The sequence below is a fragment of the Parambassis ranga genome, unplaced genomic scaffold, assembly GCF_900634625.1.
Source record: "Parambassis ranga unplaced genomic scaffold, fParRan2.1 scaffold_92_arrow_ctg1, whole genome shotgun sequence".
NCBI classification, from domain to species: Eukaryota; Metazoa; Chordata; class Actinopteri; family Ambassidae; genus Parambassis; species Parambassis ranga.
The window spans coordinates 62,573-134,661 of NW_021144821.1; the positions used below are offsets into that span (position 1 = coordinate 62,573).

The 72,089-nt window shown below is 47.5% G+C and overlaps 1 protein-coding gene and 1 long non-coding RNA gene across 2 annotated transcripts in view; one reads left to right on the forward strand and one right to left on the reverse strand.

Annotated features, from left to right (window-relative positions):
* Window positions 1-19,478: 19,478 nt before the first annotated feature.
* Window positions 19,479-28,270, reverse strand: LOC114431526 (uncharacterized). The gene is made up of 3 exons (XR_003670176.1): window positions 27,621-28,270; window positions 23,497-23,623; window positions 19,479-19,885 (listed from the first exon to the last, which is right to left on the reverse strand). It is a non-coding gene; the product is annotated as an uncharacterized LOC114431526 (long non-coding RNA).
* A 42,223-nt stretch (window positions 28,271-70,493) lies between these two features.
* LOC114431528 (uncharacterized) overlaps window positions 70,494-72,089 on the forward strand; it is a 4,433-nt gene continuing 2,837 nt past the window's right edge. The window contains exon 1 of the mRNA XM_028399056.1: window positions 70,494-70,574. Coding sequence (XP_028254857.1) covers window positions 70,530-70,574 — 45 coding nt within the window. The 5' untranslated portion in view covers window positions 70,494-70,529. The remainder of the gene's footprint in view (window positions 70,575-72,089) is intronic.

Consider the following 72,089-nt stretch of genomic DNA (forward strand, 5'->3'; position numbering starts at 1 on the left):
GTGACAGAAGAGAAATGCTAAACTATTTTAATAAACATTTTATTTGTGTGTCCTTGGGCAAGACACTTCACCCTAGCCTGTGGCGCCCTCTGGGATTACTAAAGTATCTAAAATAAAAAAAAAATAATAATAAAAAAAAAATTTCCTCTGGTCATCTGTTTCAATCGGACAAAAAAACTGCTGCCCAGTTCTCTCCATGACACATCTGAGCTCAGCTCCTGGATGTATGACACCTGCCGGACTGTACTGGACATTGTGGCCCTGCTTAAGGCTAGGCAACCTAAAGCCAAGTCTGAGCCCTGGCTAAATGAAGAGACTCATGCTGTGAGACGCGAGGGCCGAGCGGAAATGAAAAACAGACAATTTGCAGGTGTCCTTTCAAATGCTAAGAGACTGTTGGGGTCTATATCAGTGTACTGTGAAAGAAGTGAAAAGGCCCCCCTAGTTTCGTGGGTTTGTCAACAGGGGGTTATGGAGCCAAAGCTGGTAATGGGTTATTTCTTTCTTTTCTGTTGGTCTTGTCTACATGCATTGTGCAGGACCACCTGATGCTGAACTCCTAGTGCAATGTCCGAGTAAATCAAGTTAAAACTGTAAAATAATTACAAGCAGAGAAAGATAATTAAACATCTCTAATTGTTTTTTTGTGACAGTGTCATTATTACTAACAATATGAAATTGCTGTAGTGGCACTGTAACGCAACCACAGAAAAATCATAAAAGACTGTGCTGTACTGTAGGAGCTCGTTGAGCAACAGACTCCGACTCCCACGATGCACCACTGAGAGACAGAAAAATAAAGGATTCGGGTTCTGATTCTGATAGAAGTCTGAAGAACCTATCCTGGTTTCCATAACTTTGTGCAGTAACTAGCGACTAGCCGGCTAGCTGGAATACGAGTCCACAAACAGCTACTGTGTGTGAACGGAGCTACGTCGTACACCGACACTGCTGCTGTTTGCAGGACTACCTGATCCGCTGATATCAATCAAATAGTTCAAACCTAAAGACGACAAAAATAATGTTCATGTCTGCTTCTACTGGTCAGCATGGGGAATGACCACAGCTCTGTCTTTATATATTGTTTATATGTATAAAAATGAATAGTGTGATTGATGAAGCCAAACAAAAACAACATCCTGTGGACATTTGACTAAATAAATAAATAAAAAATAAAAAACACAGTCAGTGTTTAGGAGGTTTGGTGAGAAGGACAGTAGGTGGCAGTAATGCACCTCAAACGTTGGTTGTCACTCTCCATTAAACAGAAGAAGAAGAAGAAGTTCTCAGGAAGTGATAAGTTGGCCATGCATTGGCGCCATTTTGGAGACAACCTGAAGCAGGTGTGGAAGTTCAGCTGCTTGGTCTAATGTACTGGTGGTGTGACGGCAGCTGGCCAGTATCACTGCACGTCACCGCCAGCTCTGGTGTAACATCCACCGAAAGATTAAAGAAAGGGCCCTGGTTCGACCGAAGGAGAAGAGAGAAGGCCTGGTTCCACAGAAAGGCCTGGAAGCAGAGGCAGCGGCCTGCTGCTGGCGGGCACATGGCGCACAGCGAGGAGCTGCAGCAGGTGCCGTTGGCTTGTTTGAGTTTACAGTGAAGATGAAGACACAAGTTGATGAATGTTGTTTTGTCTTTAGAAGCCAGAGCAGGTGCTTCCACACTGTGAATGGCTGCAGATCATCTGGACTTCATTACAGAGTCCCTGAGATAAAAGGGAAGCAGCATTATCTGTGTTCAACAATAAGTGTTACATTCAAACGCTTCATAAATATCAGTGTGACGTCAATGCTTCCAAACTAACAAAGCTTGTCTCCATGTAGTGGTGAACAGGAGACAGGTTGAAGACACACAGCTGAAAGCAGTGATAATCAGAGCACATGGAGCTCAGGAACAATGCACAGACTGCAGAGGTGGATCCAGGCTGTCTGAGGACAGGTGCTGTCTGCTTGTGAATTTACAATGAAGTCATGAAGTGTTTTTTTTTGTAAAGTTGAATTTAGTTGTAAATTGTGTCATCACGTCTGATTTTCCCTCTTCAGGCCTTGAAGGCCTTCCTTGGTGCTTTCTGGGAGACGTTGCAGTGGATTGAACTCGGCAAGGTGAGTGGATGTTTCCTGGCTGCTTCACTGCTGATGGTAGGACACACCAACCTGAAGACTCTGCTCGGACTCGGCCTGGTCCTCAACTGCGAGTACTTCCGAGGCCTACAGCTACATCTGCACCATCAGCGTTTGGTTTTACTCGTGTTGCCCTCATGTCTGCAGTGTTTTAACTCTGCATTGCAGATCATGTGTTATATTTGGTGTTAAACATGGTCCATCTTGTCCTCCTCAGCTGACGACCACATCACAGCACCAGCGCCTCCAGTGCCTCTGCCTGCACCTGGTCATCCACCAGCCAGGCCCCGCCTGTGGTCTGAGGAGACGTCTTCATGTCCCGCTGTGTCAGGTCATCGGTTTTCTTGTTATTTCTGTATGGCATGGTGTTTTTTCACCTCATGTTTTCTCCCCTCACGCAGGCGGTATAGTGTAGTGATAAAAATTATATTATTCATAGTATAATTAAATAAACTAACATAGATACATAAACTAAGATACATAGATAAATAGGACTACATAGATAAATAGGACTACATAGATAAATAAATCAAAAGTAGTGTTCGTAGTGGAAAGGTGCGACAAAGAAATTAGGTTAACCTAAATTATTATGTCAGTAGACGACTAAAATAGGCTCAATAAAAATATAAAATAGATGTTTAAATAGAGTCAGGGTCCCTAACTATAATAACTATAATATATAGATTTATATATAATATAAAATTAGTATTAGAGCGTTAAGGTAGGATTAAGTAAGATTAAATTAGTGTTTAGGGACGACAGGTGTGTAGGAGGTTGTTGTTGTTTAGGGGGTGTGTGGATGCCGGCATCTGGTTAGTGTTGTTGTTGTTGTGGTGGTTCTGTGTTGTGGGTTTGTTGTGTCTTACCATGTGTTACTGTGGTTTTTGGTGGATTGGATTGGTTTGATGGATTGGGTTTGATTGATGGTTTTTTTTGTTGACTGTGAATGGTCAACACCCAAAGGGGGAATGAATAGTGTGATGCTACAACACTAGCAGCCTTGACCAGTTTTGAAATGCTGAAATGAAAATGTTGACAGCAAAGCACATGTGACAAATGAATCCACGTGGACAGAAAATCAAAAGAAATGGATCAACTTTGCATTGAATGGAACAGCTCATGACTCCTTAAAGGAAGAAGCATTGTGAGGATCTCTGAAGAGTTGAAGACGAGAAGAAGAAATGATCCATGCTTTCAGCAACTGCATCAGAACCTGGACAAACCTTCTGGATCAAACACTCAGTGTGTGCCACATCAACATGATGACGAGCAGCGTCACAGCAATGTCCAATCAATCAGCAATTGTTGTGGAAACTTGAAGTCCATTTCTGAGGAGATGGGGAGACAGGCGTTTAATACGTCTGCAGGACGGGTGCTCCTGAACTGATGTAGGAGCTTTGGGAGGCGTTAGCTTGGAAATAGGACAATGTAGGGCAGAATAAGCAAACGAATGATAGTGTAGGAGAGACTAAATTAAACCATTAGGCGCTGTGACAGGAAGCATATAAAATAGGACAATGTAGCAGAGCTAGGAGTTAAATTAAACCATTAGGCGCTGTGACAGGAAGCATATAAAATAGAACAATGTAGGAGAGGTAGGAGTTAAATTAAACCATTAGGTGCTGTGACAGGAAGCATATAAAATAGAACAATGTAGGAGAGGAAGGAGTTAAATTAAACCATTAGGTGCTGTGACAGGAAGCATATAAAATAGGACAAACATTCGTCATTATCTAGCCAAAAATCCAATAAAACGTGATGTGATTAAGTAGGCGTTTAAAGTCTGTGCTTCGTTACCACGTGCTAGCAGCATAGTAAGAAAAGGACGTCAGGAAAACATGGCCTAGACCTTATTTACTAGTAGATCAAATTTATAATATATATAACTTTAATGGCTAAGTAGGGTAGGAGAGAGTTAGTAGTTATAAGTAACATTAGGGATGCAGATGTTATGTTAGCTGGTAGCTAGTGGTTATAGGTTATTGGTGCTGGGCATTTGGTTTGTTGTGATGGTTGTAGGTGGGTTGTTGACGATGGGCTAGTTGTTGGTCTTGTGGAGTTGTTTGGTGTAAAATGCCCAGAGTAGTTTTTTAGTGTAATAAATAGGACAGGATACCAGGCAAACTAGTCAAAGCGGTAGTGTAGAGGCTAGAATTAATGGCCCAAACCTGGCGTCCTGAAAGTGAAGTTTAGATGTTGCGTATATCACCTTATATGGTGGCAAAACGAGTTCGTTAAGTAGCACGTGCATCGTTGGTGTTTTAACAGAGCGTAACAAAAATAGTTGTTTAGGTTAATTTGGAGAATCTTCATCAACAATAAGAGTAGTTAATAGAAGTGAGACAGATTAAAGTGTTGGTGTCTAAACTAGGCAGCAAATGAAATGTCAGTGTTCCCTTTAACTGTAAATATGTCAAGTGGTTGTAGCGTACAAAGGTAAATTCTTAGAACAAACTATGCTTCCTAAAAAAAGGTGTAGCGGTAGAGCGCGTAAAGAAAGTCTAATTCAAACTTAGGACGAGCCGGTAGCCGAAAGTGTAGGGTCACTTTTCACTTTGATGTAGGCAGCTAGGTAGCATAGCCACTATGGGTGCTTTTTATCATGGGCTTTTTGGTTGTTGGAGGAAATATGAGTGCGTTCATGGCTCTTTTGTTCTTCACAGAACCGCTGATGTCACCTGGAAGGCCGGATTTCTGCAGGGAAGGTAACGTGTCTGCAACTGTTCTCTACACATGCTAGTGAGCATGCCTGTGAAGATGCCTGCTTACCACTCTGACTTTATTGTTCCACAGAACCGCTGAGTGGACACCTGGATGTCTGCAAGTGAGGTAATATGTCTGCAACTTGTTAACACATCCTGCCAGTGAAGACACTTACCATGCTGCTGTGACTCTTTTGCTTTGCAGGAGCAGAGATTCGTCACCTGGGAGGCCGGATTTCTGGGATTAAGGTAGTGTGTTTGCAAGTCATCATAACACATGCTTTCTGTGAAGATGCCTGCTTACCACTGTGTTTTATTATGTTTTTAGCTGCACAGGACCACTGATTCGTCACCTGAGAGGTGGAATTCCTGCGAGTATGGTAGTATATTTGCAACTCATGTTAACACATCTTTCCAGTGAAGACGCTTGCTTACCAGTCTGATTTTTGTTGTTCGGCAGAACCGCTGAGTGGACACCTGGACTTCTGCAAGTGAGGTAATATGTCCGCAACTTGTTAACACAACCTGCCAGTGAAGACACTCACCATGCTGCTGTGATGTTTTTATTTTTTGGCTTCGCAGGACCACTGATTCAGTGAAGGCTGGATTTCTGCAGTAAGGTAGCGTGTTTGCTAGTCATCTTAACACGTCCTTTCAGTGAACATTATTCCTTAGCACTTTTTTTCTTCACAGGACCGCTGATTCATCACACCGAAGGGTGGATTTCTGCCGGTGAGATGATGTGTCTGCAACTCATCGTAGTACATCCTACCAGCGAAGATGGGTGCAATACTGCTGTGTGACTTTAGAAGCCCGGATGTGTAGGTATTCAGTCTGCAAGTCATGGTAACGCATCCTACCCCAGCAGCTTACTTACAGTATTGCTTTGTGACCGTTTTATCCCCCGTAGGCCTCGAAGAAATGCTGAAGGACCTGGTGGCCTCTGCAGTTCGACCAGGTGCGATGAACTCCCCGTCACAGATTGTCACCAATGGCAATTAACCAAAGGAAGGTTACTGTCTTAATATGGTCTGTCCTCTCCTCCGCAGATGAAGAGCACCTTGAAGCATCTGCGCATCGTCGCCTCTGCCTGTCAGCGTGGTGTACAGTAATTGCTTTAGTGTTCTCTCTCAGACCGCACCAACAGTCTATTGCAGATGTGGAGGTAATGTAAAACCTTGTGAAACTGTAGGTATTTAACTTGTGTTTTTCTGGTGTTTTTTTTTAAATGCAGACATTGTTTTGAAATGTCAGAGGACTTGTTTTAGGTTTGGCCGAACACTCAAGTAGAGCGTTTTGCCCTGTCTCCGGAACCCCAATGGACAGGATTTCAAATGACTCTCCGAGTTGGAAATCTCACCAAGACTTTGGCTCCGGATGGATTCGGCGTGCACCAACGTGCCCTGACTGTTTGACTGACTGAGGGTCTGGGTGGTATTGTGTTGTGCAATGTAGGGTCAAGGTTGTGGATGTTGTAGCTTAGATCCTAGAATGCCGGCATGTAGTTAGTTGGAGTTGAGCTTGTGGATTAGTCGATTAGTTTTGTTGGGGTTGAGGTGTGGTTTGGGTGACTTGACCGGGACTAAGAGCACACGCAACAACCAAAAAAGGAGCAAGGAACGCCAAATGTGTCGCACAACAGGCACCAAGGATTTCTCAATGTAACATATGCGTGGAAACGGTTACAGCAAGGAGACATTGTGGACAAATGAAATACAAACATACTCAAACACGGTGTTGGAACAGAGCAGCACATGACTGCTAAAGTAAAGAGCAAAGATGGAAAAACGCACAGTTGCAACTACAAATGAGCAATGCTATCAGCAAACACATCCAAACCCGGATCAAAGCTGTGGACAACTGGGAAATCAATCAGTGGCATTTCAAACCAACAATGTCACTGCAATGTTTTAATCAAGTACTTGCACAAGGGAATTGTGGAAATGCAAGTATGGGTTCTGTGACCAACATGATATTCAAATGTGCTGGGGTGCTGGTTTTTTTGGAATTTCAGCACTTTCAGAATGGTCCCTTTATACCAATGATGGGGGAAATGTGGGAAATGAATGAATAATGAATAATGTGTGTCATGGTGTGGCAAATTGCTGCTGGGTTGTCAACAAAGGTTTTGTGCTGCCTTTCACCTGGACAGGTGAGAGGTGGGGTCAGTGCTTGAAAAGGACAAAGATCCTTTTCTGGTCCCACCCCTTGCGTTTTGTGGTGTCATTGCATCGCATGGTCACGTCATTCCAGAAACCTGTGCTTTTTCTCTCCGTTTCTGTTGCTTATCTGTCAGGTACCCACTGCCACCCCAACTCCACCTAACACTGGGGTGGTAGGGGGTGGAGCAAAGGCCAGAATCTGAGCTGGGGGACAAAAGTTGACCTGCTTGTTTGTTTTTGTCAATAAATGTGTCTTCCACATTTCCACAGCTTGTACTGGAAGTGTCCCTACTCTGCTAACCCTAACCCTTTAATCCCGTTTGTCATTGTCATGTTAACCTTGTTTAATAATGGTCTTCTGTACCAGAGGGGTGGTCTTGACCTGGACAGTTTTGGCCAGACTTGCGTCACCACAAACCCAAACATGCTTTTTGTAATGGATCCGTTTCAGTCAATACAGCCGTGTCCAGAATTTGCCTTTGCAGAAATGAGAACGACATGTTCGACAATCGGGGCGCGCCGTTGACGAGGAATGGTAAGTGGAGCTTGCAAGCGAAGTGTATTTTGAAATGCAGCGTGCGTTTGAGTTGGCGATTCACTGACATGTTTGTCTCTTGTCTTCCAGATGGTCCGGTGACGTCACTCCCCGGCATCGCTGTGTTCCGGCCTGCGACCTTTTGTTTATTTTTGTCAATGCCATGTTGTGAAATGACTGAATAAAAGTTGTTGATGGAAGTTTTTGTGGTTTGCTCATATTTGTGAGTTTGGAACATTGGAATGTGTTTTGATAAAGACAGATTTGATGTTTACACGATTGCAGGTGTTATGTTTTTGTGTGTTTTACACAGGGACTGGAGGATCTGGAGTGGGTGGTTGTGTCCTGCCAAACAGTGCCCTGGTTTCCCCTTAATGTCAAAGCCTTGGTATTGTAGTCAATAAATTGTCCCACACAATGTTGTGTGTTTGTTTACAGTTGAGTGAGTGACATTGTTGTGATAAGGTGGCTTTAAAAAGTACAAGCAAGCTGTGTCATTAGGGGTTGTGCGCACGTTTTGAGTGTGTGAATCATGCCATGAAGTTACAGTCATTACATACAATCTGTATTTGAAAAGAAATCTGTGCCATTGCTCGTCATAACAGTCATGCCAGTGGGTGCAGTCCAGCCATGCTGACGTCTCCAAAATGCTAAATGTTTGAAATGCATTGTGTGTTCATCAGTTAAATACATGATGTATTGCTGCCATGGAAAGCTAAACACTTGATGAATCCTTTGACAGATGTTATTCCAAAGAGGTACGATGGTGAAGCTGATTTTGTTTCACTGTGTCCACAGGCCCCGCGTGTCGTCAGATGTCGATGCAGAACCGCGGTCTGGACCTGTGAGACGGCTGGAGTTGTCCTGTCTTCCCGTCAGCAGGAGGGGTTCTGGTAAAGGTTGATGACACTATAATTGGTTTTATTGAGGTAATGGCATTATTGGCATCGATGTAATCATGTAAAATGTTATTTGTGTAGCATGTTGTGCATGAATAGTTGTTTTAAAGAAACCCAGAGCCTCACCCCCAGATAGAAAGTCCCTTTTAATGTGAAGAAACCTTCACACTCTTGGTCGTCGAGCACTGTAGGCTGAACCGGCATGCTAGCGTGCTCTGCAGTGTAGAAGATGGAGTGTTTTTGGGTGATGTGAAAGGTGAAAGGTGAAAGGAAAGTTTTCAGATTTGTATCTTGTGCAAGACATGTTGTTGTTGCGCTGTACTTTGCCAGATTAATTAGTTGTGTAAGGGTGTTGTAGGCTAGTTTGTATGTACTCAGATAGCCACTGTAGCCTCGCAGGAATGCCGTCATGTGGTAGAAGTATGTCAGATAAGTTGGACACTGCAAGTGTTGTGCATGAAAGTAGCATTGATAATTGTACGAATGTTGTTTGTTTTTTGTATGCTTGTCTGCACAGAGGCATGTAGCAAGTACAGGCCGATTTGACCTGATGTTTAAATTGCGTTAGACTGAAGATGAACATTGTGCCAAAAAGAGCCTAACCAAAAAAGTTGCAATCCAAAGATCCTAAAGTTAACTTGAGTTTGAGTAGTATTGGGGCTACTTTGGTGTACTGGTAGAACCAGGGAACAGACTACGGCCAGAAGCAAGGTCAGTTGTCTCAAAATGCTCTCTTAATGCAGCATTTCCTTGCAGATGAATGATCGAAGCTGTAGGTGTCCTGCATGAGTCAGCTCTTGTGAAAATTCTTGGACTTGTCCGATGAGGAAAGGATTCTGGATTAGGAGGAGGAGCTGCTGCCAGAGGCAGAAAGTGTTGAACTTTTTGGTGAAGTTTCCAATCAGCTTGTAGTTTTGTGAAGTGCTCACATTCTCCCTGAAGACTTTAGGAGGTCCAGCCTCCTCTTGAAAGAGCGAACACCGACTGCAGCTTTAAATGAAGCTCATTATGACGTTATGTGACGTAATGTCCGTCAAAAAGGCAGCCATTTTGGTCTTGTGCTCATCGTGCAGATAAAGCGAAAGCTGTGTTCTCTGACTCGAGACCAGTGCATTTCCTTTACTCAGCCACCTCACATTGTTGCTCAAGTAGCAGGTCGTTGGCTCGTTTGCCTCAACATGTTCCAGGCGTTCTCTCAGGAGGCGATGCTACTCCTTCATCCGGGGTATAGCCCCCTCTCTTTTCCAGCGGGGTTACACCCGCAGTTCACTGAGGTCCTTCTTATCTGGACAGACGTGGTGAACAGCTGCATCAAGCTGGGCCAGTACATCACCTGCTCATATTTCAGATTTGTGGGTTTCTGTTGAAGCTGCCATTGGAATGTGTAAATGTATGCCTGGTGAGTCTGGATGTGTCATATTGGGCTTGTAGTATCGTCAGCTCGGACTTCAGGGGAAAACACCATGGGTCTCATTTGACACCTGTAACTAACAAGGATGCAAAATAAAGAATCACACAGTGACCTGCATCCCTACCTCAGAAGCCAAAGATATGGCACACTGAAGGAAAGAACCAACCTCATGCTGCGACCTGCCGGACCTCTGCCTGAACAGCACTTGCTTCCAGTACAATGGGATCACCTGTCTCCATTTGTGGCTAATCTGTACATAGAAGAAGTGGAGAGAAGAGTTCCTGTTGATACCTGGGTTAAAGACCCATGAATCGGAACGGTTCACAGAACACATCAACTCAGTGGACGTCAACATGAAGGTCACAATCTGGCTCTCTTGAAGGAAATTCTGCAGATGCTTTGCTTTAATCTTCAATCTCTTGCTTTAATCTGGCCCTTTTTCCTCCAAACCTTTGGACCTTGAGTCCTGAATAAAAGGCGCACTTGACTTTGTATGTTGGCTCAGGCTTATGAGCGGCCTTTATTTATTGATTTGTTTATGTATTGATTTATTTGTGTATTAATTTATTTCAGGGACAGTGCATATTAAACAACAAATGTGTAAATATGCCAGAGTTAGACAAAGGGCTTTTTTCATTTGTTGGTGAAACCCGAGGATGTGAACAGCTGGAAGCCACCTCCTGGATGTGTCTGAATGTGACTCCTGGCTCATTTAAGTGGATCAAATGCGGATCTCTGCCTGAATATTATTAACTGACATTAACCGATATGCTTGGACACAGCGCTCCTTAGCTATGAACTGTTGCATGTGGAGGGGTTCAGTGACGGTCCTCTGGCCAGTTGTCATGTCTGCAGCGTTGCTCATATTGAATCAATGTAATGAACATCTGTGCAGGTGTTTTGAGTTGAGTGGATGATTAGTGTGTTTCACTGTGGTCATCATTTGGATTTTGTTTTGTGCAGCGTTGCATGTTTTTAGCAGCGCATAGTCTTCTGTGTCCTGTTTCGTTCTTGCATCCTGATTGGTTGATAATGGTCTATGAGGGATCACTGTAGTCTAATTTTGTTCAATTCCTGAGTGTATAATATGTGGAATGGAATGGACTGTTTTTGACATTGTAAGTTTTAGGAGAGGGATATATATATACACACATACATACATATGTGTATGTAAGGGAGTGTTTCTTGTCGCTGTAGCTTAGGGGTTGAGGCTCTGGGTGTGTGAAGTGCTTTGAGACGGTTGAGATTGTGAGAAGTGCTGTTGAATTGAAACAGAATTGAACTGAATGTTTTTTTATGTCGGCTAAGGAGAAGGAGATGACGGAGATGAACAGAAACGGTGGAAATGGAAGCAAGACTGCAGGTATGTGTTTTTTCTGTATGTTGTGTAGTCGGACAGATTTGGAAGTCCTAAAGTTTATGTCTTGTTGTGTTTATGCCGTAGGCCCTGGTCCTGGCCCGGCCCTAGCCCTGGTCCTGGTCCTGGCCCTGGCCCCGGTGTGAGGAGCCACAGCAGCTGTCGATCAGGTGATGTTTGTCCTGGTGTGAGTGTTGTGTTGCCAGTTAGTGCTCAGTAGAGATTTTGATTGTACATGAGTGTCGTTACTTTGAACCACTGTGTCCTCTGAGCGGGTCAGTACTACTTCCTCGTGTGCGGACATAGTCCATATTTTTCCAGGTCAACTTCAGAATCAGAATCAGAATCACTTTATTGATCCCAGGGGGAAATTGCTTTCATTCCAGGTGCTCCATGTATGCTCAAAAAGACAGGTTAGAAATATAAATAAGGTAAAGTAATAAGCGTAAGATAAAAATAAAACGTAATAAATTCTAAACATTAATAAACATTCAAGTAAAATCCTGGCAAGTGAAGACTGAAGTCATATATAATACTTGTACCGTGTGCAGTAAGATCTCGTCTAAATAAATCCAATATGGATAAGATTACAAGACAGTGTGTTCTGATCTCAGAGGGAGGTGTTGTACAGTTTGATGGCCACAGGAAGGAAGGACCTCCTGTGGCTCAGTGGTGCATTTAGGAGGGATCAGTCTGGCGCTGAACGTACTCCTGCACCTTAGCAGCACGTGGTGTAGAGGATGGAAGCTGTTCTCCAGGATCCCTGCAGCTCAGACAGCATCCTTCTGTCTGACCCTGCTGTCAGGGAGTCCAGCTCCACCCCCACCACATCCCCGGCCCTTCTGATCAGTTTGTTGAGTCTGTTTGTGTCCACTGCTCTCAGTCTGCTGCCCCAGCACACAACAGCAAACAACATGGCACTGGCAACCACAGACTGATAGAACATCCTCAGCATAGTCTGACAGATGTTAAAGGACCGGAGCCTGGCCCTTGTTGTAGAGGGCTTCAGTGTTCTTAGTCCAGTCCAGTTTATTGTCCAACACCACTCCCAGGTATTTGTAATCCTCCACAACGTCCACACTCTGCCCACCGATGGAAACTGGAGCCGCGAGTGTCTTGGTCCTCCTCAGGTCCACAACCAGCTCCCTTGTGTTTGCCACATTGAGCAGCAGATGGTTCAGCTCGCAGCATGTAACAAAGCTGTCAACCACAGTCCTGTACTCGGACTCTCCACCTTTGCTGATACAACCCACTATGGCAGAGTCATCAGAAAACTCCTGAAGGTGACATGACTGTCTGGTAGCTGAAGTCAGAGGTGTAGAGCGTGAAGAGGAAGGGAGACAGGACTGTCCCTTGTGGGGCTCCGGTGCTGCTGACCACTGTATCAGACAAACACCGCTGCATCTGCACATACTGTGTGTAGCATATCCCACCGAAAGATGGTCTCACACTTGAACTGATGATCTCAGGGTTTAATGAAAATCCCAAAACCAACAAATACGAACCTTGTGCCTCTTCGGAGGGTTGCTAATACATGAACCATTCTGTTTTAATACTCTGTCTTTACCGTTTGTTGCCGTCACCGTACTGTTTAGTTATTAGCGGCACTCTGCGATTGCAGTGCAAAACCCTTTCAATATAAGCCAAAACCAAGATGCAAACATGCTGTAAAGATAACAGAATAATAATTCACAGGGCTATCTTCGTAAGAAAGCAAAATATAAATGGGGTTATTTACACTGTGGTCTACCAGTTCAGTGAGTAATGTTAGAACAGAACGAGTCAGTATATATGTATGTATAGAATATAGAATATAATAGAACTACTACTACCAGCAGCAGTATGATGTTAACACGATCAGTGCTGGAATGTTCCCGCCTCTTTGCGTGAGGAGCATTGAAGTGGCGAGCAGTAGTCGTACGATTAACCCCACATCCCGCTGATTCAGCCAGTCAAAACGCGCCTCAATGAGACTCTGAGACATGTTTCTCTCTCCCTTTTGTCAGGTGGGTCGTGTCAGGAGAACGGCCGCCCGTCGTCGGTAGTTTCACATCCTGTTCATGGTCGTCACCACCGTGGTGTGGTACCTGCTCTGCCGGACGCCGTACAGCATCATTGCGATGATGGCCACCTTTGGCCAGCCCGGGCCCATCGGTCCTGTTGCCAGCGTCATCCCATCAATTGTTGCCAAGACCATCAACCCCCTCATCTGTATCCTGATGAACAAACAGGTGAGTTAGTGACGTGCCTGTGGTCAGGGATCAGGAGTTAAAGTGCAGAGGTCTGCAGTGTGAACGAAGGCGGAGATTTCATATGTAAAACAAAGCTGGTGATTGGTGAGTGAGTGTAGTGTAGCTGTGTACTTGTAGTCCTTTGTGTGTCTGCATGTGTCTGCAGGCTGGATTTATGGTGAGCAGCTGCTTTTGTGACCCATCAGAAGCAGCTGTATACGAGGTAGGAAGTGTTCCAGTAAGAGTTACCAGAGGAGCTCAGAGAGGTTCTGGTGAGGGAGGCCCGTCAGCACGTCGCTGCACCTGTGTCATAGAGAGAACATGTGCACCTGGACGCACCGGGTCAGTTCAGACAAGCGACGGGCCAAACGGGTCCATGTCAGCGAATGATAGTGTTGATGTTTCGAGTAGAACCAGAGGAGGAAAGAGAAACATTGTGATGTAGAGTTGTGTAGTGTTGTCGTTGTGACGGCCCCTGTCGGAGTGGGACCAGTGATCCTGTTTGTTGGCGATGACACGTTGTGATGCGTTATAAACGAGGGATGTCCCGATCAGGTTTTTTTGCCTTTGAGTCCGAGTCCGAGTCGTTTGATTTTGAGTACGTGCCGATACCGAGTCCCGATCCGATACTTTCAAGATTCTCTATAAAGGCGGAAAATAGGATTTCAGACACGCAGCAGCTCATCGAGACCTCACATCAAAAGCAACTGTCATACCCAGGCCTGTCACGATAACAGATTTTGCTGGGTGATTAATTGCCAAGAGAAATTATTGCGATAATCGATAATATTGTCGTTTTGAGACCATGTTCAACTAATATAATAACGACATATTATGCAAGTACACCCTTTAAAGATCAATAAACTTTAATTTCTAAAGAACATTTAACACTGGAAAGGCCCCAATCATCAACATTATTATTATTTTAATAATATTAATATTATTATCATGAGTAGTGGTAGGCCTATTACCATGGCTTATCTGAGCATAGTCGATGGAGTTAAGTCAAACCAACCAGCACATCATGAGCAACAGAGCCGAACAACACCACTCTCTGGGAGTGGGCTCACCTACGCGTTTGCGTTTGCAACGCCACCATGTGGACAGAAACACATAGAAAGTGACAGCAGAGCTGGCACCAGAGGACTGGGCAAGAGGACTAGACTGGGTGGCGCTGCAGCGAGTGCCGCCAGTGAGAAGGCAGAGAACTTCACTCGTACAACGCGGACTCTCTCTGAGAGCAGGTTCTATACATGAGCATGTTTAGTGTCGTGGTGAATTGTGGCAAAGTGTTGAACCGGTGTTGAGCAGCTTCACAGCTCTCTGTGTTGCTGTAACGTCCAAGCCCTGCAGCGCTGTGACGCACCGTGGCGACGCAGACAGCGAGCTGACCGTGGTCTGCTCAGAACATCCCGTAAACGTTACACAATGAGTTAAAAAATAAGAACTACCTGTTGGTTTGACACATTTTAAGACAGAAGCCGCGGGACATATAAAGTCCGATGGCCTTTATACGCTACGACGCACCGGAGTGACGCCTTGTGTCATCCAGTCTGTTTGACAGAGAGAGAGAGAGAGAGAGAAAGAGAGGAAAACAAACCAGCATGCAAATGTAATTTATCGCGGCCGAAAAACTTATCGAGCCCATTTAATTTATCGTGCAATGAATTGATTTATAGTTTATTGCGACGGGCCTGGTCATAGCCACCCTGCACAGAAGGCGTTAACTTTGAGAGCCCTGATCAATATATATCTGAGTCCTGATCGGGAGGTAACATCCGATTCCGATCGAGTCTGAAATCACGTAATCGGGCCCGATTTGCGATCACGTGATCGGATCGGGACATCCCTATTATAAACCGAGTGTGTTTGGTTGGTTTGACAGGAGCTGAGGCTGAAGCCTGTTAACCAGTGTGACAGGCATGTGCGGTTACAGGTGTTGTGTGTCGTGTGTGTGTAGTTTATGTTATTAACCAGACGAGCAGCTGTAGTGTACCAGTGTCAGTAGGTATGTGTTTGTATATGTGTATATAATATATTGTATTACTATTGAATGGAATATCTAAACAGGTGTACAGAGGCACTTTTCCAGCAGCCATCACTCCTGTGTTGTAATCAGGGTCGATTGATATTGGCCAAAAAATGAATCCGGATTATTTATGGCATTTAGCCGATAATGATGAATTGATGACAGTGGCCCTGACGTGTTTTTGACTCTAAACCTCCACATGGTTGTAAAATGATCCTGACAAATCATCAGTCCAGTGCCTTCATTGTAACAGGTGAAAGTAGTGATTAGGCAGCAAGCTGTTGCCCAAGCACATGTAATTGAGTGGAATGTGTGTTGTGTAGGTCCAGGAGAAGAGTGTGATGAAGCTTCTCAGTGATGTCATAATGCAGGTGTGTGTTGTGTCTGTGAGCATGAGTGTGTTGTCAGAGATGAGTTTGTGTAAGCAGATAGATGTGTAGTCCTGAAGTGTTAAAGTTGATGTGTTTGTGTCGTAGGCCCGGGTTGTTATGGTAACAGAAGCGTGACAGCCAGCGTCAGGTAAGGGATTGTCATTGTTGTCGTGTTGTGGTCAGTCCAGTTGTGATGTGTTATGTAATGTGTGTACTTGTGTTTTTGTGTACATTTGTGCAGATGTAGGAGTGAAGAGCTTGATCATCTTCATCTCTTATCTTCAGCACTGGACCTCGCCTGGGTTGTGTTTGTCATCAATGTAAGTGTTGTGTTTGTCGCTGCTGAATAATGTTAGTGTTGTTAATGAGTGTGTTGTCGGTTTGTTGGGTGTTGGGATGTGGGCGGGGGAGCAGCAGGTTAGACCACGCCTCCTGGAGCGTTGGGAATGAGAGGGCGGTGGCTTACCTGAGGACACGTTGTGTGTTATGTGTGTATTGTGTGTTCAGTAGTGTAAGTGTGTGGGTGACATGAAGTGTGCTGTTGCAGGTGTCTTTGAACTTGTGTGCGTTGTGTTTCAGAGGTCCCGCTGTGGTCGTTTGTGTCGGAGTGTGGAACGGGCCGGGGGTGTTGGCGTGTGTGGCAGCTGAAGGAGCCCCCCCCGGAGGATGTGTGGAGTGCGGTACGTTAGCGGTCGTTGAGCGGACGGATGTGTAATGAGTGGAGTTAGTGTTATTTGTATTTGTAATCCATGTGCGTTTGTGTAACGGCAGTGTTTATGTAGTGATGTGTAATATGTGTAAGTGGCGACAGCGGTTGATGTGTTTGTGTGTTTGTGTTTGCAGGCGGCCAGAGGGGCGAGTCCACGGAAGTGTGGTGTGATGTCATCGGAGACTCTCTCTTCCTTCCTTCCTCTCTCCTTTCCTTTCTCTCTCTCTCTCTCTCTCTCTCTCTCTCAGACCTGCATCCTGACCTGCAGTCCGGCCCCTGTTCTCTCCTGTGCTCATGGACCTCATCAGCCCCTGCTGCTCATCTGTGCTACTTATGGACTGACGATATATAGATATCATTAAAATATAATCACTGTTTGATCTGCTGCATGTTTGCTCCTCTCTCTCTCTCTCTCTCTCTCTCTCTCTCCCTCCCTCTGTCTCTCTCCCCCCCCCCCCCCCCCCCCCTCTCTCTCTCTCCCTCCCTCCCTCCTTCATCCTCTCTGACTGGCAGCAGGACTGGTCCCCCTTCAGCTGACGGGTCCTGGTCCCCCTTCAGCTGACGGGTCCTGGTCCCCCTTCAGCTGACGGGTCCTGGTCCCCCTTCAGCTGACGGGTCCTGGTCCCCCTTCAGCTGACGGGTCCTGGTCCCCCTTCAGCTGACGGGTCCTGGTCTTAAAGGCAGTGTGTCCTTGCCACAGTGCTCTTAGGGGGTTCCTGTGAAGCGCTCTGAGACAACGTGTGATTGTAATATTTGCTGTATAAATGATACTGAACTGAATTGTAATGAATAAAGGAACCCTTGTGTTGTTGTTGTATGTTGGCTGTGCAGCCATAGTGTTTGTGTAGTGTAGTGTTGTGTAGATGCTGTACTGTGTAATGTCAGTGAGACTTAGTTGTGTGTTGTTATTGTGGTAATGTGCTGTGTAATGTTAGTGTCAGCTAGGTGTTGTTGTGACTGTACTGTGCAGCGTGTAATGTGTGTTGCCTGTTCCTGTGAGCCGTGCACGGACAGTGTTGTAATTGTGTTGTAATTGTGTCGTGTGCCCTGGCTGATGCCCTAATAAAGTTTGCGGTCGGTCTTTGAAGCAGTTGTCAGTGTGTGTTTGTTCAGCTGTTGGTGATGTCACAACGTGTTGTCCCGCAGGTGAAGGACAAGCGGAGCCTGCGCACCGGTTCTGTTGTCGGCACAGTGGCTGCGGAGGTAAAGCTGCTTGTGTGGTAGTAGTCGAGCGTCAGTTCGATTCCCGGTTGGGACTACCCGCAGAGTGCGGCTCATGTTGGTTGGGAGGCTGTGCGACAATGCTGCGTACCCGATGTTGGCCGGAATGCTGCGTCCCCCTGGTGTTGTCTCGGTGTCGTCTCGGTGTCTCGGATCAAGTACTTGTCATCAGTACTTGTAAACCGCCTCGCCTCGCCTCGCTTCGCAGAGCAGAGCAGAGCAGAGCAGAGACGAGACGAATCACGAGACTCGAGACTCTCGAAACTCGCAACTAGCAACGCCAACGACTTAGACTTTGACTTTGAATTGGAATTGGAGGCGGAGGCGGGCGGGCTGGCCCGGGAGGCGCCGGCCAAAAAAGACTAAGTCCAACAATCACGCACTTTGTTTTTTCTCAAAGTAAAACAAACAAACAGCTGCTTAATTACTCAGACTCAAACAGACTTTATTAGACTAAGTCACACAAACATTACACATATCAAACTAACACTTAACATGACACTGGGACACACCTGGCTTAAATAAAACACAAACATTCAATTCACTTTTGCTATTGTTTTATTATTATACAGCGCATATTACTCAGCTTAAGGGGAACCAGTCCTGCTGCTAGTCAGAGAGGATGAAGGAGGGAGGGAGGGAGGGAGGGGGGGAGAGAGAGAGAGAGAGAGAGAGGATGAAGGGGAGGGAGGGAGGGAGGGAGGGAGGGAGAGAGAGGAGCAAACATGCAGCAAGATGAAACAGTGATTATATTGTAATGACATCTATATATATCATCAGTCCATAAGTAGCAAAGATGAGCAGCAGGGGCTGATGAAGTCAATGAGCATGTATACACATATACATATGTATGCATAACAACCTACACACATACATTTTCTAATACACACAGACACCACCTGTAAAGGCACTACACTACATGTTTCAACAACAAACCTGTGGTGGTGCTGACTACTAACATGTTGTCTACACAATCACACACATACAACAGTGGCACAGTGGCAGTGGTAGCAGGGTTGTCTAGTAACCGGAAGGTTGGTGGTTCGATCCCAACTCCTCCCTAGTCACTGTCGTGTGTTCTTGGGCAAGACACTTCACCCTAGCCTGTGGCGCACCTTGCTAGTCATTGTATCTGGGATTAATACAGTATCTAAAATACATAAATACATTCTACACAGCTCTCTAAAGCTGGATCCATACTCCGCGAGACACGTGTGTGCAGAACTCCTCATACGGCCCGCCCACTAAACTATAAGGAAAGACTTTACTGAGTTTTTTAACACACCACAAGGACTTGTGCCATGGCAAGAGGGCATTATACAGAGAGGGTGCCTGCAACAGCATGAGATGTCCGGCAATGAGCTGTGAAGATGCGACATTAAAAGTAACAATAGCAAAGATATACAGACATTGTTAACGAGCCTATTATGCCCGGGTATGTAGGAGTATATAGAATGGTAATAACAGTCACCATCTGGTATGTGTGAATGGCTGTCTGGAGTTATTGGTGACAAATCACCCTGACTTGCCTTTCTTTCTTTCTTTCTTTTATTGCTCATCATGCAAAACCAGTATGGTCTTATCTAAATCTGTTGTATCAGCGCTGTTTATACACCTAACTATATACCTGGAGAGGCTCTTGCGCTTCTCCACTTCATCACGCCCACAATAAATTCCGACCAATCACAGCATGGTTGCCGCACAGCCTTGAAAGACAAAGTTCGGCCCGGACCCTGTGCACAGGAGTGCGGATCAGCGGGCGGTCAGAGACAAAAAATGAAGTCATTTTGTGGGCGTAACGTCTGCAGGGGGGAAAAATGTCTTTGTCTCGCGGAGTATGGATCCAGCTTAACAAACACACTTCCTAACCAGCACACGCTCAAGTGACACATGCAGACAGCACAGCACACACGCACACACACACACACACACACACACTCTGACCCAGACTCTACACATACACACAAGTAGCCTGGCTTCATCTGCTCCTCTATGCTTTCACCTTCCCGTGTCAGCACCTCCTCCTGACCTCTGCCGTGCTCCTCCTGGCCCCTCCTCTCCTCCTCAACGGGCGTGACCTCGGATCCATCCGCTGTGCTCTCTGGACATCCCCACTGTGACGCCCCTTCTGTCACCTGAAAGCACCAGACACACATAGATAAAGACACATCGACAAAGACACATCGACAGGACGCACGTCTTTCGCCGCATCTCTGCCACGCTCGCAAACACGCTGACCTGACCTGCACACAGGCACACCAGCTGAAACTCAAAGTGACAGCAGCCATCGATAATCCTGGCACAGAGGCAGGCCGCCGCTCTCTCGTCTCGTACCCTCTCGCAGGTAAGACGCAAAGACGGTGGACACCTAGAGTTACACGTAAGCAACACAGACAACACATCCACGTCAACACTAAAGCTGGATCCGTACTCCGCCAGAACACACAACTCGCTCCTCGCTGCCAGCGTCGCTCCCACAAAATGACCTCGTTTCTCTCTCGGACCGCCCGTTGTGCAGCGCTCTCAGACACGTGGTCCAGGCAGAACTTTTTCTCAGTGCTGTGCAGCGACCGTGCTGTGATTGGTCAGAATTTATTGTGGCCGTGATGAATGTGGAGAAGCCGAGAGCTTCTTCAGGTGCACGACACACAGACAGAAGGAGGAAGCGCAGACGATGGACAGTTTAGATGAGCGGCTGCCAAACAGCTCCTGGAAGGAGAAACACGGCGCAGAGAGGAGAGAGAGTCTGTCCGCAAGGTGGCGATAAAAACTAATCCCAGTAATGAGCACAGTGTTGTAATGATCTGTTGTCAGCTGTGCGCCCTCTTCCCTGAACATTAGCAGCTCGTTAGGCCGGGTAACCACGACTGTGCTCGCAGTTTACAACACAACTGCATTGTCAGCCTTTTATCTGCGACGTGCCCTGTGTAGGAGTCGTATGAGGAGTTCTGCACACACACCTCTCGCGCGCTATGGTACCTCCGTGCCGGAACGGTATGGAACGGCAGTAACCGTTCGACTGTCTCGCTCACGTCGCGGCCGGCCCCCTCCCCCTTTCCCGCCAAAAGCTGTGGGGAGCAGAGACTCCTTCGCACAAGTCAGAACAATGACAAACCTACAAACCGTTACAGGCCTTATGCTGTTTGGTCGACCACACGGGCGTACGAGCTCGCCTTCCCGACAACACGCCTCCTTCACGCAGCAGCTCATCGCAAAAACTCAAAGGAGGCCTGCCCACAGCACACACACTAACAACACACAAACCTGCCGCTACTGTCGTCGTCTACGCTCCGCATGGACGCCGCTGTCTGTCTGCTATCTTACAGGACTCTCAGCTCAAAAGCCCACACCGTGACCTTTCACTATCACACGGACACATACGTACCCGACGACACAATCCGCACACACATCGACAACACATCAAAGACATCAGCTGCAACATGCACCACACACACCAAGCTACAACCTCGTCATGTTTCAAGCTCCAGCAGCATCGCTGTGCAACTACCGGTACATGCCAGCCAAAACTGAATGCGCTTGTTATGTCGCTTTGACTCAACGCGGCTCAACTCGGCACCTGTGCAAGCCACTGCTGGTACGACACACACTATGCCACCGACACCCAAAGTGACCCTCCTCGTTCACCGTCGATGACCTCGCCGCCTACAGGATGTTCGACACGTGCGCCCTGCTAAACAACGCTCTCCCACGCTCTCTTGCACTCTGACGTCCCCTCTTCTGTCATCCTCTCATCCTCCGTCCTCCTCATGTTACAAATGTCAGTGACAGACACACACATATACACAGTGCATGCTTCACAATTATCAAAATGTTTACCATCCTTCTTCAATTGGACTCCATGACACATATCAGGACTTCAACAACACTCATCTATCAAACTGGGCTGTCATCAAACAACATCTAGGACAACCTGGGTCAAAGGGTCACGCCACCGTCTCCGATGGAGGACGTTCGAGTCCGCTGCTAATACACATCGCGTCTCGGTACGCTTCAAGCCTAGCTCCACACTGACACAAAAACTGCTCCGCACCGAGGACAACCGCAACATTTAAACAAGTGTTGGTAACTTGGCGTCTCTCTCCCTACATTTGGCGGCTTTTCAAACCTTTTTTTAATCTAATGCTACTGGTGACTCTCTGGTGACGTTTGGAGACTGACGTGAAATCGTTCTGCAGTCAGCTACTGTCCTCGACAAGCGGCGGCCGTGAGCTCCTCCCCCGCCTCAAAACACTCACAGCAGGTCAGTCTCTCTGTAGCTTCACGCAGCAGGTTCAGCTGCAGGCGGAGAGGAGACCCACGGCGCTCTGCGTCCGACCGTGCGCAAAGCTGCCGCTGGTCCCTTCGTGGCTCACGGAGCGGGATGTTATAGCATATTTCAATGGCAAAAATCAAATAAAAACACAGACGTCAGTAACGTTAGCTTAGCCTAGTGTATTCCTAGAGTTCAGTCTATCCAACTAGCATGTAATGCTAAATGGTGAACAAAGCAACACACGCTCTCTGTCCGACGGTGTGTGTCTGTGTGTGTGTTTGTCTGTGCATGTGTCTGTGTGTGTTGGCGCATCGGGAGCAGCGCAGACAGAAATGACGTGCTGCAAATAAGATAAATAACATGAGCTGTTCAGTTTGTTTAATAAAGAACCAGGTGTAGACCTGTTCTATAGGAAAATCTTAAATGGCTTCTGTTATGATCTGGAGCTATATAGAAATGAAAAAGAAATGAAATGACCTGACCTGATGTAATGATGGAAACACTGAGCTGATGCTTAAATATGTTGAATGTTGGATAAACAGGCTGTAGAACCGAACCGAACCGAAAACCGTGACCTCAGAACCGTGATACGAACCGAACCGTGGATTTAGGCCCCGTTCGCACTGCAGAAAGTCGTTCCGGCTACAGTAGGATTGAGCCCAGACAGCCTTTAAGCTGGATGCGTTCAGACCTATTTTCAAATCTGGCTAGCACACACTTGTGTCCGCACTCAATCCGGCGATGCGCATGCATCGTGCAGATTTTTGTTCCGTGTCGCGGCCCGTGAACCGGAAGTAGCGTGTCGCTAGCCGGATTCGCTAGCCACATTTGTGTTCGCACCTGAGCCACATTTGAGCCGATCCGGCTAGATCCGCCTCTCGTGGGTGGGTCTAGCCGGATTGAAATCAAACTGGATGCTGCCGGATTCGAGGTGTTTACGCTCAGAAAAAAAACATCTGGATAGGCCCAAATCCCGCTCCCGGGGTATTAGTGAACCGTTCCACCCCTACTTCCTAGCAGGCTTCGCTCCCATTCGAACCCTAACGACGACCCGCCGACTAGTCCTGCGCATCTCCCTCTCGCACCTGGAGAATAAAGACTTCTACATCAGGATGCTCCGCATTCAAGACCCCTCAGACTACACCCGGTCCTCTGTGACTGACAGGCCTCAGTCTGTCAGGATGGGAAACAGGACTTCGGCCGGTATCGTAACAAACGTTGGCACACCGCAAGGCTGTGTCCTCGGTCCCATCCTCTACACCCTGTTCGCCCATGAGTGCGTGGCCTCCCGCACAGACAACATCATCCTGAAGTTTGCAGGCGACCGTCTTGAATCTTGAACATATGTAACATACAACAATACTAATCGTAACGCTACATCAAACTTGTGTGGTGCTTTTTAGGACACTCAAAGACAACACACACCCTGCAGGGTTCCCCTTCACCCAACAGATCCACTATACATGTACTCACATCTGTGCACTGCCTTCTGCTTTTCTTCAGCCACCGCTACTGCCTCCTGATGTCAGAGGTCCTCCTGAGCCCCGCCGGGCTCATCGTGTCCTCTTCTCGCCTCCTCGTGTCTCCTGCTGTTCCGCTGCTGTGACAAACGCACAAAGACATGTGATCGGAAACCGATATGAACCGCTGTCTGAGCTGACTGTAAACACACGCTGCAGTCGATAAAAACAAGAAGCAAAGAATACAACGTGCGGCGCAAGTGGACCGCTCCCCCAGGTCATGTCAGACCACCCAGGAGTCAAACGTATCGTTCTACATGCGGGTGCAGTTAATACCAAGAGGGGCCAATCAGAGCTGTTCCAAAAATCTGGAAGCACAAACACACATTCAGCCACCTGCTCCTCCACCCAAATTATGCTTCATGAGGAAGGAAAAGAAAGCCACAGACACCCACAATCTGTCTCAGACCACACACAGGACAAAGGTTGCAGTAGATTACATTTAGCGCTCCCGAATGTTACGTCTTTGGCAGCCAAATGATTTGGAATTCGTGGCTTTATACAAAGGCGTTTTAGGTGACGCTTGGTTGTAACCCTAACCCTAACCTGTGCGCTGTTCACCCGCACTTTTGTACCGTCGCCAACCCTGCCCACGGCTCCTGTTGACGACCTTGTAAGCGCTTTCGCTTGCAACCTTGGAGACATGCCGCACTGGTTAAAACTCAAACCAAAATCTGCACACACACACAGAAGACAGAGGGCGAAAAACTATGCTCCGATCCTAAAACCATCCTATTTCTCAGACAGGAGCGACAATGCTCACACATTGTTCTCTCTTATAGACACGCTGACAAACACAGGCTACAAGCTGCAGGCTAAAGTGACCCAAATCCGATTTTTTGGCACGAATGTGACCTGTATCTGATATTGTCATGACAGTCTAAACAGCTCCATTCTGATGGATTTCTGATGCTCTTTTTGTTACATTAGTGTAACTTCTCTTTACAATCAGCAACCGATTAGTTCGGCAGTTTCGCTTTAAAACAAACAATATGAATCGTCTGTGGAAGCTATAAAAAAACATCGGCCGATCCTCCGAGGTGCCCCTGTGCAGAGTATTTTATTTTTATTTTTTTTTTTTATTTTAGATACTGTATTAATCCCAGAGGGAAATTCGTTACGGCTGCTGCACAAGCAGTGTCATACAATGACTAGCAAGGCGCGCCACAGGCTAGGGTGAAGTGTCTTGCCCAAGAACACACAACACAACTAGGGAGGGATTGAACCACCAACCTTCCGGTTATTGGACAACCCTGCTATCCCACTGCGCCACTGTTGCCCCCCAAAAAAGCTGTATATCATTTACAGCAATGCTCTCAGCTGGCATGCATGGGTGCTTGAATTTTTTTTTTTTTTTTTTTTTTTTTTATTATTGGCTGGTTGTCGCTCTCTTCCTGCCCTGCGTGCACCAGAGACTGGTTGGGAGGCGTGGCTTCGGGGTGAGCTCCGACACAAAGGGGCGTGTGTTTACTTTCCAAAACTGGCTGACTCTCGCTGAGTTTTCAAATTCGCCTACCCTACCTTTAACACAACCAACAGGCACCAAAGTTCACCACAACCTCTGCAAACACAGTCAGTCAAACACATAGGGCCTGGCAAAGACACTCCGCTATGAGCCGACACCTCGACACACACTCAAAGGACGAGTACTGACACATACAAACCTCCCACACAACATAAGACACACCACAATCGACACGCACTCTGCACACCTGCTACTACTCCTATATCCATATGGACGCCTCTGTCTGCTATCTTGCAGGACTCTCACCTGACACTAGGGGTGGGCGATACAGCAAAAATGTTATGTCACGATTCTTTAATCATAAAATCACAATCTCGATTTTAATCACAATTTGTTTTTACATTGACATTGAAGTAACTCCTAAAGTTCAATGTGATTTAGAACAAATGATCAAACTTTAATGGAATCATATCTAAGGACAAACGGAGCTGCTGCTGTCACCTCTGTCCGCCGTTTACTAGAGTCCTCGTGTGGAGCCTCTTCATCAAATGCCTGCGTTATTGTTTTGGTGACGTCATCAGCTGTTGCCTCTGTCTGCATCTGATGTACACACACGGCCCTCCCACTACACACACACACGCGCCCGCCCGTTCTAGTAGATCGCCGATTCATTCAAATCCTTCATGATCATTTATTGTCAAATCGCACACCCCTACCTGAAACCCACAATCGATCCCAAAACACAATGTTCACATACAAGCGCATACTCGACAACTCAATAAATGCACAACAGCCACAACTCACACTGCAGCTACAACTACCAAACACACATCGACAACACAACATCATTACCCAGCACCACCTAATAATAATAATAATAATAATAATAATAATAATAATGCGTTATATTGCGTTTTTCTGTTCTGTTGGGCAGGCACTCAAAGCGCTTACATTGAGATGCATTATTCTTTCACACCACATTCACACAGTGGCAGTGGTGAGCTACCAGTGGTAGCCGCAGCTCCAGGGGGAGACTGACGGAGACGTGGCTGCCAAGGTGCGCCTACGGCCTCTCCGACCACCGCCGATTCATTCGTACGCATTCACGCACCAGTGAGTGCACTGGAGGCAATGCGGGTAAAGTGCCTTGCCCGAGGACACGCAACGATGACTAGGGAGGAGCTGGGGTCGAACCGCCGACCTTCCGGTTATTGGACAACCCTGCTCTACCACTGAGCCACTGCTGCCCTAATACCTAATGCCCTTATGAGCATGCTCTAAAACACCAAATGCAGAAATCACACACCAACTACACTAAATGCACTTCTTATGTTACCGGCACATGCACGAGCCACCGCTAGTAACACAACAAATACTATGACACCAACATCTATGACGCTCAAAGCAACCGTCCTCATTCACCAACAACCACATCAGCAGCTACACATGGTGAACACATGCTGCCTATTAAACGACACACACGACAGATCAGACTTACTCAGCAGTTCACCTTCACCTCAAACACAGCGCTCATTCCTATAAGGTATGCTCACATTCACACCACACATGGTTTGAAAGACATGAGACTGCTGATGTCCACGTATACAGGTCTTTTGGAAGGAGGTTTCCACCATCATTTCAAAGTCGCTCGGTTTTTCCACTACAACACGTGTGTCTCTACCTGTTGGGATGAGCGCAGCAGACACATACCTATTGAAGGTTTTCATGGCTGCCAGTAAAAAAAAAGCCTGTCCTGCTGCTGACCACTGTGTTCATATTGTGAACCAAATACACTCACAGAAGGAAACTGGAGAGAAACGATGCAGAAAGTGTGTTCAGCTCTCGCAACTGATATTTCTTCTCATACTGTATTACATGTCTCACTTCCCAAACTCTTAGTTAGTTCCACATGTATTGTTGTCTCTCTATGTTCCCACCGACAAAAATGACCAAAATAAAACGTTTTTAAAAAAAGAACATAAAAGTAAAATGAGTCTGTTCTGTTCTGTTGTTCTGTTAATAACACATTTAAAAAACCTCCTTCCTCATGTCCTGTCACCGTTACTGCTGTCATGCATGACGTCACGCACACTACAGACAGTGGGCACTTCTGCACATGCTCAATAAAGGCCTGCAGCCTGGAACAGTGGCTTCATGCTGGAGACACGATGCAGTTCATCTAGATCGGAGTGATTACAGTGACGACACAGTGACGACACAGCCACGGGCTCAGGCCACCTGCTCCATAAATCACTTCATCATCACACAGGAGAGCATCCGTCAGTCAGACACTCTGCGCAGGCGCAGCGTCAACATTTTTTGCACTCATTCTTTCACAACGACGAAATTTACAGCGCTATGACAGCTGCTGCATCTGTAACATCTGTATGAAAGCACGAGCCGATTCAAATCCATCACACCTCAGGAGAAGCGGTACCGACCCGACCCACTCCACGTGTTTCCACCACAATGTTTACATCCTACTGTACAGACTACTGTGGCCACGTGGTTCTGACTGACAGCTCACAGAACACACGTCTCATCACTGCACCCCCACAAGCACAACACGCACAGTCCGACCCAAACAGCCCCTTTGTGGATCCACTACTCACCGAGCCCGGCTGGAAAGCTGGTCCTCTGGACCGACCCCCGGCGCGTCTCCTGCCGTTTTCTCCACACTCTGGTTCTGTGGAGTCCAGCACGAACACAACACGCTCTGCTCCGTATCACGCCGTGGATCCGTTCCTTAGCGGGCCGTTGTTTGTGGACCCGGCGGATCCAGTTAGCCGCATAGCTGCTAATGTTAGCTCCCGGTAGCCTGCAAAGCTACAGCGTCCAGGCTAGCTTCTACAGGCGGCACCGCCAGCGTCAGCGCCGAGTCCCCCGTGGAGAAGCACATGTCTCCCACAGTGGACTGTGTCCCGCGCGGCTCCGGGTCCGTCCACAGCGCGTGTTATTGTCCGTTAGCTCCGGAGCGTCCAGCATGCGCGTGCAGCAGCGGCGCGGCGTGTGACAACAACAGTCACGTGGTCTACGGGTAGTCATTCGGACCAAACCGGCCTCCGAGCGCAGACCTGTATCATCTGGCTTCGGAACATCCGCTCACTGAGGCCTCGTCCACACGACGCGGCCGGTCGGAACCAGAACATCTGAACCCGGCTCCCTTGATATCACGGACAAACCACGACCACACGTTTCTGTGTTTACACGAGATTCTTCTGAAACGATGACGACATAGCTCCACCTCTCCCCTAACACGCATGCGCTCACTCCGACCACAACAACAATGGCGACCTACGGTGGTCCTACTTCTTCCTCGTCTTATTTTACTGCAGCTGGCGCCGCAACGTTGCGTTACTGCCCCCTGCTGGATTCGTTAGCCTACATTGTTGATACTCTGTGTTTCTCAGCGTCTTCACTGTAACTTCTCTGTCCTCCAGTCAACACTGCTGTTTGACCTTTATCTATAACAGAAGAGTTACAGTTCAGGATGAATACAGTGCAAAAACATGAATGGTCCGATTGAACGTTGTTGTAAAAAATCAGAATCAGAACCAGAAATACTTTATTGATCCCAGGGGAAAAGTGCTTTCATTCCAGGTGATCCGTGTATACTCAAAAAAAACAGGTTGGAAATATAAAATAAGGTAAAGTAGTAAGAGTAAAATAAAACCTAATAAATCCTAGACATTAATAAACATTCAAGTAAACTCCAGGAAGTGAAGACTGAAGTCATAATACAACTAACACTGTGTGCAGTGAAATCTTGTCTACAATAAATCCAATATGCAAATAATTACAAGACAGTGTGTTAGATCTGACCTCAGAGGGAGGAGTTCAGTTTGATGGTCACAGATGTTAAAGGACCGGAGCCTCCTCAGAACACAGAGGTGGCTCTGGCTCTGGGTTAGATATAGGTTTGAGAGTTCTGATTAGAAGTTCTTTCTAAATCCCCCACAGATCAGCCTTGAAGCTTTTCATCGAGCTCTTTTTCTTTGCTCACACCTGCTGAATGAGACACATGCTCATTTACTTTGGACTGTTTTTTTGTAATAGAATAATTTAGAGTTTATCCAACACAACAAACAGCCTAGCTTAGCACTAACGCTGGAAGGAGAGATACTGTTTGCTCAGCCTGGCTGGAAGCACAAATACAGGAAGTAGCACAATGACCGCAAGCAGGGAGAAACTGATGAGGCCCCGTTCACACTGGAGGAGGTTCATCCAGCAGATCACCGTGCAGGCTGCTGATGGAGGCTTCTATACACACAGCAGCCCTGCTGACTCTCAGTCTTCCGCTCTGATTGGACTGAGGGCGGAGTAGAGCCTGTGCTGACTCACTGCACCGCCTGCTGGTTCGGTGTGTTATTACATGGTTACCATGGTGCTCCTGTTCACCTTTAAATCAGCTGTGGGGGTGTTTTTCTGTTGACAGGAAAGTCCGGACTCTCACTTTCAGTTAGAGGAAAAACACTGCAGCGGTTTCAGTGCACAGGACGGAGGCCTCTGAGACTGAACCGCCAGGCGGAGGGGGGGTTTACAGCAGGAGGAAGAGTGACACCGAAAACAGGGTTTGAAAGGACCGCCTGCTTTCACTGACAGACCTCACAGGCTCCCTGCAGGTCACACGAGCAGCCCCCTGGTGGCCAAGGCCCAGTATGACAGAGGACAATTGGCATGATTTTAAACACAGTCAATAGACGCCATGTGCAGTCTGTGTTCAGATGTAAACCTTAATGCTGCAGTTTTCTAGAGCTGCAGCTGATGATTGTTTCATTATTGATTGATTGCCTGTGATTAATCAATCAGTGTATTCTGACATTTGATGGACAAACAGTGGACAACGTCCTGAAAAGCTTCAAACTTCCGTTCATTGATCGTTGTTGCAGCTTTAGAGCAGATGATGAGGATGTAGATGATCACTCTGTGTGTCTGTGATGAACTCATTGCCTTTCATCAGACTTTACAAATAGGCGGGACGGGATGCAGAAACATGGAGGATACAGCAGAAGCATGTCCTGACTGGCTGTCCACATGTATGTCCACATACATTTGACCATAGGACTGAATGTTCTGGACGTGTTCTGCTTATGTGTGTTCAGTGTCAGGACTGAACATCATGTTTCTGCACTGCTGAATAGTTTTTTTGTGTTGTTGTTTTTATCAAACTATATTTCAACTGTTTTGACGTGCATGTGTGTGAAATGTGCCCTGTGACCTCACAGTTTTTTCTTCGTCGTCACATTTTCTCTGTGAAGCCGCTGGTCATTACTCATGACTCACCTGACTCATTATGTGATGGGAACACCGCAGAAGATAGTGGATTCTTATCAGTACCTGGGTGTTCATCTGAACAAGAAACTGGACTGGACCGACAACACGGCTGCACTTTACAAGAAGGGCCAGAGCAGACTCCACCTCCTTGATCCTGTGGAGGAGGTGGGAGATCAGAGGATGCTGGCAAAGCTGTCACCACTCACCCCATGCACAGCACTGAGCAGCTCCTTTAGTGACAGGCTGCTCCATCCACGCTGTGTGAAGGAGCGCTACCACAGGTCCTTCCTCCCTGCTGCTGTCAGACTTTACAACCAGGCTTGCCGCCACAGTAGATTACACACACACACACATATAGCTCTCATAAGATAAAATAAGGTCAAGTCAAGTTTTTTAATTTTATTTATAAAGCACATTTAAAAAAACAACTTTCATTGACCAAAGTGCTGTAGACAGGAGTCAGTCATGTATTAAAATGTATCAAAGTAAAATAATACAAGTACAGTAAACAAGATAAAACATGCATAAAAGTGGTAAAAGCCAAGGCGAACAATGTAAACTAAATGTGAGGCTATAAACTGACATGACAGACACACAATGACCAGAACAGAACATGAGTGGTGGTTAAATTCAGAGACTTAGGTTTACTTCAGTATCTTCTGTGTGTCTTCTTTTTCTTCTTTCGTCCTGTGTGTCTTTCGCCTGTCTCCTTTCCACAATTATCCCCAGGCTGTATCGGTCCTGGTGGTCTACGCTCTCGTTGTAGTCCCAGCCGTGCTGGTAGTGTGCGTATTCCTGGTCGCTTATGTTGTCCGGGTCTAGGTTGCCCTGCTCGTGTATGCGGAACAGCCTGTCCAATCTCTTATCTGGTGTCTCTGCAACACGTTCTCTTTTTGGACGTTCCTGTAATTTTACCCATTTTGGCAGAAAGATGTCTACCAGCTGTTCGGGGTCCAACGGTCTATACTTGTCCCTGCTCTTGGACAGTTGGTTGCAGGGATCCTTGCTCTGAGCAATCAGGTCGCTGTCATGTTGCTTGAGCTCCTCTGGTTCTTTTGCTTCCTGCTCACATTTCAGCTGATCTTCTAAGGAGGACCTGTCCTCTGACAGTTGGCTGATCTTACTGTCCTTCTCCTGGACTGTCTTGTTGGCCTTCTGTAGGTCACTCCTCAGAGTGCAGACCTCGTTGGCCAGCTCCTCACACTTGGAAGAACACCGGGTATGTTCCTCGGTAGCCTTTCTGAGGTTTTCATTTTGTTTTCTGAGCTGGTCACACTTTACCCTTAACTCTAGAGCCTCTTTTTGCTGAAGAGTCAGAGACTGCTGTAAACTTTTCTGTGTTTGCTCAAATTCCAGCTCTCCCTCCTCCAACTGTCTGAACTTGGCCTTGCTCTTGGCCAGTTCGTTGCAGACATGATTGTTTTCAGCAAACAGGTCAGTGATGACATTCTCCTTACTAACCAGCTTTGATTGAATTTCACTGTTATGTTTCTCGAGCTCATCAAGGTGTTTCTCAATGCTTTCTCTTGATTCCTGCTCACGTTTCAGCTGATCTTGTAAGGAGGACCTGTCCTCTGACAGTTGGCTGATCTTACTGTCCTTTCCCTGGACGGTCTTTTTGGCCTTCTCTAGGTCACTCCTCAGAGTGCAGAGCTCATTGGCCAGCTCCTCACACTTGGAAGAACACAGGGCATGTTCTTCGGCAGCCTTTCTGAGACTTTCATTTTCGTTTGTGAGGACGGTCCCGTTGGCCTTTTCCAGTCCAGTGATCAAGCCGTCTGATTTCACAATAAACTGCTTCACCGTTTGTCCTTTCTTCTCCTGCTTCTCTCGTTCTTTGCGCTCTTTCTTCTCGCGCTTCTCTCGTTCTTTGCGCTCTTTCTTCTCGCGCTTCTCTCGTTCTTTGCGCTCTTTCTTCTCGCGCTTCTCTCGTTCTTGGCGCTCTTTCTTCTCCCGCTTCTCTTGTTCTTTGCGCTCTTTCTGCTCGTGCTTCTCTCTTTCTTTGCGCTCTCTCTTCTCCTGCTTCTCTCGTTCTTTGCGCTCTTTCTTCTCCCGCTTCTCTCGTTGTTGGCGCTCTTTCTTCTCCCGCTTCTCTTCTTGTTTTCTGCCTGAAGGCATCAGTTTAGACATCCATCCATCCATCTTCTGTTAACCCGCTTGTCCTGCAGTGGAGGGTCACGGGGGGCTGGAGCCTAGCCTAGCTAGCTTTGGGTGAGAGGCGGGGTATACCCTGTCACGACACGACACACCCTGGATGGGAAACATTGGAAATGCATTAGGAAGGGGACAGAGACGGTTGAATGGCTGAAATCGGTCAATGTATGCTGAAGATACGCTGCGCCAAAAAACTACACACCAAGCAGTTGTTCAGAGGGTGCAACCCCCATTAAAATACATGGGATCTGCCCTGAGAGGAGTAACAGGAGGCTGACACACCCCTCTCTCCAACATTAATTAGGCTTAATTAGGCAGGCAGAGCGGTTACCATGGTGACAAGCTGACACACAGAGGCATACAAAGCTCTGAATTGCTATGATTCTCCAGCAAAGCAAAGCAAGCATGCTTCAGCTGCAGCAATCAAACGTGCATTTTCTTCAGGAAATGCACTTTTCTAGTTTTTTGAAAAAAACGTTGAGCACAAAGTTGACCCGGAATGTCCTCTGTGAGATGAACATTTTGATAGCTGAATGGCTAAAATCGGTCAATGTATGCTGAAGATACGCTGCTGTAAAAGGCTCCTGAAGGAATAGCAAGTTTGATTGCAGAACCTGAAGCATTGCTTTGAAAGCTTATCTGAACAACTCTAAAAGTATGAAAAAACACATCTAAATGCATATGAATAGAAGCTGAATGGCAGAACAAGGGCTGAATTACTCTGAACACAAGCTGAATCAGTCATAAAAGCAGCTGAATTAATTAATGTTGAGGTGTGTCAGCCTCCTGTTACTTAGGGCAGATACCATGTATTTTAATAGGGGTTGCACCGTCTGAACAGCTGCTTGGTGTGTCCAAACCAAAACACTCAGACAATTTAAAAACCGTGACCATCACAAGTGTTTGCTCTACAAATGTCTGCAATTTCATGTTGATCCTGTAAAAGATGTGGAAATGGCAGCGAGTTAGAAAATAGGTTTGCTCTGGTCCAGTCACTTCACCATGAATGAGCAAAAAGACCGGCACTCTTCCCGAACAGCTGGCTCTACAGGCAAAATGGTTTGGTTTAACATCTCCAGGAGCTCTACCGTCTCTACAGTTCCTGGGTTTACACTTCTCTGGTCTCTCTATCACGCGGAATGGAGTTCGCAACAATACACGCAGACACAGACACACTTACACACACACACGGCACGTGCGTAAATGCGCACGACTCTCTCTTTGAATAAACATGATGAAGTTGCACTTATCACTCACTACTGTTGGTACTCACCACGAATCTGACTGTATGAAGAAATCTATAAAAGATGTTAGCCTCCCCTGCTGTTTCGTTCTTCCTCTCTGATCCTTCTCTTCTCCGAGTTTAGTCCAGTAATCAGTTTGATTATTATTTTCCTTTGCACTTTAGGCAGGTTCGTTTCCACGAATTCTCCAAAATATCCTGCTGTGTCTCTCCTTGAAACTGTCCACCAACACCAATACCTTTATATACCTTTGGTATGCCTTTGATCTGAGTCATCAAAGGTACCCCTGTCAGCCTGTCACCACGGTAACAGCCCTGCCTGCCTGTATCCATGGCAACCTGAATGTTTCTCAACTGCCCCTAACTGCAGCTCTCTCTGTCTCCCTCCTAATGCATTTCCAATGTAAAAACACCCTCTAAACAACTGCTGCTTTTGTCCAACCCGAAGCCTTCAGACAAAAAGTATGGACACAGCCAGAATCACAAGATGTTGCTCTACAACACAGTATATGCGATGTGGACATGTAGCAAACAGCTCCATAGCAATGAATATGGCAGATATCATGTGTAACGATTGATAAAGAAGTAGCCGAATACTATACAGCTGAAGGATGATCAATACGACAGACATAATGCTTAAAGTCTGATAAAGACAACAAATATGGCTGCCAAATGCAGCCAAATGCCATATGGTTACCAAATATGGTAACAGCTCTGCCTGCCTCATTAAGCTAAATTAATGTTATTTTTTTCAAAAGACTATAGTTTTTCACATATTAAGCAGTTTCTGTGTCATTTTTAACATGGGAGTCTATGAGAGAGCCCTTCAACCAGGGTCATCTGCAAAATTTATCTCCTGCAAATTTCAAGCTTCAGCTTTAGGCTTAGCCTGCCTGTGTACGTCATCTCCCCAGTTGTGTTGTTTTAGTACTGGTCGTGTAGTGTTAGCTGTGTGTTTATACATTTCAGTGCCAGTAACTCATGTCCAGGAGATCTGCAGAGGGGAGGATATTTTTAATATCTTGTATCATATCCTTTCATTGACTTTTCCTGCAGTATATTTATCACTTTTCCTCTTATGATGCTGATGAACATTGTGTCTAGAATCACAAGGGTTTCTTTTGGATAAACCTCATGTAATCTTATGATATATTGTTTAATGTTTAAATAAATAATGGTGACCAGAAATCTTACTCTGGTTTCCGTCTCTGAACACAGGTTGTGTTGGAAGAATTCTGGAAAGAACCTGTGTCAGCAGCATGGCCCGCTGGACTTTGTGGAGACAGTCTGTCCATATGTCGTACTATGGACATATATGTGATGTCACTCCTATGATCTCATCCATGATATGTTACTGTGAAATATGATTGTGCTTGTGCCTGCTCTAAGATGTGTGTGTGTATTCTGAGAAGCTGTGTCTGTTGGATAACAGAGGGTATAAGAGCGCAGGCTGGTTGCTGGCTCATGTTTCCAGAACCAGAACCTGAGCCTATAATGTTTGTAGCAGGTTAGTAGCTCTGCACTTGGTCCACAAACACCTGGCGGTGGTCGTCGTGGTTATAAGGCAGGCGATGGGGGTCTATGTAAGCTCCAACCTGGTCATTGTAGGCGTAGTTCGGCTCCCCGAGGTCATCGGTGGGAGCGTGGTCTCTGCCAGCCAGCATATTGGTCCGTTTCAGAGCGCGGGCTTTTCCAAAGGCACGGTACACATACACCGCCATGACGAACAGCGCCACCTGCAGAGAGGCGGAAACACTCAGTGCGATGGAGCTAGAGTAACATAAGGTTACCATCCAGACTCACTGTATGAGACAGCCTCTACTGTGTGTGTGTGTGTCAGTGTGTGTGTATTAGTGTGAGTCAGTATGTGTGTCAGTGTGTGTGTGTCTGTGTGGGTGTGTGTCAGTGTGTGTGTCTGTCAGAGTGTGTGTGTCTGTGTGTGTCTGTGTGTGTGCTAGTTTGTGTAAGTGTGTGTGTGTGTAAGTGTGTGTCTATGTGTGTCTGTGTGTGTCTGTCTGTGTGTGTCCTCGGTGAGGAGCTGGGACTCACAGCCTGCTGCACGTTGTCCATCAGTCTGCGGTAGCAGCTACCTTCATACTGACTGATGACCTGATCCATGGCTGAACTCAGGCTCTGTTCGATCTGCACACACACACACCTGCAGGTCACACTGATGAACGCCTCACCCATCAATCAAAGCTGCAGCCAATCAGAATCATCCACAGCCAGGCCACTTGAGGGAGGACGCTCACCCTCTGTCTCTGGGTGCAGTGTGACCCAGGACGGCCAGGAAGCCAAGGTACTGAGGAGGAGGAGGAGGAGGAGGAGGAGGTGTCAGGTCAGCGTGTAAATGTTACAATAAATAATAGCACAGGGTACCAGCAGGGGGCAGCACTAAGAAACAAAACTGGATTTTATTTCTCACAGTGTTCAGTGAAACCCACCACACATCAGCCGAGGGACACAGGTAAAAAACAGCTGACTGAGCCCTGGATGTGGTCGCAGCATTTTCCCACGTGACCTGAATGCAGCATCAGACGTTACGACTCACCGTCAGCAGCAAGAACCTGATCTCACAGGTCGCGGCCACACATCCAGCCACGCTGACCGCCACCACCACCGATCACCAGCAGGCCCACGGACACCACCTGTAGCTCCTCTGCACACACAGAGACACAGAGACAGAGACACACACACACACAGAGACACACACAGACACACAGAGACAGACAGACACACACAGTGTCATTGAGCTATGCTAACAGTTCCCTGTTGTTTACAGTCTTTGTGCTAAGCTAGGCTAAAGCATCCTCCTCTAAATGTTGGGCTGATCCTTTAAAGCGGCAGTCTTTACCGGAGGGGAGGGAGTTAAGGAAGCTTCCTCTGTCGAACAGGATCCAGATCGCACAGCCGGCCGTACTCAAACCCACAACCTACAGAGGTCAAAGGTCAAGACAAGGCTCTGAGCATCATCACTGTTCAGACTGTGCTTTACTGTTAAAGTGAACATCTATTCCTACTGTTGGCTTCAAAGAGGAAACTACTAAATAAACCAGCTGACATCAGCAATTCAAAACAAACGAAAATAAACAGAAAAAGAACACATTGAAAATGTATCAGTGATGATCAGAAGGATTCTGACTGATTAATCCAGAGGAATCTTTTCTCAGACCTCCTGGATGAAAAAGGCCTCTGAGCTTATTGAAGGATGTGAAGATGGACTCACCAGAAACACGGTGTTAAAGACTGCCAAGCAGAACTTCAGCAGCTCCACCTTCACCTCCAGCTTCTCCTCCACCTTCATCTCCACAGGCAGCAGACCACGGTCCGTTCAGGTCCCTCCGTCTGACCCTCAGAGGACCGACACTGCAAACACCTGCGATCAGAGTTCACTTCCTCATTGTCTGTAAACATTAAACTGGTCTCAGAGTCTCCAAGGAGACGCGGCACACACGTCCATCACATAAGGCCATGTTGTAGGAGAGGTCCTGGACTCTCCGACAGGTGTGCCAGAGGAGGAGGACGTGGTCCAAAATAAAGACTATACTGGACTGTCCCTCTCACCCGCTCCACACTGTGCTGACCAGCTACAGGAGCTCGTTCAGCAACAGACTCCGACTCCCACGATGCACCACTGAGAGACACAGGAAGTCATTCCTGCCCGTCTCTATCAAACTACTGAACTCTGAACTGTGACAGTCACTCAGACACTGTACATTCATACTGGTACATTCATGTCAGGCTCTTCACTATGTAAAGGTTTTTATACAGTAGTAAATATGTGTCTTCTTCTTTAGATACAACTCAGGGATTTAAATGCTATCTAGGTATTTAGATATTTATTATATATTTCTATCTCATACTTGATGTCTTTGTCTGTAACAAAAAAAGAATTTCCCCTCGGGGATAAATAAAGGAATCCTGATTCTGATACTTGCAGCTATTTGACAATACCAACACGCGGCCACCAGAGGGCACTGATGAAGCCAAATAAAAATTAAAGCTGCAAGCAGCATTGCGGGCCCTCGCGCACCTTGCGATCCGCGGGGGTATCGCTGTCTTCTCTCCTATGCTCTTGTTTCCTATACTCTCCTGTCCTATGCTCTCCTCTCCTCTCATTTGCAGAGATGTACAACAAACACATGTTTACAACCATACTTTCCTGCTACCAGTAGGTGGCGCTATGACCGTATCATCCTATTAGCATATATATCTGTTCAGACTCGGGTCCATAGCAGTGCTGTAAGATTTTGTCCACATCGCATAAAGTATATGGGTAGTACTGCATTAAACACAGCGAGTTCCTTTGTAATGGCGAATGGTCAACTTTGAGGCCACGCCCCTGCCACATGGTAATACTTTTGAAAGAGTGTTGGAATGCGTCTATTCCCTATAGTGTCCTGAGTGGACACAGTCAATTTCAGCTCAATTGCATTAAGTATGCGAGGCGTGAAAAGTTTTATAGCAGGGTCAGAAATCGCCAAAAATTACAAAAAAAATCAAAATGGTGGACTTCCTGTTGGGTGTGGAGGGGGGGGGGTCCAAGAGACATTTTTGTGCGTCTTGGGGTGATACACATGTGTGCTAATTTTCATGATCCTGTGTCAAACTGGCCAGCGGGGCTACGCGTTAGGGCAAAAAATACAGGGAGTTCCTTTGTAATGGCGAATGGTCAACTTTGAGGCCACGCCCCGGCCACACCGTCAGACTTTTGTAAGAGTTTTGGAATGCGTCTATTCCCTATGGTGTCCTGAGTGGACACAGTGAGTTTCAGCTTGATTGGATGAAGTATGCGAGGCATGAAAAGTTTTGTAGCAGGGTCACAAATTGCCACAAATTAACAGAAATTTCAAAATGGCAGACTTCCTGTTGGGTTTGGAGGGGGGGTCCAAGAGACTTTTTTGTGCATCTTGGGGTGATAGACATGTGTGCCAATTTTCATGAGCCTCCCCAAAACAGGCCACAGGGGCAGGCAGAAAAACCTATGAACACACAACATTTTGTGTAGCCAGTAGGTGGCACTCTGTCAAAGCCTCAACATTGTTGTATAGATGTGTTTAGGGTCAGACTCTGATCATACATGTGACATTTCGTACAGATCGGACAGAAAAGTTATAGTGACTTCCTGTTTCCTCTGAAATGGTCAAACTTTGAGGCCACGCCCCGGCCACACCGTCAGACTTTTGTAAGAGTTTTGGAATGCGTCTATTCCCTATGGTGTCCTGAGTGGACACGGTGACTTTCAGCTCAATCCGATGAAGTATGCGAGGCGTGAAAAGTTTTGCAGCAAAGTGCGGGGAGTGAAAACTGGAAAATGGTGCAGTTTTTTCAAAATGGCAGACTTCCTGTGCGTGTTAGAGTATCCCTCCAAGAGACTTTTTTTCTTGTCTAGAGGTGATACATATGCATACCAATTTTCATGTCTGTAGGTGAAACGGGGAAGCAGATCTCATTCCAGGGGGTGCTGCTGAGCCATGTGGCCACACCCACATATGACGATGAGGTGATGTGAAAAGGTGCACAGGGGCTGATGTCATGATAGAGTAAATGGCAGGTAGGATGAACAAAGCAAGAAACACAGAAGCTTTCTCTATGGTGGCAAAGGGTCACCTTTGTGGCGATGCCCCGCCCACACGGTGTAACATCGAGCTGCATTTTTGATAACTTTTGCTCAGCCATGTCTTCAGAACCAGGTGACAAAATCTCAGGTCCGTCAGAGTATTTCCCTAGGAGGAGTTCATTCAACTACGATGTGTGGAAAATGGATAATCAGCCTGAACACAATCCATACCACCAGTAGGTGGCGCTATGAGAGTTTCTGGTCATTAGCATATCAATCTGTTTAGAATGACAGGCTCTGCATGCCTGATTTTTTTATCCACATAGGATGAAGCATGTGGAAGACACAGCCACAAACACATCCATTTCGTGTGCGTTGGCGAAGGGTCAACTTCGTGGTGGCGCCACGGCCAGACCGTGTGAGGAAGTGCTGCGTTTTTGATAACTTTTGGTCCCTGACCCCTTAAGGGCGAGTGCACCAATTTTCAGCTGTATCAAGCAATTCCAGTAGGAGGAGTTCGCAAAACTGCGGGGTGTGCAAATTGGAAAATGGCGTGGTTTTTTCAAAATGGCGGACTTCCTGTACATCGTGGAATTATCGTCCAAGAGGCTTTTTTTTTTGTCACGAGGTGATACATCAGTGTACCGAGTCTGAAGTCTGTAGCACTTGCGGTGAATATTTTCACACTTTAGGGGGCGCTGCAGAGTCATGCGGCCACGCCCCCCAATGACAACAGTGTCAAGTTGCGATTTTCGTCAGGGGACAATTTTGTGCCAAATTTGGTGAGTTTTTGAGCACGTTCAGGGGTCAAAATCGCGATACCGGTGCCGGAACCAGAGTCAAGTATAATAATAATTAAAGCTGCAAGCAGCGATGATCGGGCCCTTGCACTCCGCGCGACCGCCCCCTCCCCGTCACGCCGTCCCTTCCCTCCTCTGCTCTCCCCACGAGCTGGTGGGAAAAAGCCAGCAGACAGAAGCAGAGATGTGTCAGTACAACAAATCTCTCAATATATGTAAAAATTGTTAGTGTGCAGTAACCTCCTCTTTACAGTAGGTGGCGCTGTCCACAGATGTCCAGTCGGGGTCGGGTCTGTATCACATGTAAAAAATTAGAGGATTTTAGGAGCATCCGTGGTGGAGTTATATCAGTTGAAGTACCGTATGTGTCCACTGGGTGGAGCCAGACACCATGAGAATAGTGGAGACCCGTCTGTGCATCAAACCTCAAAAAACATTTGATTCATACATGAAAAATGTCCAGAAGCAGTTACTTCCGGTTTCCTGTAGGTGGCGCTGTGCAGGTGACTCATGAGCATGCAGACGTGTGGGGGGACGGACCGTTAGGACATGAAAAAAATTTGAGGACGCTAGGACGATGCACGGCGAAGTTATAAGCAGTTGATGTTTCATGGCGAAGGTTCAACAGTCGCCACCGCCACGGGCAGCATGATACAGGAATCCACACAGTTGTCTCTGTGGGAGTTCAAATCTGTGATCCTCATTTGGCTGTGTAATGACAGGGAAGGATTTAACAGAGTGCATGTCAGTGAAGAACATGGCACTTACTGTTTCCACCACAAGGGAGCGCCATAGATCATGATGACATAGAGACGTTCAGGGAGGGGCTCTGACCACGTGCAGAAAGTTTGAAGCCGTTTGGAGCAAGTATGTAGGAGAGAGAGCTGTTCGTGTATGAATGGCGAAGTGACGCCACAGCGGCCACGCCCTTTAACTTAGAGAAAAGCTTTTGATAACTTTTGATCAGCATGGTCTCTAGGTGACAGCGACCGAATATGAAGTCAATCGGTCGAAATCCCTAGGAGGAGTTCGTCCGCATACCAAAGGTGGAAATCGCTGAAATTTGACCGCCTAAATCAAAATGGCTGACTTCCTGTGTGGTGTAGATCAATGGTGCAAGAGACTTTTATGTGCGCCTGGACGTGTTCTGTGTGTGTGTCGATTTTTGTCTTCCTACTCCAAAAAAACCCCTATGGAGAGGAGTATTTTAAAAATTCAAGGGGGCGCCATTGAGCCATTTTGCCCCGCCCACTTTCGAGACCCCCATCAGTTGCTAGTACATGCCCCCGAGAATGTGTGTATGAATTTACATGATCATAGAAGGTCGTTAAGGTCATTAAATACTCAAACGTAATCTCACGCCGAAGGATCGACAGTTGGCGCCCGCCACACGGACACCATTGCACGCAGCTTCACGGCCTTCATAGTGTAGCTTCACCAACTAGTTGGGAAGGTTCTAGAGGTGAAATGAAGTTGATGCTGTCAACTATGTAGGAGCAGTACACGTCAGAGTAAAAGAGGCCATTTCCTGTTACCAGCAGGGGGCGCCACGAGTAAGTAAGGGTTTCAACATATGGAGGTGTTCAGGGCGGAGCCCTCGTCATGCTCATAAAGTTTGAAGACGTTTGGATAAAGTATGCAGGCGTGAGAGCCGTTCAAAGTTACATGGCGAAATCATGAATCGTCGCCAGACTTTGGCGAGCCACAGAGGCCACGCCCTGTAAGTTAGAGAAAAGCTTTTGATAACTTTTGATCAGCAGGTCCTTTAGGTGACCTCCAGCAAATTTCAGGTCAATCGGGCTACAGCTCTAGGAGGAGTTCGCTCACATACCAATGGTGTAAATCGCCAAAATCGCCATTTTCCATCCAAGATGGCGGACTTCCTGTTGGGTTAAGGTCATGGTGTCAAGAGACTTTTTGGTGCGTCTTGGTATGATAAACATGTGTACCGATTTTCGTGCACCTACTCCAAACTAAGCCAAATGCGAGGGGTGTTTTGAAAATTTCAAGGGGGCGCTGTAGAGCCATTTTGCCCCGCCCCTTTGCAGCGACCACAAAATATCAAATTTTTCGCCACCCCTGATGAGTGTGCAAAGTTTCGTGAGTTTTCGTGCATGGCAAAGGGGTGAAAAATGCAGTTAAACAGGCAGGCAAATAATAAGAATAATTAAAGCTGCAAGCAGCGATGATCGGGCCCTCGCACTCCGCGCAACCGCCCCCTCCCCGTCACGCCGTCCCTTCCCTGCCCCGCTCCCCTACGAGCTGCGGCGATTTTGCCAGCGGTGGGAAAAAAGCGGCAGACAGAGGCAGAGACATGTCAGAGCAACAAATCTGTCAATATATGTAAAAAAATTTTAATACGCAGTAACCTCCTGTTTACAGTAGGTGGCGCTGTTCACAGATGTCCGCACATGGTCGGGGTCAGGTCTGTATCACATGTAAAAAATTTGAGGATTTTAGGAGCATCCGTGGTGGAGTTATATCAGTTGCAGTACCGTATGTGTCCACTGGGTGGAGCCAGACACCATGAGAATAGTGGAGACCCGTCTGTGCATCAAACCTCAAAAAACATTTGATTCATACATAAAAAATGTCCAGAAGCAGTTACTTCCGGTTTCCTGTAGGTGGCGCTGTGCAGGTGACTCATGAGCATGCAGACGTGTGGGGGGACGGACCGTTAGGACATGAAAAAAATTTGAGGACGCTAGGACGATGCACGGCGAAGTTATAAGCAGTTTATGTTTCATGGCGAAGGTTCAACAGTCGCCACCGCCATGGGCAGCATGATACAGGAATCCACACAGTTGTCTCAGTGGGACTTCAAATCTGTGATCCTCATTTGGCTGTGTAATGACAGGGAAGGATTTAACAGAGTGCATGTCAGTGAAGAACATGGCACTTACTGTTTCCACCACAAGGGAGCGCCATAGATCATGATGACATAGAGACGTTCAGGGAGGGGCTCTGACCACATGCAGAAAGTTTGAAGCCGTTTGGAGCAAGTATGTAGGAGAGAGAGCTGTTCGTGTATGAATGGCGAAGTGACGCCACAGCGGCCACGCCCTTTAACTTAGAGAAAAGCTTTTGATAACTTTTGATCAGCATGGTCTCTAGGTGACAGCGACCGAATATGAAGTCAATCGGTCGAAATCCCTAGGAGGAGTTCGTCCGCATACCAAACGTGGAAATCGCTGAAATTTGACCGCCTAAATCAAAATGGCTGACTTCCTGTGTGGTCTAGATCAATGGTGCAAGAGACTTTTACGTGCGCCTGGACGTGTTCTGTGTGTGTGTCGATTTTTGTCTTCCTACTCCAAAAAAACCCCTATGGAGAGGAGTATTTTAAAAATTCAAGGGGGCGCCATTGAGCCATTTTGCCCCGCCCACTTTCGAGACCCCCATCAGTTGCTAGTACATGCCCCCGAGAATGTGTGTATGAATTTACATGATCATAGAAGGTCGTTAAGGTCATTAAATACTCAAACGTAATCTCACGCCGAAGGATCGACAGTTGGCGCCTGCCACACGGACACCATTGCACGCAGCTTCACGGCCTTCATAGTGTAGCTTCACCAACTAGTTGGGAAGGTTCTAGAGGTGAAATGAAGTTGATGCTGTCAACTATGTAGGAGCAGTACACGTCAGAGTAAAAAGAGGCCATTTCCTGTTACCAGCAGGGGGCGCCACGAGTAAGTAAGGGTTTCAACATATGGAGGTGTTCAGGGCGGAGCCCTCGTCATGCTCATAAAGTTTGAAGACGTTTGGATAAAGTATGCAGGCGTGAGAGCCGTTCAAAGTTACATGGCGAAATCATGAATCGTCGCCAGACTTTGGCGAGCCACAGAGGCCACGCCCTGTAAGTTAGAGAAAAGCTTTTGATAACTTTTGATCAGCAGGTCCTTTAGGTCAGTGGTCCCCAACCACCGGGCCGGGGACCGGTACCGGTCCGTGGGTCATTTGGTACCGGGCCGCACAGAAAGACTGAGCAAAACATATATTATTCATTATCTGAGTCTGACAGCTGTTTCATTTATAAATCGATCAGATTCATCCGCCTGTGCCTTTAAGCACCTGCCCAGACGCTTGTCTCGGTCACGGGATACGGAACCCCAAAATTAAGCCCACAAGCAGCAAAAATAAATAAAAAACAAACGTCTTTGGAGAGCTTCTTCGGAAAGGGGAAAAGGCCTAACGAGGAGACAGAAGAAGAGGAGCCTACCCCTTCAAAGAAAAAGAAACCCGCATTTAAAATACTATATCAGGAGTCCTATTTAAAATACGGATTTATTGCAACAGGTGATTCTCACACACCAAGTCCGCTCTGAGTGATGTGGCGACAGACTCGCAAATGAGGCAACGAAGCCTTCAAAACTGCGAGACCGAGCACCCTGCATTAAAAGACGAGCCATGGAAGAAAACATGAACAAGAACGACTGAAGCAATTAATGACGGCCAAAACAAAATTACGGAGTGGACTGGACATAAGAAACACACTTCGGGTGTCGTGTCTCCCATTATCCCCAGATGGGACCGCCTCATTGCTGGGAAAGCTCAAAGGCTCCCACTAATTAAGCATAAGAGTAAGAGTCTGTTTATGCACTTTGTTTTTTGTTTTTTTTTTTTTTTTTTTCTGTGCCGGTCCGTGAAAGTATTGTTTTACATGATACCGGTCCGTGGTGCAGAAAAGGTTGGGGACCGCTGCTTTAGGTGACCTCCAGCAAATTTCAGGTCAATCGGGCTACAGCTCTAGGAGGAGTTCGCTCACATACCAATGGTGTAAATCGCCAAAATCGCCATTTTCCATCCAAGATGGCGGACTTCCTGTTGGGTTAAGGTCATGGTGTCAAGAGACTTTTTGGTGCGTCTTGGTATGATAAACATGTGTACCGATTTTCGTGCACCTACTCCAAACTAAGCCAAATGCGAGGGGTGTTTTGAAAATTTCAAGGGGGCGCTGTAGAGCCATTTTGCCCCGCCCCTTTGCAGCGACCACAAAATATCAAATTTTTCGCCACCCCTGATGAGTGTGCAAAGTTTCGTGAGTTTTCGTGCATGGCAAAGGGGTGAAAAATGCAGTTAAACAGGCAGGCAAATAATAAGAATAATTAAAGCTGCAAGCAGCGATGATCGGGCCCTCGCACTCCGCGCAACCGCCCCCTCCCCGTCACGCCGTCCCTTCCCTGCCCCGCTCCCCTACGAGCTGCGGCGATTTTGCCAGCGGTGGGAAAAAAGCGGCAGACAGAGGCAGAGACATGTCAGAGCAACAAATCTGTCAATATATGTAAAAAAAATTTAATACGCAGTAACCTCCTGTTTACAGTAGGTGGCGCTGTTCACAGATGTCCGCACATGGTCGGGGTCGGGTCTGTATCACATGTAAAAGATTTGAGGATTTTAGGAGCATCCGTGGTGGAGTTGTAACAGCTGCAGTACCTTATGTGTCCACTGGGTGGAGCCTGACACCGTGAGAATAGTGGAGACCTGTCTGTGCATCAAACCTCAAAAAACATTTGATTCATACATGAAAAATGTCCAGAAGCAGTTACTTCCGGTTTCCTGTAGGTGGCGCTGTGCAGGTGACTCATGAGCATGCAGACGTGTGGGGGGACGGACCGTTAGGACATGAAAAAAATTTGAGGACGCTAGGACGATGCACGGCGAAGTTATAAGCAGTTGATGTTTCATGGCGAAGGTTCAACAGTCGCCACCGCCATGGGCAGCATGATACAGGAATCCACACAGTTGTCTCAGTGGGACTTCAAATCTGTGATCCTCATTTGGCTGTGTAATGACAGGGAAGGATTTAACAGAGTGCATGTCAGTGAAGAACATGGCACTTACTGTTTCCACCACAAGGGAGCGCCATAGATCATGATGACATAGAGACGTTCAGGGAGGGGCTCTGACCACGTGCAGAAAGTTTGAAGCCGTTTGGAGCAAGTATGTAGGAGAGAGAGCTGTTCGTGTATGAATGGCGAAGTGACGCCACAGCGGCCACGCCCTTTAACTTAGAGAAAAGCTTTTGATAACTTTTGATCAGCATGGTCTCTAGGTGACAGCGACCGAATATGAAGTCAATCGGTCGAAATCCCTAGGAGGAGTTCGTCCGCATACCAAACGTGGAAATCGCTGAAATTTGACCGCCTAAATCAAAATGGCTGACTTCCTGTGTGGTCTAGATCAATGGTGCAAGAGACTTTTACGTGCGCCTGGACGTGTTCTGTGTGTGTGTCGATTTTTGTCTTCCTACTCCAAAAAAACCCCTATGGAGAGGAGTATTTTAAAAATTCAAGGGGGCGCCATTGAGCCATTTTGCCCCGCCCACTTTCGAGACCCCCATCAGTTGCTAGTACATGCCCCCGAGAATGTGTGTATGAATTTTCATGATCATAGAAGGTCGTTAAGGTCATTAAATACTCAAACGTAATCTCACGGCGAAGGATCGACAGTTGGCGCCCGCCACACGGACACCATTGCACGCAGCTTCACTGCCTTCATAGTGTAGCTTCACCAACTAGCTGGGAAGGTTCTAGAGGTGAAATGAAGTTGATGCTGTCAACTATGTAGGAGCAGTACACGTCAGAGTAAAAAGAGGCCATTTCCTGTTACCAGCAGGGGGCGCCACGAGTAAGTAAGGGTTTCAACATATGGAGGTGTTCAGGGCGGAGCCCTCGTCATGCTCATAAAGTTTGAAGACGTTTGGATAAAGTATGCAGGCGTGAGAGCCGTTCAAAGTTACATGGCGAAATCATGAATCGTCGCCAGACTTTGGCGAGCCACAGAGGCCACGCCCTGTAAGTTAGAGAAAAGCTTTTGATAACTTTTGATCAGCAGGTCCTTTAGGTGACCTCCAGCAAATTTCAGGTCAATCGGGCTACAGCTCTAGGAGGAGTTCGCTCACATACCAATGGTGTAAATCGCCAAAATCGCCATTTTCCATCCAAGATGGCGGACTTCCTGTTGGGTTAAGGTCATGGTGTCAAGAGACTTTTTGGTGCGTCTTGGTATGATAAACATGTGTACCGATTTTCGTGCACCTACTCCAAACTAAGCCAAATGCGAGGGGTGTTTTGAAAATTTCAAGGGGGCGCTGTAGAGCCATTTTGCCCCGCCCCTTTGCAGCGACCACAAAATATCAAATTTTTCGCCACCCCTGATGAGTGTGCAAAGTTTCGTGAGTTTTCGTGCATGGCAAAGGGGTGAAAAATGCAGTTAAACAGGCAGGCAAATAATAAGAATAATTAAAGCTGCAAGCAGCGATGATCGGGCCCTCGCACTCCGCGCAACCGCCCCCTCCCCGTCACGCCGTCCCTTCCCTGCCCCGCTCCCCTACGAGCTGCGGCGATTTTGCCAGCGGTGGGAAAAAAGCGGCAGACAGAGGCAGAGACATGTCAGAGCAACAAATCTGTCAATATATGTAAAAAAATTTTAATACGCAGTAACCTCCTGTTTACAGTAGGTGGCGCTGTTCACAGATGTCCGCACATGGTCGGGGTCGGGTCTGTATCACATGTAAAAGATTTGAGGATTTTAGGAGCATCCGTGGTGGAGTTGTAACAGCTGCAGTACCTTATGTGTCCACTGGGTGGAGCCTGACACCGTGAGAATAGTGGAGACCTGTCTGTGCATCAAACCTCAAAAAACATTTGATTCATACATGAAAAATGTCCAGAAGCAGTTACTTCCGGTTTCCTGTAGGTGGCGCTGTGCAGGTGACTCATGAGCATGCAGACGTGTGGGGGGACGGACCGTTAGGACATGAAAAAAATTTGAGGACGCTAGGACGATGCACGGCGAAGTTATAAGCAGTTGATGTTTCATGGCGAAGGTTCAACAGTCGCCACCGCCATGGGCAGCATGATACAGGAATCCACACAGTTGTCTCAGTGGGACTTCAAATCTGTGATCCTCATTTGGCTGTGTAATGACAGGGAAGGATTTAACAGAGTGCATGTCAGTGAAGAACATGGCACTTACTGTTTCCACCACAAGGGAGCGCCATAGATCATGATGACATAGAGACGTTCAGGGAGGGGCTCTGACCACGTGCAGAAAGTTTGAAGCCGTTTGGAGCAAGTATGTAGGAGAGAGAGCTGTTCGTGTATGAATGGCGAAGTGACGCCACAGCGGCCACGCCCTTTAACTTAGAGAAAAGCTTTTGATAACTTTTGATCAGCATGGTCTCTAGGTGACAGCGACCGAATATGAAGTCAATCGGTCGAAATCCCTAGGAGGAGTTCGTCCGCATACCAAACGTGGAAATCGCTGAAATTTGACCGCCTAAATCAAAATGGCTGACTTCCTGTGTGGTCTAGATCAATGGTGCAAGAGACTTTTACGTGCGCCTGGACGTGTTCTGTGTGTGTGTCGATTTTTGTCTTCCTACTCCAAAAAAACCCCTATGGAGAGGAGTATTTTAAAAATTCAAGGGGGCGCCATTGAGCCATTTTGCCCCGCCCACTTTCGAGACCCCCATCAGTTGCTAGTACATGCCCCCGAGAATGTGTGTATGAATTACATGATCATAGAAGGTCGTTAAGGTCATTAAATACTCAAACGTAATCTCACGGCGAAGGATCGACAGTTGGCGCCCGCCACACGGACACCATTGCACGCAGCTTCACTGCCTTCATAGTGTAGCTTCACCAACTAGCTGGGAAGGTTCTAGAGGTGAAATGAAGTTGATGCTGTCAACTATGTAGGAGCAGTACACGTCAGAGTAAAAAGAGGCCATTTCCTGTTACCAGCAGGGGGCGCCACGAGTAAGTAAGGGTTTCAACATATGGAGGTGTTCAGGGCGGAGCCCTCGTCATGCTCATAAAGTTTGAAGACGTTTGGATAAAGTATGCAGGCGTGAGAGCCGTTCAAAGTTACATGGCGAAATCATGAATCGTCGCCAGACTTTGGCGAGCCACAGAGGCCACGCCCTGTAAGTTAGAGAAAAGCTTTTGATAACTTTTGATCAGCAGGTCCTTTAGGTGACCTCCAGCAAATTTCAGGTCAATCGGGCTACAGCTCTAGGAGGAGTTCGCTCACATACCAATGGTGTAAATCGCCAAAATCGCCATTTTCCATCCAAGATGGCGGACTTCCTGTTGGGTTAAGGTCATGGTGTCAAGAGACTTTTTGGTGCGTCTTGGTATGATAAACATGTGTACCGATTTTCGTGCACCTACTCCAAACTAAGCCAAATGCGAGGGGTGTTTTGAAAATTTCAAGGGGGCGCTGTAGAGCCATTTTGCCCCGCCCCTTTGCAGCGACCACAAAATATCAAATTTTTCGCCACCCCTGATGAGTGTGCAAAGTTTCGTGAGTTTTCGTGCATGGCAAAGGGGTGAAAAATGCAGTTAAACAGGCAGGCAAATAATAAGAATAATTAAAGCTGCAAGCAGCGATGATCGGGCCCTCGCACTCCGCGCAACCGCCCCCTCCCCGTCACGCCGTCCCTTCCCTGCCCCGCTCCCCTACGAGCTGCGGCGATTTTGCCAGCGGTGGGAAAAAAGCGGCAGACAGAGGCAGAGACATGTCAGAGCAACAAATCTGTCAATATATGTAAAAAAATTTTAATACGCAGTAACCTCCTGTTTACAGTAGGTGGCGCTGTTCACAGATGTCCGCACATGGTCGGGGTCGGGTCTGTATCACATGTAAAAGATTTGAGGATTTTAGGAGCATCCGTGGTGGAGTTGTAACAGCTGCAGTACCTTATGTGTCCACTGGGTGGAGCCTGACACCGTGAGAATAGTGGAGACCTGTCTGTGCATCAAACCTCAAAAAACATTTGATTCATACATGAAAAATGTCCAGAAGCAGTTACTTCCGGTTTCCTGTAGGTGGCGCTGTGCAGGTGACTCATGAGCATGCAGACGTGTGGGGGGACGGACCGTTAGGACATGAAAAAAATTTGAGGACGCTAGGACGATGCACGGCGAAGTTATAAGCAGTTGATGTTTCATGGCGAAGGTTCAACAGTCGCCACCGCCATGGGCAGCATGATACAGGAATCCACACAGTTGTCTCAGTGGGACTTCAAATCTGTGATCCTCATTTGGCTGTGTAATGACAGGGAAGGATTTAACAGAGTGCATGTCAGTGAAGAACATGGCACTTACTGTTTCCACCACAAGGGAGCGCCATAGATCATGATGACATAGAGACGTTCAGGGAGGGGCTCTGACCACGTGCAGAAAGTTTGAAGCCGTTTGGAGCAAGTATGTAGGAGAGAGAGCTGTTCGTGTATGAATGGCGAAGTGACGCCACAGCGGCCACGCCCTTTAACTTAGAGAAAAGCTTTTGATAACTTTTGATCAGCATGGTCTCTAGGTGACAGCGACCGAATATGAAGTCAATCGGTCGAAATCCCTAGGAGGAGTTCGTCCGCATACCAAACGTGGAAATCGCTGAAATTTGACCGCCTAAATCAAAATGGCTGACTTCCTGTGTGGTCTAGATCAATGGTGCAAGAGACTTTTACGTGCGCCTGGACGTGTTCTGTGTGTGTGTCGATTTTTGTCTTCCTACTCCAAAAAAACCCCTATGGAGAGGAGTATTTTAAAAATTCAAGGGGGCGCCATTGAGCCATTTTGCCCCGCCCACTTTCGAGACCCCCATCAGTTGCTAGTACATGCCCCCGAGAATGTGTGTATGAATTTTCATGATCATAGAAGGTCGTTAAGGTCATTAAATACTCAAACGTAATCTCACGGCGAAGGATCGACAGTTGGCGCCCGCCACACGGACACCATTGCACGCAGCTTCACTGCCTTCATAGTGTAGCTTCACCAACTAGCTGGGAAGGTTCTAGAGGTGAAATGAAGTTGATGCTGTCAACTATGTAGGAGCAGTACACGTCAGAGTAAAAAGAGGCCATTTCCTGTTACCAGCAGGGGGCGCCACGAGTAAGTAAGGGTTTCAACATATGGAGGTGTTCAGGGCGGAGCCCTCGTCATGCTCATAAAGTTTGAAGACGTTTGGATAAAGTATGCAGGCGTGAGAGCCGTTCAAAGTTACATGGCGAAATCATGAATCGTCGCCAGACTTTGGCGAGCCACAGAGGCCACGCCCTGTAAGTTAGAGAAAAGCTTTTGATAACTTTTGATCAGCAGGTCCTTTAGGTCAGTGGTCCCCAACCACCGGGCCGGGGACCGGTACCGGTCCGTGGGTCATTTGGTACCGGGCCGCACAGAAAGACTGAGCAAAACATATATTATTCATTATCTGAGTCTGACAGCTGTTTCATTTATAAATCGATCAGATTCATCCGCCTGTGCCTTTAAGCACCTGCCCAGACGCTTGTCTCGGTCACGGGATACGGAACCCCAAAATTAAGCCCACAAGCAGCAAAAATAAATAAAAAACAAACGTCTTTGGAGAGCTTCTTCGGAAAGGGGAAAAGGCCTAACGAGGAGACAGAAGAAGAGGAGCCTACCCCTTCAAAGAAAAAGAAACCCGCATTTAAAATACTATATCAGGAGTCCTATTTAAAATACGGATTTATTGCAACAGGTGATTCTCACACACCAAGTCCGCTCTGAGTGATGTGGCGACAGACTCGCAAATGAGGCAACGAAGCCTTCAAAACTGCGAGACCGAGCACCCTGCATTAAAAGACGAGCCATGGAAGAAAACATGAACAAGAACGACTGAAGCAATTAATGACGGCCAAAACAAAATTACGGAGTGGACTGGACATAAGAAACACACTTCGGGTGTCGTGTCTCCCATTATCCCCAGATGGGACCGCCTCATTGCTGGGAAAGCTCAAAGGCTCCCACTAATTAAGCATAAGAGTAAGAGTCTGTTTATGCACTTTGTTTTTTTTTTTTTTTTTTTTTTTTTTTCTGTGCCGGTCCGTGAAAGTATTGTTTTACATGATACCGGTCCGTGGTGCAGAAAAGGTTGGGGACCGCTGCTTTAGGTGACCTCCAGCAAATTTCAGGTCAATCGGGCTACAGCTCTAGGAGGAGTTCGCTCACATACCAATGGTGTAAATCGCCAAAATCGCCATTTTCCATCCAAGATGGCGGACTTCCTGTTGGGTTAAGGTCATGGTGTCAAGAGACTTTTTGGTGCGTCTTGGTATGATAAACATGTGTACCGATTTTCGTGCACCTACTCCAAACTAAGCCAAATGCGAGGGGTGTTTTGAAAATTTCAAGGGGGCGCTGTAGAGCCATTTTGCCCCGCCCCTTTGCAGCGACCACAAAATATCAAATTTTTCGCCACCCCTGATGAGTGTGCAAAGTTTCGTGAGTTTTCGTGCATGGCAAAGGGGTGAAAAATGCAGTTAAACAGGCAGGCAAATAATAAGAATAATTAAAGCTGCAAGCAGCGATGATCGGGCCCTCGCACTCCGCGCAACCGCCCCCTCCCCGTCACGCCGTCCCTTCCCTGCCCCGCTCCCCTACGAGCTGCGGCGATTTTGCCAGCGGTGGGAAAAAAGCGGCAGACAGAGGCAGAGACATGTCAGAGCAACAAATCTGTCAATATATGTAAAAAAATTTTAATACGCAGTAACCTCCTGTTTACAGTAGGTGGCGCTGTTCACAGATGTCCGCACATGGTCGGGGTCGGGTCTGTATCACATGTAAAAGATTTGAGGATTTTAGGAGCATCCGTGGTGGAGTTGTAACAGCTGCAGTACCTTATGTGTCCACTGGGTGGAGCCTGACACCGTGAGAATAGTGGAGACCTGTCTGTGCATCAAACCTCAAAAAACATTTGATTCATACATGAAAAATGTCCAGAAGCAGTTACTTCCGGTTTCCTGTAGGTGGCGCTGTGCAGGTGACTCATGAGCATGCAGACGTGTGGGGGGACGGACCGTTAGGACATGAAAAAAATTTGAGGACGCTAGGACGATGCACGGCGAAGTTATAAGCAGTTGATGTTTCATGGCGAAGGTTCAACAGTCGCCACCGCCATGGGCAGCATGATACAGGAATCCACACAGTTGTCTCAGTGGGACTTCAAATCTGTGATCCTCATTTGGCTGTGTAATGACAGGGAAGGATTTAACAGAGTGCATGTCAGTGAAGAACATGGCACTTACTGTTTCCACCACAAGGGAGCGCCATAGATCATGATGACATAGAGACGTTCAGGGAGGGGCTCTGACCACGTGCAGAAAGTTTGAAGCCGTTTGGAGCAAGTATGTAGGAGAGAGAGCTGTTCGTGTATGAATGGCGAAGTGACGCCACAGCGGCCACGCCCTTTAACTTAGAGAAAAGCTTTTGATAACTTTTGATCAGCATGGTCTCTAGGTGACAGCGACCGAATATGAAGTCAATCGGTCGAAATCCCTAGGAGGAGTTCGTCCGCATACCAAACGTGGAAATCGCTGAAATTTGACCGCCTAAATCAAAATGGCTGACTTCCTGTGTGGTCTAGATCAATGGTGCAAGAGACTTTTACGTGCGCCTGGACGTGTTCTGTGTGTGTGTCGATTTTTGTCTTCCTACTCCAAAAAAACCCCTATGGAGAGGAGTATTTTAAAAATTCAAGGGGGCGCCATTGAGCCATTTTGCCCCGCCCACTTTCGAGACCCCCATCAGTTGCTAGTACATGCCCCCGAGAATGTGTGTATGAATTTCATGATCATAGAAGGTCGTTAAGGTCATTAAATACTCAAACGTAATCTCACGGCGAAGGATCGACAGTTGGCGCCCGCCACACGGACACCATTGCACGCAGCTTCACTGCCTTCATAGTGTAGCTTCACCAACTAGCTGGGAAGGTTCTAGAGGTGAAATGAAGTTGATGCTGTCAACTATGTAGGAGCAGTACACGTCAGAGTAAAAAGAGGCCATTTCCTGTTACCAGCAGGGGGCGCCACGAGTAAGTAAGGGTTTCAACATATGGAGGTGTTCAGGGCGGAGCCCTCGTCATGCTCATAAAGTTTGAAGACGTTTGGATAAAGTATGCAGGCGTGAGAGCCGTTCAAAGTTACATGGCGAAATCATGAATCGTCGCCAGACTTTGGCGAGCCACAGAGGCCACGCCCTGTAAGTTAGAGAAAAGCTTTTGATAACTTTTGATCAGCAGGTCCTTTAGGTCAGTGGTCCCCAACCACCGGGCCGGGGACCGGTACCGGTCCGTGGGTCATTTGGTACCGGGCCGCACAGAAAGACTGAGCAAAACATATATTATTCATTATCTGAGTCTGACAGCTGTTTCATTTATAAATCGATCAGATTCATCCGCCTGTGCCTTTAAGCACCTGCCCAGACGCTTGTCTCGGTCACGGGATACGGAACCCCAAAATTAAGCCCACAAGCAGCAAAAATAAATAAAAAACAAACGTCTTTGGAGAGCTTCTTCGGAAAGGGGAAAAGGCCTAACGAGGAGACAGAAGAAGAGGAGCCTACCCCTTCAAAGAAAAAGAAACCCGCATTTAAAATACTATATCAGGAGTCCTATTTAAAATACGGATTTATTGCAACAGGTGATTCTCACACACCAAGTCCGCTCTGAGTGATGTGGCGACAGACTCGCAAATGAGGCAACGAAGCCTTCAAAACTGCGAGACCGAGCACCCTGCATTAAAAGACGAGCCATGGAAGAAAACATGAACAAGAACGACTGAAGCAATTAATGACGGCCAAAACAAAATTACGGAGTGGACTGGACATAAGAAACACACTTCGGGTGTCGTGTCTCCCATTATCCCCAGATGGGACCGCCTCATTGCTGGGAAAGCTCAAAGGCTCCCACTAATTAAGCATAAGAGTAAGAGTCTGTTTATGCACTTTGTTTTTTGTTTTTTTTTTTTTTTTTTTTCTGTGCCGGTCCGTGAAAGTATTGTTTTACATGATACCGGTCCGTGGTGCAGAAAAGGTTGGGGACCGCTGCTTTAGGTGACCTCCAGCAAATTTCAGGTCAATCGGGCTACAGCTCTAGGAGGAGTTCGCTCACATACCAATGGTGTAAATCGCCAAAATCGCCATTTTCCATCCAAGATGGCGGACTTCCTGTTGGGTTAAGGTCATGGTGTCAAGAGACTTTTTGGTGCGTCTTGGTATGATAAACATGTGTACCGATTTTCGTGCACCTACTCCAAACTAAGCCAAATGCGAGGGGTGTTTTGAAAATTTCAAGGGGGCGCTGTAGAGCCATTTTGCCCCGCCCCTTTGCAGCGACCACAAAATATCAAATTTTTCGCCACCCCTGATGAGTGTGCAAAGTTTCGTGAGTTTTCGTGCATGGCAAAGGGGTGAAAAATGCAGTTAAACAGGCAGGCAAATAATAAGAATAATTAAAGCTGCAAGCAGCGATGATCGGGCCCTCGCACTCCGCGCAACCGCCCCCTCCCCGTCACGCCGTCCCTTCCCTGCCCCGCTCCCCTACGAGCTGCGGCGATTTTGCCAGCGGTGGGAAAAAAGCGGCAGACAGAGGCAGAGACATGTCAGAGCAACAAATCTGTCAATATATGTAAAAAAATTTTAATACGCAGTAACCTCCTGTTTACAGTAGGTGGCGCTGTTCACAGATGTCCGCACATGGTCGGGGTCGGGTCTGTATCACATGTAAAAGATTTGAGGATTTTAGGAGCATCCGTGGTGGAGTTGTAACAGCTGCAGTACCTTATGTGTCCACTGGGTGGAGCCTGACACCGTGAGAATAGTGGAGACCTGTCTGTGCATCAAACCTCAAAAAACATTTGATTCATACATGAAAAATGTCCAGAAGCAGTTACTTCCGGTTTCCTGTAGGTGGCGCTGTGCAGGTGACTCATGAGCATGCAGACGTGTGGGGGGACGGACCGTTAGGACATGAAAAAAATTTGAGGACGCTAGGACGATGCACGGCGAAGTTATAAGCAGTTGATGTTTCATGGCGAAGGTTCAACAGTCGCCACCGCCATGGGCAGCATGATACAGGAATCCACACAGTTGTCTCAGTGGGACTTCAAATCTGTGATCCTCATTTGGCTGTGTAATGACAGGGAAGGATTTAACAGAGTGCATGTCAGTGAAGAACATGGCACTTACTGTTTCCACCACAAGGGAGCGCCATAGATCATGATGACATAGAGACGTTCAGGGAGGGGCTCTGACCACGTGCAGAAAGTTTGAAGCCGTTTGGAGCAAGTATGTAGGAGAGAGAGCTGTTCGTGTATGAATGGCGAAGTGACGCCACAGCGGCCACGCCCTTTAACTTAGAGAAAAGCTTTTGATAACTTTTGATCAGCATGGTCTCTAGGTGACAGCGACCGAATATGAAGTCAATCGGTCGAAATCCCTAGGAGGAGTTCGTCCGCATACCAAACGTGGAAATCGCTGAAATTTGACCGCCTAAATCAAAATGGCTGACTTCCTGTGTGGTCTAGATCAATGGTGCAAGAGACTTTTACGTGCGCCTGGACGTGTTCTGTGTGTGTGTCGATTTTTGTCTTCCTACTCCAAAAAAACCCCTATGGAGAGGAGTATTTTAAAAATTCAAGGGGGCGCCATTGAGCCATTTTGCCCCGCCCACTTTCGAGACCCCCATCAGTTGCTAGTACATGCCCCCGAGAATGTGTGTATGAATTTTCATGATCATAGAAGGTCGTTAAGGTCATTAAATACTCAAACGTAATCTCACGGCGAAGGATCGACAGTTGGCGCCCGCCACACGGACACCATTGCACGCAGCTTCACTGCCTTCATAGTGTAGCTTCACCAACTAGCTGGGAAGGTTCTAGAGGTGAAATGAAGTTGATGCTGTCAACTATGTAGGAGCAGTACACGTCAGAGTAAAAAGAGGCCATTTCCTGTTACCAGCAGGGGGCGCCACGAGTAAGTAAGGGTTTCAACATATGGAGGTGTTCAGGGCGGAGCCCTCGTCATGCTCATAAAGTTTTTTTTTTTTTTTTAAACATTTTATTTATGCAAAGTTTTCTTTTTTATAGACAACAACAGTAAGACACCTAAACTAAGATACAATAAGAAAAGAAAAGAAAAAAAAAAAACAAGAACACAGCAACAGTACTGCCATCACAAAAAACCAAATCAAATTCAACATGTCTGTACATATAAATGAAGTGTACAAAAAATAAATTAAAAGCAAGTCCCAAAGTTTAAGCCACCATAGAGGAGAAGAAGCGAAATGGATGCATGCCAGGCCCGGTGCTCCAGTCTGTTTAAATTGTCTGTAGAGAATGTCTTTCTCCGTTGTTGATGTGATCCATAAAGGGACCCCAAATGGCATGATATTTGGAGTAAGTATCAGAAAGTTTGTAACGCACCTCTTCGAGGTACAAACAGGAAACCAGTTCATTCAGCCATTTCTTAGAACAAGGTGAAGAGGCAGATTTCCATTCCCTTAGTATAATTCGTTTAGCAATAACCAATCCAAACATTAGCGCATACTGCAGAGTGGGGGGAAGAGATAATGACTCACTGGAGCATCCTAATATCACCAATAGGCCATCAGGGGTCAACTTTCTATTGTAAATAGTACTATACAAATTAAAAATATCAGTCCAAAATTTATCAAGCTTAGTGCAGGTCAAAAATAAGTGAGTTAAAGTACCCTCATCCGATTTACATCTATCACAGGTAGGAGAAATGGAAGGAAAGATCTTGTTAAGTTTGGTCTTTGAATAATGCAGGCGATGAATAACTTTAAACTGGATGAGTTGGAGTCTAGCATTCACGGAGCATGCTTTGATTCGATTCAGTCCAGTTGTCCACAAGTCATCTGGAATATCAGTTCCCATTTCTTTAACCCATGCTTCCTTAATGTGTATCGAGGAGGTTGCCAGTGGAAAAAGGGAAACAAAATGTGAAATTAAATGTTTAGAGTTGGGATTCCTCAACATAAGCTCATAAAAAGCATGTTGACAGGGGATGGTTTCATAACTACGAACTGACTGCCTAACAAAGTGCCTGATCTGTAAGTACCGGAAAAAGTGCCCAGGGGGGAGATTAAATTTAGTCTGAAGTTGTGTGAAAGATGCAAATTTTTTGTTAATGTAAAGATCTTTAATTACAGACAGACCCTTTTCTGACCATTGTACGAAGACCGCATCCATAAGCCCTGGTTTAAAACAGGGGTTCTGACATATAGGTGAGTGGATAGATAGCTGTGGAAGGCCAAGAACTCCCCTGATCTGTTTTAAAATCTTCAATGAATTGCGGAGGATGAAATCAGCCTTCAGTTGTTTCGTAGGTGGATTTAGATGAGAAAACAAAATAGCCTTTAATGACGCTCCAGTCAATGTTAATGCTCTACTTGATTCAATCTGTGGCCAGCTAGGTTTGGAACTATCATTTAGACCCGGTGGGGTGTCATTCCAGAAGACCCACATTCTAGCATTACACGCCCAATAATAATGACGAAAAACAGGCAAGCCAAGTCCACCTTCAGCAGTGGGTTTCTGTAAGTGCACCTTAGAGATGCGGGGAGGCTTGTTAGACCAAATAAAGGGCATGACCATGGAATCCAATGCTTTGAAAAAAGAAGATGTAAGAAATATAGGTATATTTTGAAAGAGATATAGAAATTTAGGGAGTACTACCATTTTAATAATATTAACACGGCCAATTAGGGAGAGAGGGAGGAGTTTCCACCTATCAATCATGTTCCGGACCTTCTCCAGCAACTCCGAATAATTCAACTTAAACAGCAGCTTTGAGTTTCTAGGGATAACAATGCCTAGGTATGTAAAATGTTCCTTAGCAATTTTGAAGGGCAAATTATCCAAAAAAGTGGAGTCTAGGCCATCAGACAAAGGCATAAACAGACTTTTTGCCCAGTTTACAGTAAATCCAGAGAGCTGTCCAAAATCACTTATCAGCGTAAGAAGGGGAGAAAGGGACTTCTTAGCATCCGCTAGAGTCAGGATCACGTCATCAGCATACAGACCGATGGTGTATTCACTGGGGCCACAAACTATTCCTGTGATTTGAGAACAATGCCTAATTGAAATGGCCAGAGGCTCAAGAGCCAGGGCAAAGAGCATAGGAGAGAGAGAGCACCCCTGTCGAGTTCCACGTTGAAGCAAAAGGGTGGGGGATCTATTGTGGTTAGTCAATATAGTGGATTTAGGGTAAGCGTAAAGCATTTTTAGAAAGGTTATAAAGTTCCTGCCAAAGCCGAACTTTTCAAGTACAGCAAACATGTAATTCCATTCAATCTGATCAAAGGCTTGCTGTGCGTCCAGGGATATAACTGCTGAATGAGGAAGTTTGGTAGAATACATAATATCTAACAAACGCCGAGTATTAGAAAAGGAAAATCTTTCAGGAATAAACCCTGTCTGATCAGCATGAATTAGTGTACCAATATGTTTACTCAACCTACTAGTCAGAACTTTTGCAATAATTTTTTGATCACTGTTTAGTAAACTTAAGGGGCGATATGAGGCAACATTAGTTGCATCTCTATCCTTTTTTAGAAGGAGGCAAACTTGTGCTTCATATAATGTTCCTGGAAATACGCCCTCCTTCACAGAACAATTTACCATCCGGAGTAAGAGTGGAGCAATAGTGTCTATATGAGTTTTATAAAATTCAATTCCAAACCCGTCTGGCCCGCAAGCTTTGCCATTAGGCAGGGAGCGAATTGCAGATTTAATCTCTTCAAGAGTAAAATCAGAGTCCAATTCAAGCCTAGATGATTCATTCAAAACTGGAATCTCCAATGAATTGAGAAAGGTAAATATGTCATCATCAGTGGCATCTGATTTAGAAGCATAGAGCTGACTGTAATATTGGAAAAATGTATCGTTAATCAGACTGGGATCAGTTAATAACTGTCCAGATAAAGAAAAAATTTTGTGGATCGCTCTTTCAGCTTGAACTCCTTTTAGCTGCCTGGCAAGCAGTTTATCAGCTTTATCACCTAACTCAAAGTGTGCTTGCTTAAGCTTTCGAATATGTTTTAATACCTGCTCCCCCAGCATATGGTTATATTCGTATTTTATTTTCAACATGGCATTAAGAGTATCTTCAGTTTTCGAAATACGATATGATTCCTCTAAAGCAGCAAGCTTAGTCTCAGTGTCAGACAGATGTTTTAGCCTAGCTCTTTTAGCAAATGACTGGTACGAAATGATGCAACCTCTCAGTACCACCTTAAAAGACTCCCAAAGGGTCGAATCAGAAACTGCACCATTGTCATTGATAGATAAAAAATCTGAGATCTTAGTAATAATATATTCACAAAAAACATTGTCCGAGTATAAAGAAGGATTCAATTTCCAGTTGTGCTGAGGGGGCCCGATGTTGAAACTGATCTTAAGTGAAAGAGGGGCATGGTCAGAGACTAGGATGCTGTGGTATGTTGTGCTGATTACATTTGATATCAAACTGGAGCTAATCAGAAAATAATCAATTCGAGAGAAACTACCATGTACAGGAGAAAAAAAAGAATATTGCTTCTCAGTGGGATGCTGAAGCCTCCAAATGTCCACCATATCCAAAGAGTCAATCAAACTATTGAGGACCGGCACAGATTTTAAAGAAGTGGGGGGTTTAGTTGAAGATCGGTCTACGAGGGGGTCGAAATAGCAGTTGAAGTCCCCTCCAATGAGTATATTATGATCAGTATATTCAGAGATAAAATCGAATGTTTTACAGAAGAAGTCAGGGCTATCAGAATTTGGAGCATAGATGTTTAACAGAACTAAAGGAAGTGAATTAATAGAGCCTGTGACAAGAACAAATCTCCCACCTGGGTCTGAAACCATGGACTGGAAAACAAATGGGACAGTTTTACGGATGAGGATAGCAACCCCTCTTGCCTTGGATGAAAAGGTAGACTGATATACTTGAGAAATCCATAAGGCTCTTAAACGCCCCCGTTCAGTTGGCTGAATGTGGGTCTCCTGTAGAAAAATAATATCAGAAGACAGAGATTTAAGATGTGCGAGTACTCTGCCCCTCTTTAAGGCACCACCAAGACCTTTACAGTTCCATGAAGTAAAAGTGATGGGGCTTGCTCCTAACAACTGAGACTGTTTATCCAGTATTTAAAACAAAAGTATAACAAATGTAAACCGACATGAGATTTGACAAAGTGGCAGTACTACAGCAAACAAAAACAACATCCTCCCCAAAACTTACCCAAAGCCGCAACAAAGAACAAAGCGGCAGATCCCACATACTGTACTGGAGGCTGCCGGATAACGGAGCCAGCTGAGCTAAAACAACTCTTTAACTCTACCTGACAGCCCGTGTGTTCCCCATTTATAAGACATAAAGATGAAATAAACTATCTGCACCTATCAAACGACGTGATAAGAAGCATATAAAGAATGCAAAAGCCATGAGTTGCAACAGCTACTTTAGCAAAAACAAAACAATGTAAATCACAAAAGGTAAAGACCTTTCTCAATCCAAAGTATACAGTAGTGCAGCCGGTTAAACAGTACAAATCAGGCTGTGTCCACAACAGAATCAGCAAAACGCTCAGCATCCGTTGGTGACTCAAACACACTGACTTTGTTGTTGTGCACCACCTGGAGTTTAGCCGGAAAACGCAGGTAGCACTTAACTCCTGCGTCAACCAACTTCTTCCGAGCAGCACTGAAAGCTTGCCGTTGAGCTGACACCTCCGCTGTATAATCAGGAAAAATCCAAACCTTCTCTCCGCGGTACGAAAGTGGAGCATGCTGTCGGCTGAGACGGAGAATATCACTCACATCACGGTCGTTGTGGACCTTGGCGATAATAACCCGTGGCCGTTCATTAGGCATAGGCTTAGGTCTCAGGCTGCGGTGCGCTCTATCAATCTTGATGGGTCTGCTAAAATTATCCTGGCCAAGCAGCTCCGGGAGTAACTTTGAAACGAAATCAGTTGGGCGCCCGCTTTCTGACTCTTCTTTTATCCCGACGATCCTGATGTTCAGCCTGCGAGAGCGTCCCTCCAAATCATTTACCTTGGCTTTGATGAGACCGTTAGCCACTTGTAGCTCCCTGCAAGTAGCTTCTAATGCTGTGATGCGATGGTCAGCAGAGGAGAGAGCCTCATCCATGTCACCAATACGGCGCTCTGTCTCAGTGTGCTTATTTTGTAATGTAGACAAGCATGCCTCAATTGAGTCGAGACGCCCCTCCATGGACTTCTTCAAATCGTCCATAAGTGTAGAGACTTTAGTTAGCTCGGCACGTTGTTTCGTAATGGCGGCTAGGATATCCTCGTTGCTAACAGCCGCGGAGCCACCGTGATGAGAGGCAGATTTCTGGCTGTGGCTGTCCTCCCTTTTCGGCATAATGAAACAGCAATCTGCAAAGTAGCTCAGGAATCAAAAAATGCACAGTAGCGGTCAGGTGCAGTAGTTTAGTTGCCACTTGAGGGGAATTGACACGGAGCTCAGCAAAACACGTCTTACTCCATTATTGCACACTAGCGCCCCCCGTCATGCTCATAAAGTTTGAAGACGTTTGGATAAAGTATGCAGGCGTGAGAGCCGTTCAAAGTTACATGGCGAAATCATGAATCGTCGCCAGACTTTGGCGAGCCACAGAGGCCACGCCCTGTAAGTTAGAGAAAAGCTTTTGATAACTTTTGATCAGCAGGTCCTTTAGGTGACCTCCAGCAAATTTCAGGTCAATCGGGCTACAGCTCTAGGAGGAGTTCGCTCACATACCAATGGTGTAAATCGCCAAAATCGCCATTTTCCATCCAAGATGGCGGACTTAGGGTTAGGGTTAGGGTTAGGGTTAGGGTTAGGGTTAGGGTTAGGGTTAGGGTTAGGGTAGGGTTAGGGTTAGGGTTAGGGTTAGGGTTAGGGTTAGGGTTAGGGTTAGGGTTAGGGTTATGGGAAACCCATTCATTGTCTATGTGGACCATCAAACTTCATAATTCAAGATTGTGCCCAATGTAAATAGATGTAGAAACCGACCACGAACCTGGATGTGACGTCATCAAATTCCAGATTCAATCTTGAAGTGCCCTAACTCAAAATGGCCACTTGGGGGAGTCAAGCTCCACCAAACTGAATGCAGAAGTAATCCTAGAACTCAGTGTAATCTTCCAAGTTACTCAGTAATAGAGTTAGGGTTAGTTAGTAAAGTTCGGCTTTCAGATCTATTCCCATATAATGCGGCCAGGTCAAAGGTCATATTTTAAGTTACTCAGTACTCTTCCAAGTTACTCAGTAATAGAGTTAGGGTTTTTGGTAAGTAGTTGCAAGTATAGGTCTATTTTCATTCAAACGTTGCAAGTAAGCGTACAAAGTCGTTTTAAAGCCAAACCGAGTGCGATTTTGGCCGAAAAACCGCCAGCATCGACAGGGGAGCCTCCCCAAGCCCACAAGTGTCTGCTGCGAGGTGTTTTAGCCGCGCCCCGGGGAACCACCCCAAGGCGCCGCCGGGGTCACCGGGGGCGAAAAAGGCCGGCCGCACTGAGGGTCTCCAGAAACACTGTAAAATCTTCCTGAGAGTGAGTCCATACGCCCCAAATATCATGCAAATATGCCTGTAGTAGTGCAATGGTTGGAGCTCAGCTTCCTCAGGAAGCGCAGTCTGCTGCCATTACTAAGTCTGCCTATTACCACCTGAAAAAACATGGCTAGGATCAAGGGCTTTCTGTCCAAACAAGACACAGAAAAACCTATTTATGCATTTATTTTCAGTTTACTGCATTTTCAGTTGACTGCATTACTAGCGTGAAGCCGCCAGGGGGCGCGTGGCGGTTGAAAGCTGCTACAAAATGCCGGGTTTAGCAGCTTTCAGCCGCTAAAACTCGCAGCAACACCGTTGCGCAGTACTTCCGGTGCCGCCGGAAGTGTTTCAAAATAAAACCGGAAGAGCTGAATTGAAAATGTTAACAATCGTAATAATAATAATAATAAAGAAAAATAAGGTACTTAAACTTGGATATCTCGCGACCTACCCCCCACAATTCGTGGTCGGGCTTTCCAACGCTGCCATCGGCGAGTTCGTGCGACTTTTCGTCCCGGAGATATAGACTTTATAATGTGTCATTATTATTACAATTTTTATTCGGTATCTCCGGAACGGAAGGTCGCACAGACTTGCGGATGGCGCCGATGGAAAGCCCGTGGCCGATTTATGGAGGGTGGGTCGCATCTCCGTTGCTTTAGGACGTACGGTTGGCGAGCTATGGAGTAAAGCGTCTTAAATCGGACACCTCCATTTTGCGCTATGCAAATCCTTTGACCGCTCGGATCTCCCGAACCGTACGAGCTAGAGCCTCGGGATCAAGACCTGCCCCCCCGTTTGTCAGGACGGGCTTTCATTCGGCGTGGGTCTCAAGTCTGTGCGACTTTGCGTTCCGGAGATATATACAGGAAGTTGTCATTTAAAAGTGTAACAACACACAACATGGAAGAAAAAAAACAATCAGTGTGTGTCTTTGTGAGTGTGTCCGCGGGTGGTAACACACACTCCTTCAGTGCAGTCTTAAAAAGAAAAATACACAGCGTGACAAACATCATTAAACATGAGTGGTTGGTGTTTGGGGTTACCATAGGGTTTGTGGTCTGGGGTTTGAAAAAACAATCAGTGTGTGTGTCTGTGAGTGTGTCTGTGGGTGGTAACACACACTCCTTCAGTGCAGTCTTAAAAAGAAAAAGGGTCCCGACCCGCAGAGCCGTCCTCCGGGTCGCGGCCCCCGAGAAGAGGGGCCGAAGGCACGTGGAGGCATAGAGACCGACACCCTGGGCCCTGGCTGAGCGGCTCGCCCGTCTCCGGGCGTAGAGCCTCGCCGGAGGCGCCTACGGAAAGGTCTCGGCGGCCCGAGTCCAGCCGCGGCGGAACCGGCGCTCTGGGCCCTCGCCTTCCGGAGGCACGGGCCGCCGAAGTCCGAAAACCTTCACCTCGTTAAGCGCCGTATCTCGGCAAAGGAAGGTCGCAGACGCGTGGCGCGGACGCGTACGGAAAGGGCTCGGAGGGGCCTGTCGCGACGCGTCGGCCCCAGACACGTGGCTCTCTCCTGGGCCGAACTCCGCAGGGGAAGGCGCTACGGACGAGCGGGGCGGGCCGTCCGGCGCGCGGCGCCGCGCCGAGCGGGGCCGTCCCGGAACGGTCCGCCTGCGCCGCACCGTCCCGGAGAAATCTGCGTTCAAAGTCTGGGAAAATTATCATTGAATAGCTGCGGAGTGCGAACCCTTGCCAGTATATTACACTTTCACATCTACTTCCATTCAGCCTACCGCAGAGAATCCCGGGCCCTTTTCGGGGCCCTTCCCGAGGGGCCGCGAGCCCGAAAATCGGCTCGGTCCGTCGCGGGGACGCCCGCTTTCGGCAGGGAGCGGTCCCAGGTCTCTAGCGCGTCGTGCGGCCGAGCAGGCCGCCGAAACCCAGGTCCGTAACCTTCCGCTCATTTTCAATGGTGACCTCCTGACCTTTGGAGTTTGCACGGCCATAGCTCGGGAACGCAACGGGCCAGGGGGACGGGGCCGGCTGCGTCGGAAAGCTCTCGGAGAGCTCCGCGACATACGTCGGGCCCGGACCCGCAGAGCCGTCCTCCGGGTCGCGGCCCCCGAGAAGAGGGGCCGAAGGCACGTGGAGGCATAGAGACCGACACCCTGGGCCCTGGCTGAGCGGCTCGCCCGTCTCCGGGCGTAGAGCCTCGCCGGAGGCGCCTACGGAAAGGTCTCGGCGGCCCGAGTCCAGCCGCGGCGGAACCGGCGCTCTGGGCCCTCGCCTTCCGGAGGCACGGGCCGCCGAAGTCCGAAAACCTTCACCTCGTTAAGCGCCGTATCTCGGCAAAGGAAGGTCGCAGACGCGTGGCGCGGACGCGTACGGAAAGGGCTCGGAGGGGCCTGTCGCGACGCGTCGGCCCCAGACACGTGGCTCTCTCCTGGGCCGAACTCCGCAGGGGAAGGCGCTACGGACGAGCGGGGCGGGCCGTCCGGCGCGCGGCGCCGCGCCGAGCGGGGCCGTCCCGGAACGGTCCGCCTGCGCCGCACCGTCCCGGAGAAATCTGCGTTCAAAGTCTGGGAAAATTATCATTGAATAGCTGCGGAGTGCGAACCCTTGCCAGTATATTACACTTTCACATCTACTTCCATTCAGCCTACCGCAGAGAATCCCGGGCCCTTTTCGGGGCCCTTCCCGAGGGGCCGCGAGCCCGAAAATCGGCTCGGTCCGTCGCGGGGACGCCCGCTTTCGGCAGGGAGCGGTCCCAGGTCTCTAGCGCGTCGTGCGGCCGAGCAGGCCGCCGAAACCCAGGTCCGTAACCTTCCGCTCATTTTCAATGGTGACCTCCTGACCTTTGGAGTTTGCACGGCCATAACTCGGGAACGCAACGGGCCAGGGGGACGGGGCCGGCTGCGTCGGAAAGCTCTCGGAGAGCTCCGCGACATACGTCGGGCCCGGACCCGCAGAGCCGTCCTCCGGGTCGCGGCCCCCGAGAAGAGGGGCCGAAGGCACGTGGAGGCATAGAGACCGACACCCTGGGCCCTGGCTGAGCGGCTCGCCCGTCTCCGGGCGTAGAGCCTCGCCGGAGGCGCCTACGGAAAGGTCTCGGCGGCCCGAGTCCAGCCGCGGCGGAACCGGCGCTCTGGGCCCTCGCCTTCCGGAGGCACGGGCCGCCGAAGTCCGAAAACCTTCACCTCGTTAAGCGCCGTATCTCGGCAAAGGAAGGTCGCAGACGCGTGGCGCGGACGCGTACGGAAAGGGCTCGGAGGGGCCTGTCGCGACGCGTCGGCCCCAGACACGTGGCTCTCTCCTGGGCCGAACTCCGCAGGGGAAGGCGCTACGGACGAGCGGGGCGGGCCGTCCGGCGCGCGGCGCCGCGCCGAGCGGGGCCGTCCCGGAACGGTCCGCCTGCGCCGCACCGTCCCGGAGAAATCTGCGTTCAAAGTCTGGGAAAATTATCATTGAATAGCTGCGGAGTGCGAACCCTTGCCAGTATATTACACTTTCACATCTACTTCCATTCAGCCTACCGCAGAGAATCCCGGGCCCTTTTCGGGGCCCTTCCCGAGGGGCCGCGAGCCCGAAAATCGGCTCGGTCCGTCGCGGGGACGCCCGCTTTCGGCAGGGAGCGGTCCCAGGTCTCTAGCGCGTCGTGCGGCCGAGCAGGCCGCCGAAACCCAGGTCCGTAACCTTCCGCTCATTTTCAATGGTGACCTCCTGACCTTTGGAGTTTGCACGGCCATAGCTCGGGAACGCAACGGGCCAGGGGGACGGGGCCGGCTGCGTCGGAAAGCTCTCGGAGAGCTCCGCGACATACGTCGGGCCCGGACCCGCAGAGCCGTCCTCCGGGTCGCGGCCCCCGAGAAGAGGGGCCGAAGGCACGTGGAGGCATAGAGACCGACACCCTGGGCCCTGGCTGAGCGGCTCGCCCGTCTCCGGGCGTAGAGCCTCGCCGGAGGCGCCTACGGAAAGGTCTCGGCGGCCCGAGTCCAGCCGCGGCGGAACCGGCGCTCTGGGCCCTCGCCTTCCGGAGGCACGGGCCGCCGAAGTCCGAAAACCTTCACCTCGTTAAGCGCCGTATCTCGGCAAAGGAAGGTCGCAGACGCGTGGCGCGGACGCGTACGGAAAGGGCTCGGAGGGGCCTGTCGCGACGCGTCGGCCCCAGACACGTGGCTCTCTCCTGGGCCGAACTCCGCAGGGGAAGGCGCTACGGACGAGCGGGGCGGGCCGTCCGGCGCGCGGCGCCGCGCCGAGCGGGGCCGTCCCGGAACGGTCCGCCTGCGCCGCACCGTCCCGGAGAAATCTGCGTTCAAAGTCTGGGAAAATTATCATTGAATAGCTGCGGAGTGCGAACCCTTGCCAGTATATTACACTTTCACATCTACTTCCATTCAGCCTACCGCAGAGAATCCCGGGCCCTTTTCGGGGCCCTTCCCGAGGGGCCGCGAGCCCGAAAATCGGCTCGGTCCGTCGCGGGGACGCCCGCTTTCGGCAGGGAGCGGTCCCAGGTCTCTAGCGCGTCGTGCGGCCGAGCAGGCCGCCGAAACCCAGGTCCGTAACCTTCCGCTCATTTTCAATGGTGACCTCCTGACCTTTGGAGTTTGCACGGCCATAGCTCGGGAACGCAACGGGCCAGGGGGACGGGGCCGGCTGCGTCGGAAAGCTCTCGGAGAGCTCCGCGACATACGTCGGGCCCGGACCCGCAGAGCCGTCCTCCGGGTCGCGGCCCCCGAGAAGAGGGGCCGAAGGCACGTGGAGGCATAGAGACCGACACCCTGGGCCCTGGCTGAGCGGCTCGCCCGTCTCCGGGCGTAGAGCCTCGCCGGAGGCGCCTACGGAAAGGTCTCGGCGGCCCGAGTCCAGCCGCGGCGGAACCGGCGCTCTGGGCCCTCGCCTTCCGGAGGCACGGGCCGCCGAAGTCCGAAAACCTTCACCTCGTTAAGCGCCGTATCTCGGCAAAGGAAGGTCGCAGACGCGTGGCGCGGACGCGTACGGAAAGGGCTCGGAGGGGCCTGTCGCGACGCGTCGGCCCCAGACACGTGGCTCTCTCCTGGGCCGAACTCCGCAGGGGAAGGCGCTACGGACGAGCGGGGCGGGCCGTCCGGCGCGCGGCGCCGCGCCGAGCGGGGCCGTCCCGGAACGGTCCGCCTGCGCCGCACCGTCCCGGAGAAATCTGCGTTCAAAGTCTGGGAAAATTATCATTGAATAGCTGCGGAGTGCGAACCCTTGCCAGTATATTACACTTTCACATCTACTTCCATTCAGCCTACCGCAGAGAATCCCGGGCCCTTTTCGGGGCCCTTCCCGAGGGGCCGCGAGCCCGAAAATCGGCTCGGTCCGTCGCGGGGACGCCCGCTTTCGGCAGGGAGCGGTCCCAGGTCTCTAGCGCGTCGTGCGGCCGAGCAGGCCGCCGAAACCCAGGTCCGTAACCTTCCGCTCATTTTCAATGGTGACCTCCTGACCTTTGGAGTTTGCACGGCCATAACTCGGGAACGCAACGGGCCAGGGGGACGGGGCCGGCTGCGTCGGAAAGCTCTCGGAGAGCTCCGCGACATACGTCGGGCCCGGACCCGCAGAGCCGTCCTCCGGGTCGCGGCCCCCGAGAAGAGGGGCCGAAGGCACGTGGAGGCATAGAGACCGACACCCTGGGCCCTGGCTGAGCGGCTCGCCCGTCTCCGGGCGTAGAGCCTCGCCGGAGGCGCCTACGGAAAGGTCTCGGCGGCCCGAGTCCAGCCGCGGCGGAACCGGCGCTCTGTCAATGTTCTGCTCTGAAGATTTTATTTTTTTTTTCAGAAACTTTTTCAGCAGATTTGTTTTCAAAGTAGTCCTTTTTAGTAAAGGATTTTTTTTATTTGTATAAACCGTTGCGGGCCTTGAAAAGAAAAGGAATATTTATTTTTCTACCAAAGCTAAAATTATTTTCATGAAGATTTTATGTTTTTTTTCAGCCGATTTATGTTCAAAGTAGTCCTTTGGTAAAGGATTTTTTTTTATTTGTATAAACCGTTGCGGGCCTTGAAAAGAAAAGGAATATTTATTTTTATACCAAAGCTGAAATGTATTTTTATGAATATTGTATTTTTTTCAGAAACCTTTTCAGCAGATTTATTTTCAAAGTAGTCCTTTGGTAAAGGATTTTTTTTTATTTGTATAAACCGTTGTGGGCCTTGAAAAGAAAAGGAATATTTATTTTTATACGAAAGCTGAAATTATTTTTATTAAGATTTTATTGTTTTCAGAAACTTTTTCAGCAGATTTATTTTTAAAGTAGTCCTTTTTAGTAAAGGATTTTTTTATTTGTATAAAATTTTGGGGCCTTGAAAAGAAAAGGAATATTTATTTTTATACCAAAGCTAAAATTATTTCCATGAAGATTTTTTTGTTTTTTTTCAGCAGATTTGTTTTCAAAGTAGTCCTTTTTAGGATTTTTTTTATTTGTATAAAATTTTGGGGCCTTGAAAAAGATTTGAAAGATTTTTTTTTTTATTCATAAATTGGCTAATGTTCAAGTGGTTAATAAAGAGTTTGGTGAGCATTATTTGTCTAAATGTGTAATTCTTTACAGAGAGTTATTTCATCTTTGAAGTCATGGTTAGTATTGAAATGCAATAAAATAATAAAAAAAAGTCATTTAAAAAATAATAATAATAAAGTGTACAGAGGAAGCTGGAATCACAACAGGCATTCAGCAGCAGCCACCGCTCTGCCCATAGAAACGCACACGCGCTGTTTCTCTGTCGCTGCCACCGTGGAGAGAGAGAGAGAGAGAGAGAGGCTGCACCGGCTCTCCTCACTGATATCCAGCCGGTTTTTGCTGAATCGCTGCTGATAGAGACGTGAGCGGCTTGCGGAGGACGCGGAGCAGTTTCCTGGGTAACAGTCTGTCTTAAAGCTGAGATGCCAGGGTCCGATCGCACATCAGGGCTGGCTGGAGGAGGAGGACGAGCGGCTCAGGGATGTTTACGTGAAGAGACCGGGTGGTTTTTTTCCACCTTTCACCCTCGCTGCTGATCTGTGATTGCATGCGCGACCATCTCACCGCTGGAGTAAAAACAACAGGTGAAGCAGACGAACTCGGAGCTCCCTGTCATCCCGGGAGGGTTAACCAAAGAGCTTCAACCGCTGGATATCGGAGTAAACGGGGCGTTTAAAGCCAAGCTGCGAGCGGCGTGGCAGAGATGGATGTCAGAGAGCGAGCACAGCTTTACCGGGAGGCAGCGCAGGTGAGTTACGCCAGTTATGTGAATGGACTTTGGACGCGTGGGCTCATGTTTCTGCAGCGATTGTTGTCCGAGCTGTCGTGAAAGCCGGCGTAATTTCAGAGCAAAAAGTGCATTTCAATGAGCCTGTCTTGGAAAGTGAGGGATACAGTTCACCAACACTTCCCTCTGAGGATTCAGAAACGGCTCGTAAAAGGAGCAGGAAGTTCCTTCCTAACATGTCTGTGGATGTCCAACCAGAATCTTCCAGTGATGAGGATGAGTTACCGCGCAGACAAGCACGTGCAAGTAAGAGGAAACTACACTTTCCAGTGCCAGCTCCTTCAAATTTAACGTCTGACCCTGTGGAACAGTTCGATGCTAAGAAAATGTGCATGACTGGAGCCACAGAAAATCCATCCAGCAACGAAGTCCCTGCATCTGATGATGTAAAGCCAACTCAGGTGGTAGAGGAGACTCAAATGAGTCAGGAAACCCAACTGTAGGTCAGAAAACAAGAAAAAAGGTTTAAAAAAAAAAAAAAAAAAACGTTTATATGTTTCAAAAGTGTTTTAATCAGGTGTTGTTAGAAGCTATCATGTATGTTAAGGTAAAGAAAGAGTTTTAGAAATTGAAATTGAATTTTAAGAATATTTATTTTCAAAGTAGTCCTTTGGTAAAGGATTTTTTTTATTTGTATAAACCGTTGTGGGCCTTGAAAAGAAAAGGAATATTTATTTTTATACCAAAGCTAAAATTATTTCCATGAAGATTTTATTTTTTTTTTCAGAAACTTTTTCAGCAGATTTGTTTTCAAAGTAGGGTTTTTTTTATTTGTATAAAATTTTGGGGCCTTGAAAAGAAAAGGAGTATTTATGTTTATACGAAAGCTGAAATTATTTTTATTAAGATTTTATTGTTTTCAGAAACTTTTTCAGCAGATTTATTTTTAAAGTAGTCCTTTTTAGTAAAGGATTTTTTTTATTTGTATAAAATTTTGGGGCCTTGAAAAGAAAAGGAATATTTATTTTTATACCAAAGCTAAAATTATTTCCATGAAGATTTTTTTGTTTTTTTTCAGCAGATTTGTTTTCAAAGTAGTCCTTTTTAGGATTTTTTTTATTTGTATAAAATTTTGGGGCCTTGAAAAAGATTTGAAAGATTTTTTTTTATTCATAAACTGGCTAATGTTCAAGTGGTTAATAAAGAGTTTGGTGAGCATTATTTGTCTAAATGTGTAATTCTTTACAGAGAGTTATTTCATCTTTGAAGTCATGGTTAGTATTGAAATGCAATAAAAATAATAAAAAAAAGTCATTTAAAAAAAACAATAAAAATTGTTGTAGATGAGAATTTAGAAGCTCCTTGCGTTGTTGTGTAGCTGTGTTTTTTTGACGTTTTTATTATTATTTTTACAAAGAACTCCAACCGCTGGACATCGGCGGTGCATGTGATTAAAATGCGGGACCACGTATGTCCGAAGATGGTCTTTATTTATTAATAAAGTGTACAGAGGAAGCTGGAATCACAACAGGCATT